This window comes from Saccostrea echinata, unplaced genomic scaffold (genome assembly GCF_033153115.1).
Source record: "Saccostrea echinata isolate AGI-Se365-2 ecotype Australia unplaced genomic scaffold, CSIRO_AGI_Sech_v1 ptg000029l, whole genome shotgun sequence".
In the NCBI taxonomy this organism is placed as follows: Eukaryota; Metazoa; Mollusca; class Bivalvia; order Ostreida; family Ostreidae; genus Saccostrea; species Saccostrea echinata.
The window spans coordinates 9,286,664-9,358,752 of NW_026889778.1; the positions used below are offsets into that span (position 1 = coordinate 9,286,664).

Here is a 72,089-nt window from a genome sequence, read left to right on the forward strand (position 1 = left end):
ATCGCTGACTTTACAAGAATTTTTTCTCTTGGGTAAACCTCAGAAATTTTCATTTTGTTTGATGAATAGTTCAAAACACTTTATGGATCTTTTATAACATAATAATCACACACCTGTTTATAATGCGGCTTCCATTTTTGGGCGTTAAAAAAACATACAAATTATCTTGGCATGTTGATGAGTGAAACTAAGATTTCATAGGTTCTGAGAAAACCTGTTTTATAAGCAAAAATCCTAAAGAACTAAAATCAGAAGTCAAAGATTTCGTAATATTAATTTTCCGTTGCAAAATTATTCCAGTTGAAATGATTCGTCTAAGATGTGTACTGTATGCAGTTTATTCGTATAATAAAAGTTTCTTCGAAATTCGGGTAGATTTTGACATATAACATGTATCCCCAAATGTTTTTCTTTGATTATTATAGATATATATAACTTTAAATCTTTATAATGCCTGAAGTTTATTTATTTTATATGATTATGATTATTAGTATGTGGCAAGCATTGTTGTCGTTGTGTAATTATTTACAAGTACGTTGTATACTGTTGACTCTGAACTTATAATAAGTGCCTTTGAAATATTTTGTATATATATTTGTATGTATAACATGTATAACTTGATATTTTCATTACAACTGTGATTAATTCGTTCAACAATCATTGTTATCATTGTATATATTACAGGGAAAGGTTTTTCTAAGTTGTTAGAACTTGTAACCAATCCCTTTGTATTAAATATACGATAAAATATATCCAAACAAAACTGTATGCATGATTTTATGTCAATAATGATCACTGATATACATTAAACATTGATTAAGGAACTAGTAATGAAGCTTTCTCAAATCAAGTACAACTCGAACCTACCCCTTGCTTTTGTAACTTCATAGCTCAGAAGTAGTTATAGGCAAGCTAATGTATAGTTTGTAACATTCCATGATTTGTACCTTGATCTTTAATGCAGAGAACTAATATAGGTCATTTTTTTGCCTGCTGCTCAATCCATGTTCATTGTATATACTTATATGTATATCTTGAATAAAATACTTCTTAAACTAAATACATGTATATAGTTACGGACCGGCCAAATTAAGACAAGTATTCCTTTAAGAAAATGATTGGCAAGTGTAAGCCTCTCACCTCTTCTTATGCTTAACGTCTGTAGAATGTCACAAGAAAAATTAAATTATACTCAGATGTCTGCAACTTCATGACCGAATTAACATTTTCCGTCATCAGATACATAAATAACTTTGCCATTTTTGTGTATGTTGTTACATTCATGTATGAGTTAACTTTATTTTAATTTAAATAATTGATTAATTAATTATTTAAATAATTGTTATCAAATTATTTTTTTCACAAATGCCGCTAACTGGTTTTCTGCCCTTTGATTCCAGTCGCTGCCGTTCAAAAAAAATCAATTTCGTTTTTGAAAATTATCCGAGACAACTTCGTTGGTTTTGCCAGGGAACCAGTAACAAATTCTTGCGCACATCTCCAGAAATTTGTTTCATATTGCATGAAACATATAATATCATCCCCAAAAAATGTTTTTTTAATCTCTTCAGTGATTTAAGCACAAAAAATGATATGAAAGAATTGCATGTAAAGGAACCCATATACATGTATATATAGCAAACCAAGATACTGCACATAGTCCGTCGCGTAATATGCACGAATATAATTACATTTTCTGGATGGATGTCTCATATGGAATTGCCGAAGCCAATCACAAAATTAAAATGTACAAATGTACTTGAAACTATGCATGATGTACATGTATATATTAATCTTGATGTATGTTAGTTTGAATGTGATTGATGGATAAATGGAGTGAAATTGAACTATATATAATGCTATCAAACGATACTTGAAATATATGATATCGTTGAGCAAGTGTGATGGTTGTAACTAGTACTCACTCGGCACACCTCGGTCGATTCGTGCCTCATCTAACTTAATGAAGGCGACGGAATCATCCGGTGTGTTACTTCGCCAAGAGACGACAATCAACAATGTAGATTCATAGTTTAGATCCTGTATAAAACTTCTGATTTTTTAAAGAAAAAAGTAATTGATTCATTTCATGATTTATTTAGGGTTTTTTCACATGGAGATGAATAAAACCTGCAACCGGTCATAGGTATGTAGCTGTTAGAAAATTGAGATGTGTACTGTCAAACATAAAATAATGATTTACGCCAAGTAAAGGAATTGGCTGGCGTTACTTTCCGTTATGAACCTGCCTGCGATGTCTTCAATTAAACTTCAAACAATGCGGAATATATTATGCATTCAATTACTTATTTACAGTACAAAGTTTTGTAATAAAATTCCAAAAATACATGCAATCGAAAAATAATTGTTGTTTTGTATGAAAGGTTACCTACCTGCGTGGGACCTGAATATTTTGGAACAATTAAACCCGAGTTTTAATTAATTATGTTTACAAAATTCTTCTGCTTGCGGTCTTTGATTATATGCAGGGATCAAATAAAAAAAGAAACAGATATTTTTATTTCTCTACTGTAATATCGGACTATTTTTATTTAATATTTCTACATTTCATTTTAATCTAAAATGAAGTACAAACTTCTTCTACACGTGATTTGTATTGCGTATGTTGCTTTGTGTCTATTTTCATCGATCTCATTGAAAATTGAAAAGATAAAATAGTGTGGAGAATTTCAGATACGGGCATATTTTTTTCTTTCTTTTCAGACAAATTGCTGACAAAATGTAAATTTCCGTCTGTACTAATCATTTGTATGCATTTCTAGATGTTCCCAGAGTGCAGACCTGTGGGGGTATAATATAATACATATTTTCACCTGCTGATCAATTCCACATATTTGATTGAGTGTTGGTCCCAAGGATTGTCTTTTCATTTACGTGATCGTGTGAATTTAAAGCTGTTTTTTCTCCTGTTTACAAGCTTTCTCAGGTGTTGACATTACGATAATCCTTCATCATACATTATTTCTTTCAAAGGACAGGAAAAAGAGACATAAAATACAAAAATACATTTGCTTCAAATGTTAACTAAATTTCAAGTGAAACAGTTTAATGGTGCATCATCTCATATCCTGCAGCAATAATATTCCAAAATGATATTTTTGTACAAACTGCACTATAAATGACTAGGTGAAGGGATTAGTAGATGTAATTATATCATACATATAACCTTTTTTGTTATGCGTTATTACATCCGAATAAAATATGTTTATCAGTCCTAAAGATACATTCACCAAGATATTTTTTAATGCATAGAAGTCTTAGTATACAAACAAGTGAAAAATAAGTGAATAGTTTTTTGAGGGAGATGTGCTCCTGAAATGGTTGTATGTAAAATGTGGGCGTCCTCTTGTATCACTCATGTAGATGCATTCTTCAATACATCATTAAATATATTCCTAATCTGTAAAATGTTTGGAATTTAACTTTTCAGTGTGTGACAAATATTTATAGACTATATATGTTGTCACTCAATATATTTAAGTCCACGGGGAGAAATAAAAGACATAGAGAGAGGATTTAGTTCTCGGTGCATGTTTACACAGTGTAGTCTATTCAATAGAAGGAGTACATGGACTCCCCTTCCAGCAACGTGAACGTTTGTAAAGATTGAATGGTCTTGTGGCCATTTTTTTTCACTTTAAATATGTATTTTGTCAATACATTTAATGAAGTAAATTAAGAAGAAAACAAAAATAAAAACTACAAAAAAGCTATGAATTTTAATTCCATTCAAGACAGTTTAGATGTAATTGCATGATTGCATAATTAGAAGAAGAATAATGAAGTCTTAAAATGAGGATTAATTACACGTATATAACAGATTATAACACATTTATCCTGATTAAATAGCAGTTTGAAGAACAAAAGGTTCATTGTAGGTTACAAATGAATTCAGTGCAAGGAATCTTCGAAACAAATTTTTGTAATACATACATACATACATATATATATATATATATATATATATATATATATATATATATATATATATATATATATATATATATATATATATATATATATATATATATATATATATATATATGCAATTATTGAGTTTGTAATTAAATCCTATGTTTTATCCATATAATAAAAGCCGGAGATTTAAGTAAGGAGATTATTATTATCGATGTGACGCTTTTATATGAATGAAAATTTCTCAAATGAGACGTACGTTAAACAACATGCAATCAATCAATCAATTATTTTAATATGAATATAGAAATAAATGTATTGTCGAAAGGCAAATACTAGTAGTATAGAGTACATGTAACAAATACAGAGGAATTCTTTGGTATGTCACTTACTTAGTGTTGAACCTGTGTATGTGCACATTGTATATGAAGGTACATCCTTAATTGTTACCTTTGTTGGCAAAAAAAATCTACATGTTCTTTTGGTATAATTATACTACTTTTTTATATTATATTTATACAATCAGGGAATTTCTACTACTTCTAATGATATTGCTGTTCTTTAATTTTTTTTTATAGTTATCAATACTTTTATTGTCAAAACTGTGTCACATAAAAAGCTTTCAGGAAAATTCATAGAATTCATACATCGATGATCGATTAGGTCGTGAATTTGACTGACATGTTTGCAGCATTGTTTTTATCTTTACGAGAAGATTTGCAAAAAATACTAAAAGCCATTCAAGGAATATAGGAAAACAACTTTGAACTTCGAAGAATCTGGCCCTGAAGCAACAGTTTTATATATTAAAAAAAACGGTTGTTTAATTACACCTTGTATATTATGTACAGTGAAATAGCTGAAGGAATTGTTTATAATAGTTACTCGCAAAATATCTACTGTTACTCAATGTTTATTGTTGCAGAGCATTTTATGCGACACATGCATTATTGAAATGAGAGATGAAATGATTTAATTTTAACAGGGGATGCTTACTCCTCCTTGGCACCTGATTCCATTTCTGGTGTTTCCGGGTCCCATGATTTTATCTTGTTCACGATTCGTTTTGTTTAAAGGATCTCTGGGATTGACTATATTCTGTCAATTCGTTATCTTCACCTTTTTCATAATATGTACATGTAGTTGAGATATTTTTGCGCTGTGGGATTAAGCCATGGCGTAATGTCCTGTATGTATGAACTTAGCAAAATATTGCGCAGAGTAAAAATCTATATGTGTCTAACAGATATACCACAAATACATGTATATGTATATGTGCAAATACCTAACTAGAGAAGACTTTTTATGTACAAAACGAATTAAAATACCTGTTTAACGTGTTCTCAAGAATTAGCAGAATCAAAGACGTTGCACTGTATAAAATACATACGATCTAAAACAAAATTATAGAGATTGGTACCAGGAGGTACAAAGAATTAAGATACATGTATTTATAACTGTCCTTAAGTCGTATTAAATGGTTAATAAATTATTATCAAACATAAAAAAAACACGGCTTCATGGCATTAAATGATACCAACTGATGCCAAACAAAGAACACAGTGATAAAAAAAAATGTAGCACATTTATGTGAACTCCAAACCTTTGTTCCCGAGATGTTCATTCCTGGTACCAAATCTCTTTGACAAATAGTCCGTTTTTATCCGTGTTTCTGAATCTTAGTCCCCCGATTACCAGGGAATTTTAATATCGTCTGTAAAATTTCAAAATGTTCTGACGTCACGATTCATCGGGTTTAAAAACAACCTTAAAGTTCGTATAAGTGTTAATAGTGTCATAAAATGTAAGACCTTGTCCTCAAACTAAAATCCATGAGGTTGAGAGAGACTAGGTTTATGTTAACATTTATTGCCGGAGTGTACAGAAGCACAATATTGACATATTAGGGTTATCATACAATCTGTAAATGTTAGACAGGTGTTACGTACAAACTTTTTTGTCATGTAAATTGGTAAAACGACACAAAAACAATTAAAGGCTACATATAATTCTTATTTAAGCTGCATAACTTAAATCAGACTGACGATTACATGTAACGCCGCACAAAGATTAACACACAAAACTCTTAACAATTGAGACCATTTTATTTAAACTGAGTTAAAAGTAACAGATAATCTCCGAAAAAAGTTAGAGGTCATCCACTCCCTTTTTACTAACAATACTACCTGCATGAAAGGCAAATAACTTGGTTTAACTAATTAGGGATATCTAAATTTTGGAAACTATATTAGTGAAATAGTGCAACATATCTGCATCCCCCATCGGGGGACGGGGGGGGGGGGCGGGTATTTCCGTACTTCATATGATTATTTATTAACACGATATCATGCAGAGATTTTTAAAAATGGAAATTGTTTATTGCTTTACCTACTCTGCAATAACTTTGACTCCCATAGAGCCATAAAACTATTTAAATTAAAATCGAAAGAATATTTATTGCCAAAGAATAAAAAAAAAAAGAAATATGGAATCGAATTTCCTTTTATTTTGATTGAGTATAAATTTTATTGTTATCGATGAACAATGATGAATTATCGTAGCTGAATTGCATTGTTATGTGTGTTTATCTTTTCCTATAGTTCTTCAATTTATTCTCTCAGACCACTTAAAGGTACATGAGGTTCTATGTGCAATATATACAAAGACAACACGTACAAGATACACGTGAAATGGCGGAAATACATACAAGTTAAGTAAACAAAAGTAATTATGGAAGACAGATTTGTTCATATACTTTCAATTCAATTCAATTGAAAATAAATTGAACATGTAAAAATGTAATTATGTTTAATTGTACTTATCAGTTATATTTAGACACTAGGGCCTATAACTATAAAACATAATACAGGGCTTTTAATTACGTAAATAAAAAGAAACGTAAGAAATCTGAAAATTCCGATTATTTTCGATTATGAATCGAAATGGTGTTTCAGATTCGATTCGATAATCGATAGTGTTTTCCGTCCGATTCTGAAACACTAATTAAGATGGAATAATTGTGGGAGGTCTTTAATTTAAATCATCCGGCTAGATTATTTCTTCATTTTTTTTTTTTTTTTTTTTTGGATGAAAAAGATGACAACATAAAAGAACAGTGATCAATATATCTCATGTAAAACCTGAAGTTGAAATTGGATCAAGGAAAGCTTAGTTTGTGCTCGGTGACAGTGCTCTCCTCTTACAACCACTTCTACCAACAAGATTCTGTCAGTCTATTACTCTAAGAGAGATAACTCTATCTTATTAAATGTCAATAAAATGTCCCCATATTGCAACATCATTTAGCTGCTCTTGACAGTATTTGCATACAGTGTTGCTATATTGCATGGCCCCAGATCAAAGTGTAATCTAAAATCTTATACGTACTGAACCCAAAAAGATACCTCAACATCACCCCTCCGTCGATATATAACCACAATGTTGACATGGCATCACGCATGGATCCAGGATATTTCCTACGAGGTGGGATGGGGGTTCCATACGAGTTCACTTATACAAAAAGAAAAATTAAAAGAAAAAAATTGACAAGGGAAAACGTGTAATCAACTTGTCCAATCCCAAAACCTATTTCGGGGAGGGGTTCCTTAATTCATAAATTTTATATACAATTAATTTAAACTTTAAATTAATAAAATTTTAAGGATATAACCCATATACATGAGAAGGATTGGGTTTTGAAAATCTCAACTACATGTACAAAACAATCTCTCAGATTAAAAACAACAAAAACAAAAATTTAAAAAAAAAAAAAAAAAAAAAAGAAAAAAAAAAAAAAGCCCAAAACAAACAGACAAGCAAACGATTAAATAAAACAAAGAAAAAAATATGCCGAGACTGAGATAATTTTAGTAGGTCAATGTCAAGAGATCAAATACGTTGGTACCCAAAGAAAGGTCTTGTCACAGATGTGAAATATGAAAGTCGATCGTAGCTAAAACCAATCAAAAGTTATAGGCAAGGTTAAAGTTTTTGCAGACAAACAGATAGACAGACGGACGGATAGAGCAAAAACTATATGCCTTTTGGCACAAAAAGAAATTGCTCAATTTTGACTTTTCGCATTATCTCATATATTTCCGGAATATTTTGAATTCACCGCGCAGAAAAATATTTTCAACCAATGAAAATTTAAATGGTACAAAGTGCTCGTCTACAACGATACCAGTCACGTGACACAACACGGAAGCCATGCAAGATGGAAAGAAAGGGCGGAAAGCCCAATCAACACATTTCATGTTTATTTCCTGAAGTTTTAACGATTATATTTAGTTATTTGAGTGTCAGGGACAAAGGTCGTGTTGCGCAGGTATGTGTAAAATGGCGAGATGTCGCCTACAACCGGTGCGTATGGCGAGGAGTTTGCGCAAAACTACATCTTCGCCGGGCAAATCCGTCTTTGTTCCCCAGTCTGGTCAAACGTGGGATTAAAAGGGTGCAGATTCTCAGCCTGAAACGCAGCTTACGTGACGTAGTGGTAGGGATTCCTAACGTGGAGACGCTGAATCTAAGCGGATGTTTTGTGGTGACGGATCATGCACTCGGACATGCATTTTCACAAGATCTGCCATGCATGACGGTTCTAAACCTTAGTCTTTGCAAGCAAATTACAGACAATAGTTTAGGAAGAATTGCCCAGTATTTAACGAATCTAGAAGTGCTGGAATTAGGTGGTTGTAGCAATATTACAAACACTGGTCTCTTGCTGATCGCTTGGGGCCTGCGGAAACTGAAAACATTAAATTTACGAAGTTGTCGACACATATCAGATGCCGGTATAGGCCATTTAGCAGGTAACAGTCCAAATGCTGCTGCTGGAACTTTAGAGTTAGAAAACTTGGGATTACAAGATTGCCAGAAATTAACTGATCTCTCTTTAAAGCATGTAAGCAGTGGTCTTGTTAATTTAAAAACTTTAAACTTAAGTTTCTGTGGAAGTGTGACAGATAGTGGTGTGAAATTCTTGGCAAAAATGCAGACTTTACGGGAAATAAACCTTCGAAGCTGTGATAATATTAGTGACATTGGTCTTGGTTACTTGGCAGAGGGTAATTCGCGCGTAACAAGTCTAGACGTCAGTTTCTGTGACCAGGTGGGGGACGAAGGCCTGGTCCACTTAGCTCAAGGATTATTCAGCTTGCGAAACATTAGCCTATCTGCTTGTAACATAAGTGACGATGGACTAAGCCGTCTGGTGAATACATTGCAAGATATTACGACTTTGAACATTGGCCAGTGTGTTAGAATTACTGATAAAGGGTTAAGTTTAATAGCAGACCACCTAAAAAACCTCCAGTCCATTGACTTGTATGGGTGTACCCGAATAACAACAGTGGGGCTGGAGAGAATAATGCAGCTTCGGGGATTGACAACACTAAATTTAGGCCTATGGCACAAAGGTGAAATATAGGACATCTTTGGAGGATGTCCTATAACTAGGTCAACCACAATAGGTGCTCTATGGGGGTGTTCATTGTGCTGAATTCAGATCTTGCCAAACCGACTCTTTTTTTGTTGATATCATTTTAATTTTTTTGTTACTGGTTGTAAAGAAAAAAAATCTATTTTTGTGTTTGAGTTTCAGATGTTTATATTGTTGTGATTTATTTTAAGTACACTCTAATATTAATAATTTGCATTGTTTTACTTTATATGCTTTATAATGGACTGTTTCAACACGTTGGTGGTAGTTTATGTTCATCCTAATTATGCTCCAGAGAAAATTAATTTTTCTTTCTATACTTATGTATATGTAAATAATTTTGTTTGTTTTTGCAGTAAGTGCTAGGAGTAGTCAACTCCAATTATGAAGATATGCTAATTAATAAATTAAAATATACAATTTTTACATCATATTGACTTGAATGCATAAAGTTAAACATATTTAAATGTATTTTATAGCTTTCACCAAAAACATTTATTTATTTTCAGATCAAATGATACTTTTATCAAGCATAAATTAATACTGTGATTTTTTTTTAAAAAAAAAAAAGGTAATTGTTTACTGACTTATATATTATATAAATGTTAATGTACAAAATTATAATATATCAGGCTCTTTCAAAATCTGCTGATACACGGTACTTTTATATGGCTGAAATTAGGATTGTACCTACCAAAATATTCGATTTAGAAAAATTAAGTAATATATTTAATTAAAATAGCCTCCATAAGGTATCACCTATTTTTGTAACAGTACCACATGTTTCTACTCTTTAGAATTTGAAGTTAAAGGAATATTCAATGAATTAAAAGGGAAGATTTTTTTCCTTGAAGGTAAACGTAGAACTGAGAATGCAGTACATATAATGGGTATTACAAATACAGATGTGAATGAAATATGAACAGGGTTGCTTTTTTAAGTTACATGCATTATAAAATTTATTTATACATATTGAACTTGTAAATGATAGTGAAATTTGTTTCTGATGGGCAATTATTAGGTTACATAAAGCAATGCCATAAAGTTATGTACCTGCAACAATTTATATGATTAATAATATTTAAATTCTGATATTCTTCTTTAAAATTTTTAATTTTAAATGATTCTTTTTTATATGTTACTTAGTAAAAATATAGATATGAATGAATATAATGTCCTATTTTAAATTAACCTACTTATACATTGTAAGTTATACTAACACAAATTATTATGTTTTTCTTCTATACATAAACAATTAATTTACATGTCATTGTGAGTACCCATTGGTGCATAATTTGTGTATGTATCATTATTTAAGTACACATTTTTTTTTCAAAGAATGTATGTTACAAATACTTACAACAGACATTGACAAAGACTAATAATAAGACAATTATAGATCCGTGAAATGTATTCATATATCTAATTATGTTATCATATGATTTTCTTTTTAAATATATATATATCAAAAAGTATCTGATATATTTATGAAATGATCTGCCATACTTGTACGACAAAAAAATGTGAATACAGAAATTAAAAATGCTATATTTACTTATATATTTTGATGTAGATCTAATTGCATGTTGATACATATGAATATGGAAATTGGGGATGGAATACTGTTTACTGGGAAATAAATCCCCATTCATCTTCTGCCCTCTTCACCCTCACCCCCAAAGGACATAATACTGAGGGTCATACAAAACTGAGAATAGCAAAAAAGGATATAGATGAATTTAAAATTGAGTTAAAAGGAATTGGAATGTGTATGAACAAAAACAACACAGGGTAGAGTTTTCCTAGCACTGTTATTTGATAAAAAAGGAATTCAGGAGAGAAGAGAATGTTGTTGTCTCCATATAAAATGTTCCAAATTGATCAGGGAGAAAGGCCAGTCCAAAAAAAAAAAAAAAATTCAAAAATTCGAAAGAGATTTTGATAAGGCATTAATTTCTAACATTTAAAGTTTTGGGAAATGTTTGAGGAATATAATATTGATAATCATGCTCTTAAGGTCAGACGACACGTTCCTCAATAATACATGTATATGATTTTTCCAAGAATTTATCATTGAAGTACCTAACCAGATATTTGTGCAAGATTCTAGAGAGTGGTGTTTAATCCTATATAACTCTGTTGGAAATCATTTCAATTGTCAATATCACAATTTTTGTTGTATTTATTTTTAAGACATTTTGAAAACAGTTTAGAATTCACAAGATAATGTTAATGTTATGAATGTTTTTATATATATATTACGAAGAAAAACAAAATAGATGTATTTGAGGAACGTGTAGCAAGTAGTCGAAAAACCTTGGAAGGATACACGTAACCTTGTCTCAATACACATATGTGATGGAAAAGTTCCGATGAAGTTCTAGTAGAGTATCACAGGGCTCTGTTTCATTGATATTTTTATTACCGAACACAAAGAATCTTAACGTAAATCGACCTTATTCCATGGTGTTCTTGAATTTTTCTAGTATTTTGATAAATTTACGACATACATCTGTGTTGATGTTTTATAATACAGGTATTCGAAAAATCATTAATATTTTTGGAAAACAACGAGTTTACAGCCCCCAGTATAAATTAATAAATGTAAAATGACCCCCCCCCCCCCCAAAAAAAAAAAAACATTTAAATTGGAAAGAAATACTACGTATATATTATATGTCACCAAAAAAAACAAAAAACAAAAAAAAAAAACAACAACAAAAAACGAATAAATGAAAAAAGTGAGCAAGCTCATGGGCTCCCATATTGCTTGACAATACTAGACATAATGGATGGCAATACAAAAATACCCCCCCCCCCTCCATTTTACAGGTGTTTGTCACATCATGCAGTCTCAGATCTCCAGAGGTGCGCTAAATAAAACATTTCCAATATAGAAAACAGCCTCTCTTCATCATTTAAAAGCACATGTAAATAGTTCTCATAAGTTGCACAAAATAGTATATTTTGGCTTTTAAAGTTAAAATCATGCATAACTCGTAGGGGGAAAAATTAAGCAAATTCAAAGAATTGTGGTCCCCCACTTTATGATTGGGATGGAATTATGCATGGCATATTCATATTGTAACTGTCTTGTTTGTATGTCCTGTCTTGCCTTTCCATCATACATAATTGAATTAATAAAAGTTACGACAAAGATTAAAGCCTTTCAAAACTGAATCAAACTTCAAGATCAAGGTCATGAGGTCAAATAATTATCATAATGCAATCTGAAAGGGCTTGTCACAAGTAATGCACACGTTAAAAACAATATGAAAGCCCTGTCTCTTCTGGAGCAAAAGTTATTGCCAAACTTAAACTTTTGATAAGTAGATCGAACATCTAGGTCAAGGTCATGAGTCAGAAATGATATACCTTTCTGGGAGGTGTTGTCATAGATTATGTACTGGTAAAATATGAAAGCCCTATCTTCTCTCATTAAAAAAAATATCAGCAATGAAAAAAAGACTGTGACTGTTTGTTAAACTTTAAGGTCAAGGTCATGACGTCAAGAACCAGAGTACATTTGGAAAGGTCTTGAAACAGGTAATGCACATGTAAAATATATAATAAATAAAATCTTCCTTCATTCAAAAATTAGCAGCAGCAGTGTATTTTTTTTTTCTTTTTCCAGATCTTTTTTTTATTTATTTTTTTTTTTTTAATTTTTTTTAGAAAATAAGGTAAAATAAAGGAAACGTCCTGTCACAGGTAATGCATAACGTCAAATATGAATGCCCTATCTTCTCTTCTTCGAAATTAAATTATCAGCAATGGTACATTTTTTTTTAGAATAAGGTCAAACTTGAAGGTCAAGGTCACTGGGCCAAATATAATATCACATTCGGAAACTTCTTGTCACAGGTAATGCACTTGTAAAATATGAACGGCGTATCCTCTCTCGTTCAAAAGTTATCATCAATGTTCTTTGAAAATTAGGTGAAACGTCAAGGTCATAGGGGCAAAAATATTAGCATGTTCGGAAACTTTTTGTCACAGGTAATGCACATGCCAAATGTGAACGTTCTATCTTCTCGCATTCAAGTGTTATAACCAATGTTAATACCGGTATTTTTGAAAGGTCTTGTCACAGGTAATTTACGCGAAGGAGGGGGACAAAAACAAGCGAAATTTTCTGTGAATATGCACGTCTACACAGTATCTCCTTATCTACTATAGTCACTACAAAGTTTCATGAAACTCTGTCGAGCGGTTTCAGATGTGTTGTGCTGGTAAACTGTTGCAGCAGTATATTTACGGAGATGGGCGAACAAGGTGTGCAAAATGCCAATAACTAATTCAAATCTATAAAAGTATTATTCAACTTGTAAATTTAGTATTTAGAGTAAAGTTCTTATTGAAATTATGTCAACCAAAACTTTTCTGCTGAAAATTCTTTCGGAAAAAAAATCGTTCTATGATTAAAAAATGTGCTCTCTTTGGGTTCAAATCCAAGCAGAAAAAAGAAAAAAAGTATAGCCTATTAAAGCCCGATATAGAAAGCACCGCCTTCGTGTTTGTGATGTGACCGCTGACTAAATGGACTTCAAATATTTATCGGAAAGATACGAATGTTGTGTCATGAAAGTTACTTTTTAATTGTAGTGAGTCTTTGCTTCATTTTTTTGTTACCAAAAAATTGTACATTTTTAAGCATACTTTGATTATAATATTAAAAAAAAAAACTTAACGAAGACTCACGCATCTGGAAAAATTGTGTTATAGTATGAAGAAATGTCTGGTCATTTTTGACCTCTTTGATGTGTGTATGCTATTTCAAAGACAAATAATTTTTATAGTCATTTTGAGATTGTTGCGAATTGTGGAAATAACTTACACAAAGTATAAATTACTGTTAAATAAAATATCAAAGAAAAATTTATCATAATTTTTATTTTTTGACTTTTTATTTGTCGCACAATATTCATCTTGCTCGCCTTGTTCGTCCACCTTCTGGACAAGCTTCAAAGTTCAAACGGAGCATAACTCTCGGGAAAAAAAAAATGAATCAGAATTTCCTAGCTGTAAATATGCACATCAACACGTGTTGTCCTTATCACAGGTCGGCTTGTGGACGCCCCCCCCCCCCCCCCGTTCCGTACCACCAGAGGTTCTTTGACTTAATAATGAACTATTTTTATATGACATATTCACAAAGTATTACAACTGAAAATTCCAAAATATAACCTAAAATTAGCCTTTTGTAAAAATTCACACTTAGAGAACTTTTAAGATCAGAGCGTGTGAATCCAACCCAGAAATTTCTTGCTAAGCCAACAAAAAAAAAAAAAAACAACAACAAACAAACAAACGTAAAATTCATTTCCATGGTGGTGATAGTGGGGTCCACGTTTTCTAAATGCGGGGGGGGGGGGCAAAGTATTTTTTTTTGTTTGCTTCAGAATATACTTTTGATAACTCTGCAAATTCCAGGGGGGTCCGGAACCCTAACCCCCCCTCTAGATCCGCGCATGAAAACATCCAAACATGATGGTTACAGTAACATGTTAATTTCAGAGTGCTAAAAGAATCTTAGATCCGCGCACGAATAGATCGGGATCGGGGTTTATACTGCCCTCCATCAACCGGAAAAGGGAATGCACGTAGTGGCGCTGAATTCAACGAAAGGTAAATACTGTACCGGCTTTAGATGTTTTAATCAAGAAATGCATGTTCTGTTATTCTGTGAGCAGAATAACCGGCGATCAGTGTTTGAAAGGGGGCGCACAAATGTTAAACTTCAAAGTTTTGTTTGGAGGAAAACCATAGCCCCAACTGAAGCATAACTCTCTCTCTCCCTATCTCTCTCTCTCTCTAATCCATTCTTCTTGCAAATCAAGGCTGACTAGTCTTTACTTACTGGCGCACTTAACAATAAATAAATTATACAATGCTCTCTGAAAAAGGGAGAAAAACTTAATCTTTAAATTTTACATTTTTGATTATGGTGTTTTTTCCCCAGTTTTTATCATTTTCAACGATTTTGTTTAATAACACGGGGTAAGTAAGTATTAGTATGGCAAGGCTAGTATGGCTATTAAAACCATCAGAACATTCTTAGATTTGAGAGTTTATGCACTAAAAGTATATGAGGTTTGACATTGTCGATATAAATGTGAATATTTTTGACTGGCATATACCTATGGGTTTTGCAAGGTCATGCTTGGAATGATTTACAGCACGTAGTTGTCTTGTTTTATTCATAACCTTGTACAGGTTAAGCTAAAATCTTAATTTTGCTATATAAGGTAATCAGACAGTATACAAGACGTACATGTAGGCACTCATTGACAAATCATTTCTTAGCCACACAGCTTTCAAAAATTTGAAATGAAGAGGCGAATTTATTCATTTGAACATGTTTAAGAGGCTAGCTATTTTAGAATTATTTCAAATAGTTTATATTGCCAATTATGAAATTTGAAGCTGCGAATTCCGATCATTGAAACAGTGTAAAATTGCCTTTTACCTTATCATGCTTATTGAAAGCGCTGTTGTTGCCAAATGCTGTTTATTCTAAGTTGGCATGGAGCTTGTTATATACATGATTAAATAGTAAAAGGTAAATAAAAATATGTGTGATTTTCTTGAGTTGTAAAACTAATTATTGTAATTTTTTGTTTATCAAAAAAAAGCAGTATATGACACATTATTTAGCATATCCCACTTCCTTAAATGTATAATCCAAATGACTTTTGGCTCTTTTTCTCACCAATGAGTAAACACGAGATGGGTCTGAGGGTGAATGACTTAAATAACAATCATCCGTGAAGGGTAGCAATATGTGTTGTTCAACTCTCTAGTTGACCAATCAAAGTCCTAGCCCGGCCCAGAGGTGTCTGTCGGAATCGCTGACCCCTGTACATCATTGTAGGATATCCTCCGTCAGTGTCACATTTCAATGGTTTTATTCAATTAAATTTGTATTTGGGTCAGAATAATTAACTCTGGAATTTGTTCCTATAAAACAGATTGCTCTATGTATAATGCTTTTAACTCTGTCAACTTCTTCTAACGAGTATTTCATACAGGTAAATTGTTTTCCTAATTATTCCATCAGTTTTTGGTAATCTACATCTTGTGTTTGGCATGTTTGTTATTTTCTGTCTCATTACATTGGATTAGGTCCAATAAACTCTCTAATTAGACTACATATGAAGAGTTTTAAGATTATTAAAACAGATGTTAAGTGGATTTATGATTTATGAAATCTCATTTTAGTGTTAAGTGTATACAGTTATATATGCTTGGAATGGAGCTGAGCAGTTATTAAAGATAACTAATATTACACATATTAAAGTTTTTATTTGTACAGTACATATTTGAAATTTGACTAATGTACATTATGAATTTATTGATTACTTTCATTTGTAAACATGCCAAACAGTTGCTTAATTCATTATAATACATAATCACTGTTGTATTAAAACTCAATGTGTAAACATATCTGTATAATGACAAGCATGTGTATGTTGCCTCAGCTCATAACAGTAAATGATGGGTGCAAATGAAATCTTTAAATATTTCTTCTTTTTTTTTTTTAAATTGTATTAAAAAAGGTTTTTGAGTACCATAAATCATGGTGAATGAAAATTCTTTTGATGTGGTTTAAGTACCTACATTGTCATACTGTTTCATAAAAAAAATGATGAAAATACACTGTACTGATGAACTTATGTTCATCAGTGATTTTATTTCGGATTTCCTTTCCAATTTTGAGACTCCCAGGTGATCCTGTGCTTTTAAAAGAAAGTCCAATCAATCAACACATTTTCTTTATGACCTGCAAGACTGAAAATTTTGGGAAATGAGCACAGTGAACTTTAACCTTTCACTAATGAAGACAAATGATCTCTACTTGAATAATATCTCTTAGAACATCATTTTTTGTTACAAAGACAAGAAAGTGCTTATAAGTCTTAACCTTTCTATCTATGTTACTTTAAATTTATCAACCCACCTTGACCTCTCTTTACACTTTTTTTTGTATTAATATCAAAGTGATCCACACCCATTCTTTTTATTTTTGGTCTTACAAGATTATCAATGACTTTTCTTTCTAAATCAACACATTGACCAGACATATTTTTAGGCATTAAGGCCTCTGTAAACCTCATGGTATCTAAGCCTCCTTCATCCTCCCTCATTCTTTGTATTTTCAAATTTTACTGATCAGATTTAACCTATCTTATACTTTACTGGTGTTCTTACTAAACCTGTACTGATCCTGTGGGTGTGTTTTTGTCAGATCCAGTGGTGCTGTTATCAGATTGGACCAATGGTGGAGAAAACCAGTAAAATGGTTTGTGGTGGGAACCAGTAAAAAAAGGTTATGGCATCAGTGTCAGAGGAGGTCACTCCCTATAATAGGTAATAAGTATACTGTTAATTTTTTTTTCCGGCTTTTTTTGGCAAAGGGTGTCAAAATCATTAGTAAAGCTTTATTACTTGTAAATAGTTTTTTTTCCAATAAGTTATTTAGAGGAAAAATCAATTTAAAGAAAATGATGTTAGACAGTGCATTGAAAGGTACATCTTTTAAAAATTTGAATCCAGGATTTGACATTAACTTTTACGAGTACTAGTCCAGTCGGGCCACTTCCCATAATTTTTACTAGCCCTGACTCAAAAATCGCTAGCCCTGACCAAAAAAGCAAATTTAATTTTTATAATCACCAATTTTAATGATGTAATTTTGAAGTTGTCTCTCGAGCGTGTCAAGATTTTGACAGACTTAGCCAATAACGTCTGGTTCATCACAACATGGGACTATTGTAAGCAATGAACTTTAACAAAATTTTTATCCTAAATATAAATAAACTAATTACAGAACATATTTTTTCAGTAACTTTTTATACCATATTGATACTGAACGACGCTAGTGTCTACCCTGACTTGTCTATTACATTTACAGCCGTAACCACTGGTTACTGTATTTTCAGGGCCAATCTCTACAATCTACTTGCATGAAACGAAATATGAGTTTGATTGAAAAGGAAATACAATACTTTTGAGAAATTATAAACTCTTTCTATTTTTTAAAATCAATGGGGGGGGGGGGGGGGGGGTGTCGGTGCACACTTCAGGTGCCTATGGCTAAAAATAGCAATTGTGTCATAAGGGGATTTTTTTTCTTTACAGTGTTTTCAATCAGACAAAATTTCTTTAAAAAAGTTCTTTGAATATTTATTTGGAAGACTGAAATGTGATTAAACAGTTATTTTATGAACACGACCAATCGGTCTAGTTAACGTACATTTTACATGACCGGACCACTCATTTACTAGTCTGGGTCGGTCGGACGTGCCTTAGTGTCAAACCCTGGAATCAGATGCAAAGTTAAATAAAATAGTCTCCAACTTGGATGTGCAATAAGAAAAATTGACAGTAACATTTGTCTGAATTATCATTTTGCAGTTTGCATTTATTTAACGTTTATTTATAATAAATTACCGCAAAAAAAATCTTTTATGAAATGGCTAAGGTCTTTACTTGAGATATAATTGATTATTGCAGGACGGGAGTTGTGTATGATGAATTGATGTCCAGTCATTACCACATGTGGAATGAAGCCTTCACAGAGAAACCCGAGAGGTACACTGGTATAATAGAGAGATGTAAATACTATGGACTGCTGGACAGGTGTACTAAAATACAGGTAATTCACAGGTGAAAATAGGTAAAATTAGAGAGTTACACAGGTAAAATAGAGCAATGTAAACACAACAACCTGCTGGACAGGTGTACTAAAATACAGGTAATTCACAGGTGAAAATAGGTAAAATTAGAGAGTTACACCGGTAAAATAGAGCAATGTAAACACAACAGCCTGCTGGACAGGTGTTCTGAAATACAGGTAATTCACAGGTGAAAATAGGTAAAATTAGAGAGTTACACCGGTAAAATAGAGCAATGTAAACACAACAGCCTGCTGGACAGGTGTTCTGAAATACAGGTAATTCACAGGTGAAAATAGGTAAAATTAGAGAGTTACACCGGTAAAATAGAGCAATGTAAACACAACAGCCTGCTGGACAGGTGTTCTGAAATACAGGTAATTCACAGGTGAAAATAGGTAAAATTAGAGAGTTACACCGGTAAAATAGAGCAATGTAAACACAACAGCCTGCTGGACAGGTGTTCTGAAATAGAGGTAATTCACAGGTGAAAATAGGTAAAATTAGAGAGTTACACCGGTAAAATAGAGCAATGTAAACACAACAGCCTGCTGGACAGGTGTTCTGAAATAGAGGTAATTCACAGGTGAAAATAGGTAAAATTAGAGAGTTACACCGGTAAAATAGAGCAATGTAAACACAACAGCCTGCTGGACAGGTGTTCTGAAATACAGGTAATTCACAGGTGAAAATAGGTAAAAGTATTAGAGAGGTGCATCAGAGTAATAGATCTTTAGATAGACAGGTACAGGTACTAGTAAACTTCAGGTGAGATATTGGTATAATGAGGTAGGTACAACCTGTATCATTGAGCAGTGTTAATGTTGAGCTGTAGAATAGGGAAACAGGTGAATCAGAATGTTGGTCAAATCAGAGAGGGGTCAAAGTAATTGTAGTTTTGTCTTCCACATGTTCCAGTGAGGTTACTTTACAATTCTCCATAAACAACAATGAATGCTTAATCTGACCTCTTCAGTAAATCAGTTTAAGAGTTATTCAGTGTTGTAGGAAAAAATTTTACATAAATTTGTGGTACCAGTTTTATCTTGCCTCAGCAAATTCCGGATTGGAACATTATGACCTACATGTAATCCGTATTTTAAGGAAAAAAAACTTGCAATTGATTAAAGACAGCTATTTTGCATTAAATAGTTTAATTTACTATTATATAATTCCATTAAGACTAGCATTATGTTGATTTATGCATGGCATGCTTTTACCTCAATTTAAAACTGTTTTTTCACCACATTTTTTTTTTTATGTAAATCAAAAATTTTAAAACTGGATTTTTTTTTTAAGACGAGAAAAGCAACAGATGAAGAGATTCTGACTCTACATCATCCGGATCATCTGGATATCCTGAAAAAATCTGAATCCATGACCAAAGAGGAAATGGAGGCCTTATCTCAGAAGTATGATTACCTGTACTTCCACAAGGTATTACTATTGTCTTTATTTCCACAAGGTATTACTATTGCCTTTATTTCCACAAGGTATTACTATTGCCTTTATTTCCACAAGGTATTATTATTGCCTTTATTTCCACAAGGTATTACTATTGCCTTTATTTCCACAAGGTATTACTATTGCCTTTATTTCCACAAGGTATTACTATTGCCATTATTTCCACAAGGTATTACTATTGTCTTTATTTCCACAAGGTATTACTATTGCCTTTATTTCCACAAGGTATTACTATTGCCTTTATTTCCACAAGGTATTATTATTGCCTTTATTTCCACAAGGTATTACTATTGCCTTTATTTCCACAAGGTATTACTATTGCCTTTATTTCCACAAGGTATTATTATTGCCTTTATTTCCACAAGGTATTACTATTGCCTTTATTTCCACAAGGTATTATTGTCTTTATTTCCACAAGGTATTACTATTGCCTTTATTTCCACAAGGTATTATTGTCTTTATTTCCACAAGGTATTATTATTGCCTTTATTTCCACAAGGTATTATTATTGTCTTTATTTCCACAAGGTATTATTATTGTCTTTATTATTGTCTTTATTTCCACAAGGTATTACTATTGCCTTTATTTCCACAAGGTATTATTATTGTCTTTATTTCCACAAGGTATTATTATTGTCTTTATTATTGCCATTATTTCCACAAGGTATTACTATTGTCTTTATTTCCACAAGGTATTACTATTGCCTTTATTTCCACAAGGTATTACTATTGTCTTTATTTCCACAAGGTATTATTATTGCCTTTATTTCCACAAGGTATTACTATTGCCTTTATTTCCACAAGGTATTATTATTGTCTTTATTTCCACAAGGTATTATTATTGTCTTTATTATTGTCTTTATTTCCACAAGGTATTATTATTGCCTTTATTTCCACAAGGTATTATTATTGTCTTTATTTCCACAAGGTATTATTATTGTCTTTATTATTGCCTTTATTTCCACAAGGTATTATTATTGTCTTTATTTCCACAAGGTATTATTATTGTCTTTATTATTGTCTTTATTTCCACAAGGTATTATTATTGCCTTTATTTCCACAAGGTATTATTATTGCCTTTATTTCCACAAGGTATTATTATTGCCTTTATTTCCACAAGGTATTATTATTGCCTTTATTTCCACAAGGTATTACTATTGCCTTTATTTCCACAAGGTATTATTATTGTCTTTAATTCCACAAGGTATTACTATTGCCTTTATTTCTACAAGGTATTATTATTGTCTTTATTTCCACAAGCAGGGGTGTGCAATTACAAAAATTAGTTAATAGCCCGTCGGGCTAGTGGCAGTAACAAAGTTACTAGCCCGAGGTTGTCAGTCACTAGCCCATTAAGTATCGAAAACAATACATGTATAAGTATAACAAAAAGGTAAAAAAAAAACCATTTAAGTTGAAATAAATAAAACAAATAATGGTTTGCACTTTGTTATTGTCAGGTACTTCGACTATAACTGTCACTGAAACGACTGGCGATAGCAACACAATATATATATATATAGGTTAAAACGAATTAAAGATTATGATTTTACAACAAAGTTAATTCGTACATCAATTCAGTCGATGTAAATATATGTATACTTTCGTTTTAGATTTACTAGCCCGACGGGCTAATGCAGTATAGATTTATGATAGCCCGACCTCTAAAATTGGTAGCCCCGGGCGTCGGGCGATGGTAATTGCACACCCCTGCACAAGGTTATTGCCTTTATTCCAAGGTTATTTTTTTAACAAGACACTATTAAATAATGGTTCAGTAGAAATCAAAAGACCATATTTTATGATAAAATATACTGTGATGAAATATGAATAATATCAAAGAAGGAGTAAAAGGAGTTGAGAATTCTAAACAACTTATTTGGGATAGTGAATGTTAATGTCATGAAGCATCTTTTGTGTGATTCCATTGATTATCTGTGTTTTCAAATTGACAGGACATTTTAAGGAATTCTCGCCTAGCTCTGGGTTCCACACTGAACATTGTAGATGAAGTTCTGAATGGAAAGGTATGACCTGTGTCTTCTTTTACCTAGACCATGCATTGAAAAAGACAGTGTAGGCAGTAAGGCTCCCTCCTTCACCCCCCTCCTCTACTTCCCCCCCCCCACACACACACACACAAAGATCAAGTTTTGTAGGAACACCTTAACTGCATATAACATTAATGGTAATTATTTTCTAACCCTCTCTGTAACTAAATTTAAACTTGAGGAATTGACAAGATTTTTTAAATTAACATTGTAAATATTCTTTTGAAAAGTAATGTTTAAGCAATTTTCTTTACATGGATACAAGATTTTATCTATTTGATAAATGCATACTTTAAACAAGAATGAAAAACCTGTTTCTTTTCAGGTACGGAATGGCTTTGCCATAGTTAGGTAAGCATGACTGTGTCAAAATCTTCTTTTTAAAAAAAAATATTTGAGTATGTTGCTAATGACAGTACTATAAAATCAATACTTCGGTATTATAATGTGTAAAAAGATACTGTAAAGAAGTAATGTCAGCTTCTATGTACACAGTAGGTACCGTTGATTGAAAAAAAAAAACAGGATGGTTTTAATTTCATTTAGTCACGATTTATTATTTTTCTGCGTAATTAAACTGATTGTGAAGAAGGTTATCAGATAACACAATAAAGTATTTGTCACAAGGTACAGGCTTTTATTGTGAAATTAAAATAAAATTAAAATAATGGCAGTTGGTACAATACCCTTTAAACAAATTGTGAAATACAGTTGAATTTCAGTATTTCAAACACCAATATCTCAAATACCATGGATATGTCCAAGTGATTTTGAAGTCGCAACCACTTATTCTTTTAGTATTTTACCCTGGATATCTGGAATCCTCAGATATCTCAAAGTTTTTTCTTGATCCCATCGAGTTTGAGATAATGAGCTTTGACTGTATTAGCCCATGGAATTAAAATAACTTACAGTATTTAAAGTTTAATTCCAATTTTTTTTTGAAATACCTTATATACTCACCTATAAGTCGGTCCGCCTGTAAGTCGGTTGTATTTTTAAAGCTTAAATTAGAGGGATTGACCAGCTAAAATACCAATCTTTTTATTACTCGCGTATAAGTCGGATAAAGAGTGTTGGACCAAAGTTTTACTCCCAAAAAACCGACTTATAGGCGAGTATATATGGTATGTTTATATAAATGACGCTGTGTCAATCTCTGTAAAATTTGTTCATTTCTTTATTTATAGACCTCCAGGTCATCATGCCATGTACAATGAGTTTAATGGATACTGCCTGTTAAACAATGTAGCTATAGCTGCCAAGAGGGCCCTGGATGTTCATGGATTAGAAAGGTCATTATCTGAAAAAAAAATTGTACATTTTGTGGCAATCTTTTTTCTTAGTAGTACAGGGTTGGGAATTACATGTACCTCATGTCTGGAAGGCTGAGACTAGTAAAAAGTAGTTAGAATTACATGTACCTCATGTCTGGAAGGCTGAGACTAGTAAAAAATAGTTAGAATTACATGTACCTCATGTCTGGAAGGCTGAGACTAGGTAAAAAATAGTTAGAATTACATGTACCTCATGTCTGGAAGGCTGAGACTAGTAAAAAATAGTTAGAATTACATGTACCTCATGTCTGGAAGGCTGAGACTAGGTAAAAAGTAGTTAGAATTACATGTACCTCATGTCTGGAAGGCTGAGACTAGTAAAAAATAGTTAGAATTACATGTACCTCATGTCTGGAAGGCTGAGACTAGTAAAAAATAGTTAGAATTACATGTACCTCATGTCTGGAAGGCTGAGACTAGTAAAAAATAGTTAGAATTACATGTACCTCTTGTCTGGAAGGCTGAGACTAGTAAAAAATAGTTAGAATTACATGTACCTCATGTCTGGAAGGCTGAGACTAGTAAAAAATAGTTAGAATTACATGTACCTCATGTCTGGAAGGCTGAGACTAGTAAAAAATAGTTAGAATTACATGTACCTCATGTCTGGAAGGCTGAGACTAGTAAAAAATAGTTAGAATTACATGTACCTCATGTCTGGAAGGCTGAGACTAGGTAAAAAATAGTTAGAATTACATGTACCTCATGTCTGGAAGGCTGAGACTAGTAAAAAATAGTTCGGTCTAGTAAATTTTATATATTTAGCTTGTCTGTATGAACTGATGAAAATCCAGATAAAAAGCTTGAATGGGTTTGGATTTTATTACATTTTTGTGTCTTCATTTTAGTCTTTTTAGTGTTTAAATTAAATGAAAAAGAAATACTATTTTAGCATTTTCTTGATCATGTTTTGACCTCCCAACAAGAAGTTTATCAAACTTGAAAATTCTTAATAAGAAACAGAAATTAGAAAAGATAATGAAATTGGATAATTCTGACAAGTCAGTGAAAGGAATTTAGAGAGTATGACAAATACAGAAATCAACTATTTCAAAGTATTTGGAAAGTCAATTTTTATAAAATAAATTGGGGAAAAACTAAGGTTTTGAATGTGTAATCATTTTATATGACAGAGGACAGACCAGTGTGCAGACTTGTGAAAAATTTACTGTTTAACATTGTAGTATTATATCTACATTTTTTTTTAGCATCATTCATATGGTAAATATTGTTGATTTTAGGGTTCTGATTGTGGACTGGGACGTCCACCACGGTCAGGGAATACAGTATTTCTTCTACAATGATCCACGGTAAGATGTGAGGGAAGCGTGACGGTGTACAGAATCTGTAATAGCTTCATACAGTATTGTCAAATGACAAATTTTCTCACTAACTGACAATTTCTTTTAATATGACAAGACTTTTATAGTGAAACTTTATCATCTTTATGTCAACTCTACATACACAAGAGTTTCACAAAATTACTAATACCTTAATTTAAGATTCATAATAATACTGCTACACAAACAATATTTAGACTTAATGAGGTGTTTATACAAGTTTCCATTTCGCCTTAATTCCTCTCACAGTGTACTAAGGCGAAATGGGAATACCAAATTTCACAGATAAGGCGAAATGGGAACAAACCAGCAGGGATAGTCAATGTTTTATATCTGTAATTATGATAGTCTATAGTCTTTACAAATCCAGGAATTAATGGTGGGCTTTTGTTGGATGAACTATGCATTTTATTTTTGGATTGACATGAACATGTAGAAGAATTCTGAAAGGTAAAATAAGCTTTGCCTTTCTGTTTCAGAGTGTTGTACTTTTCAATTCACAAGTATTTAGATGGGGAGGAATGGCCGTATCTTAGAGAATCAGATTACGACCATATTGGTGAAGGTCCTGGCAAGGGCTATAACATCAACGTTCCCCTTAATGTGGTATGTAGTTCAACCTCAGTGTAGATCAACCTCAGTGTAGTATGTAGATCAACCTTATTCAGTGTTATATGTTGATCAAACTTAATGTGGTACATACATCATTGTGGCATGTGGATCAACCTAAATGTGGTATGTAGGTCAGTCTCAAGATCAAGTTTGTAAAGTGGTATGTAGGTCATCCTCAACAACAACATGCCTCTTAATTCATTCCACATCTTAATACATCTTACATCTTAATACATCTGTGGGATTAATCTTTGTATAAAAATTTTTGTGGAACATTGATAAATATGTGTTCATTGATAAATATGAATGTTCAAGTGAAGACTGATATGGTTGATTTTGACATTTTCAGATTGGCTGTGACAACAGTGTTTATCTAGCAATCTTTTTCAACATACTGCTGCCTATTGCCTATGAGGTTTGTGTGGAATTTATATACTACAATGTAAAATTGTAGATTAATAAAAAGGATTGTACTGAATACAGTACTCTTGATGAGTGAAAGAAAGATTATTTTTGAATTGTAAATAAAAAACTGAATCCTGATTGATATAATGAATAACATGCAAACTTGCTGGTTTGTTCAATTTTTAGATTGATTTGCAAGAAAAATCAACAAAATATGTAATAAATAGACTGTATAATCAGTATTTCAGTTCATTTTGGTCATACATGTAATTTATACCCAATTCATGATAATATTTTTATAAGGTCATCTTAAACAATTTTAAGTCCTCCACTTTTTGTTAGCTCACCTGAGCCGGGTGGGGCCACAATGGGCGATCAAAGTTTTACATAGGAATATATAGGAAAAATCTTTAAAAATCTTCTTCTCAAGAACAGCAAAGCCATGATTGGTCATATTTATATGGTAGCATCCTCAGGTAGAGTAGATTCAAATTTGTTCAAATCATGACCCACGGGGGTAGGGCAGGGCCACAATAGAGGATCAAAGTTTTACATAGAAATATATAGGAAAAATCTTTAAAAATCTTCTACTCAAGAACAGCAAAGCCTTGATTGGTCATATTTACATGGAAGCATCCTCAGGTAGTGTAGATTCAAGTTTGTTCAAATCATGACCCCCGGGGGTCAGGTGGGGCCACAATGGGAGATCAAAGTTTTACATAGGAATATATAGGAAAAATCTTTAAAAATCTTCTACTCAAGAACAGCAAAGCCTTGATTGGTCATATTTACATGGAAGCATCCTCAGGTAGTGTAGATTCAAGTTTGTTGAAATCATGATCCCCGGGGGTCGGGTGGGGCCACAATGGGCGATCAAAGTTTTAAAGAGGAACACAAAGTAAAAATCTTTAAAACAAACTATTTCTTAAGAACAGCAAAGCCATGATTGGTCATATTTATATGGAAGCATTTTTAGATAGTGTACATTCAAGTTTGTTCAACTCATGACCCCTGGGGTTCGGGTGGGGCCACAATGGGTGATCAAAGTTTTACATAGGAATACATAGGTTAAATCTTTAAAAATCTTCTACTCAAGAACAGCAAAGCCATGATTGGTCATATTTAAATGGAAGCATCCTCAGATAATTTAGATTCAAATTTGTTCAATTCATGCCCCCCCCCCCCCCCCCCCCCCCCCGAACCACTTTTATATTTAAACTTTTCAACCTTTCAAGACTGAACTGATTTCTGCTTTTTCCTAGCCATAGTGCTCAGGTGAGCGATGTGGCCCCTGGGCCTCTTGTCTTAAGTACAAATATTTGCTTTATTTTAGTTCAACCCTCAGCTGGTGCTGGTATCTGCTGGTTATGATGCAGCTCTAGGCTGTCCAGAGGTAAGAATTCAGTAGGAAAAAGATGAAAGCTGGGTTGTTAGATGTGAAACTGCAAAGAGTGATAAACCTGTATGAAAAGTCTGTGTCGGTCCTTCAAATAAAGAATAATTTGTTTTAGGTAGTTTTGATGCAGTAAATATATTTTATGTACTTCCATCATGTTAACTAGCTAAAGATAAACATGTACAATGTAAAAAAGCAGTATACTTCTTGTTTCAATTCTGCAAATTAGACATGTATTTGAAAAAAACACTGCATTAAGGTATGGAAGGAAAAGTCCAAATGAAGTATGTTCATACAAGTAGGTGAATGATCACAAGGTAAAAAAAATAGTGATTTATATGAATATCATATAGTTTTAATGTACATGTATTTAAATGAAGATGTTTCTCTGGCTGTGTTTTACAGGGAGAGATGGAGGTGACACCCAGTTGTTTTGCTCAGTATGTCAGTCTTCTGTCTCCTCTGGCTGAGGGCAGACTCTGTCTGGTTCTGGAGGTAAACATATTGTAGAAGTCTTTTTTTGTTGTTGTTTACATGCTTATAATGAATTCAAGATTATATAAATACATGTAGCAAAGAGATTTTCTTTCCTTGTAGTGTTAAAAAGGTTCCTATGAACTTCATGGATGTAACAAATTACATTTATAAGAAATCAAAATTTCTGTCCCTGACATGTTGCTTAAAGCATGTTTTACTGAACGCACATGTAAATCAATCAAATCAATCATTCTGAATATGTCTGTATGTATACCTGTTAAACAGACACTGTTATCAAGAATTTAACATCAAGTTTTTTTCTGTTTTGCAATACTTTTCTGTGTAAAGGATGATATGGTGTTTATTTTTATTTTGTGATTAATAAATTATCGGTATGTACTAACTAATGTAGGGAGGATACTGCATAAAGACCTTGGCTGAGGGTGTAGCCTTGTCCCTGAAGGTGCTGTTAGGTGACCCGTGTCCTAGAGTAGATTCCATTACAAGGCCAAATAATAGGTAAGGAAGACTACTTCCTCACTTATAATCTTATCACTGAAGGTGCTGTTAGGTGACCGTGTCCTAGAGTAGACTTATATAGTTTTGTAAGAGGTGGTGCCATAGTTTTATTAATACAGTTTTAGCAGCATTTTTTTCTCAGGCCAAAATTAAATTATTGTTTGTTTGGAATTGCCTCCCACACTCATTGAAATGACCCCTCCTGGAAAAAATTTATTGGCCAAAAATATGAAGATTTTTTTTTTATTCAATCAATTCTTGGTCTGTTACCACATGTGCCACCCACTCACTTAATAAGTGTAGGATCTAAGCAAAACTGGGTTCCTGATCGATGGGAGATACCCTTTACAGAAAGGCAGAAAAGAATGTGTTCATTCCTTATTGAGATTTTTATCATCAATTTTTAATTTAATTTTGAAAAAAAAATAATTTCCCTCCCTCCCTCCTGTGTCTGAAACCTCCCAGGCGGCAGTTCCAGACAAACAGTTTTTAAGGATGGCCTTACCACAGTTGAACTTTATTATTTCAAGCACTGATCTCAAATACATGGCATGTGTCAATGTGAAGTGGCAGTCCCAATCACTTTTTCTTTATGTATTTTACCTCATCTTGAATCCTCTGATATTTCAAAATTTAATTGGTCTCGTTGAGTTCGAGATACTGTGATTTGACAGTACATACTTGTAGCTATAGTTGGAAACTTTCATATTAAATGTCACTTTTCCATGTTACATATTATTCTCTACTCTTTCTTACAGAATATTTAAAATAGAATGTAGGTAATTCATATTTACATGTACTTATCCATTTGATAAAAGGTGTAACTTCTTATTTTTCAGTGCAGTATCATCTATTTTAAATGTAATCAAGGTGTTGAGGCCATATTGGAAATGTCTACAGTTACAAGGAGATTTAGCATCTGTATCACATACCTCAAATACAGCGGTGCTGGACTGGCCCCCAAAGTAAGTGGTCACTAATAAAGAAACCAATATACCTGTGTTTAAATGATTTAATTGGAAATGAATTACTCAAGTTGATTTCAATGTGGTACTCTTTAACAGGGACGGAGTAAACTTCTATACACACAATATGCCGGAGTCGTATTCTCTTCATCAGGAGTGCTGGAATCCAGGGGTTATGGAAAGTGCCCACATCATAGATGCACAAGTGGATGAACTTTTGGCGCGCACTATACACAGGACGACTAGACACAAGTAAAGTAGGACTTTGTGCTGTGGTAGACTGGTGTTGACTTTAGAGTACAACTGTAGTTAGATGATTGCAAATATTTAGAGCCATTTTTTATGCCCCTTTAATCGAAGATTCAAGGGCATATAGTTTTTGGGCTGGCTGTTTGTCCACAAAATCTTTAACCTTGCCCATATCTTTTGAATGGTTGCTGCTAGGTCTTTTACATTTCACATGTGCATTCCTGGTGACAAGACCTTTCTTTGGGTACCAACATTTTTTACCTTATGCCCTTGACCTTTAAGTTTGATCTACTTTTGAAAAATTTTAACCTTCCTCATAACTTCTAAACAGTTGGTGCCAGAACTTTCATATTCCACGTGTATATTCTTGGTGACAAGACCTTTCTTTGGGTACCAACATTTTTGACTTCATGACTTGGAGTTTGATCTACTTTTGGAAAGCTTTAACTTGGCCATAACTTGAACAGCTCATGCTAGGGCAACATTAAAAAAACTTTAACCTTGACCATAGGCTGCCATCAGTGTTTCATATCTAGTTAATCACCATGAATTCGTCCACCCTGTATTTGAGGTTTGTTATTAAAAGCAGTGTGTACTACCTTTGTACCAGCAGCTAATAAGTCTGTTCTCATTTTTGATGGACATTCTGTTTTATTTATTTCTTATTTTTTTCATTGGATGGCATTGGACATGGTGATAATTTAATTACTCTAATTTTGTGGATAAAACTTCAAAAATATTTATTTATACATTTGCTTCATATATATGTGTTATATCCAGACTATTTCTTGCTTAGTTTACATACATTCAATCCCACAAGCTAGTTTTCCATATGGTATGTTGATTAAAGACATGATTTGAGTAATGAATTTTGTTTCAGGGTTGGAATTGTGTATGACGATGCCATGTTAAATCACAGAGACCTGGGCTATGGGTAAGGGCAGTCAATCTTAGCCTATTTAATCATTTCTATTTCAACAAAGGTTTACAAGGAAAAAAAATCATCTTAATTTTATACTGAATAGATAAATAATTTAAGAATAAAAAAATAAAAATACAATGTTTAAACATGTAGGTACATGTAACTACTTTAAACAAAAAAATATTTGCCAAAAATCTTAATGTGTACTCGTGAGTCAAAGAGATCAGTTTGAGTATTGTATAAGTTGGAACTCATACTTTAAAGTATTCCTCAGTTGAAGGTAAAAGGACTATAATAAACCTAGTCAGACATGTTGCTGCCAGTAATCTCATACATGTACATCTATGTTCATGTATGAGGAGAAGGGGGAAATCTTGCTATTCTGTAGTGCGGACTTACATGTATATCTACACTCAGAGATGCCTAATAAAATGAAGAACCATCCAATTCATTTGCTGACCTACATGTAAATAATACCTGTTTCTATTCCAGAGGTTTTGAGGAGGGCCCAGAAAGAGTTGAGAGAATTGTACAAACCCTGAAAAAAAATGGTGTCTGGGACAGGTGCTACCATATACAGGTGGGTATTGATAACCTCAAGATTTAGCAAGTCAGTTACTACATAAATCAATGTGTTAGGTGTTGTACGTGTGGTTATTTTCTTGACTATTCCCTTTATTATTCTTGCAAAGCTGATAGGTGAGACTAAAAGGCAATCTGGTAACTACCATAAATTGATTTGCTTGAATATCTCGAATACCATGGATATGTCGGAGAGATTTTGAAGTCCCAACTACATATTCTTTAAGTATTTACCTCGATATCTCGAATCCTCAGATATCTTGAAGTTTTTTCTCAGTCCCATCGAGTTCGAGATAATGAGGTTTGACTGTATTTAATCAAAAATGACACCAAGTCAAAAAATATTCCAGATGAAGTTGTGAAGTTTGTTCTCCATTGCAGGGTCGAAAAGCTTCCGATGAAGAAGTGTGTCTAGGACATGGGTAAATATGTCACTCTATCAAAGCCTGTAATAACAATTTACAGATATACACAAGACTGTACTACATCTTTTGATGTATTAAATCTATTTGGACATGTCAATCAGAAGCAAAATCAGAAAGGTTTGCAGCATGTAACAATAATAAATCTGTTTGAGCACTGAGTAGGTATACTGAAATAGGATACTAAAATGACGATGGGATTAAAAGGTTGCATCAATATTTAGAAAAGTTAATGAGAAATAATTCTTGGTTCTGTGTTCCAAAGATAGTGGCCTTATACTGTTAGTATATTTCTTACTGTAATGTTTATATTTGTAGAGAGGATCATGTTCGTCGATTCAAGAAAACCATGACAATGGGAGAAGAGGCATTAAAAGTATACCAAGAAAGCTTCAAGTCAATTTTTCTGTGTCAGGTAAGTATTTTATGGAGGTCTTTGCCAATAATTGCAATATTTAGGACTTTACAGTTAAAATAAAGTGTGACTCAACTATGTCATTGTTTTACAGGAAAGTTTTACCTCAGCAGCCTGGGCAGTGGGCTGTTCCTTATCTGTGATAGACTCAATATTGTCCAATCAGGTAAGACCTTAGATAATTCCTTATTTTGATAGATTCCATATTGTCCAATCAGGTAAGACCTTAGATACTTCCTTATTTGTGATAGACTCCATATTGTCCAATCAGGTAAGGCCTAAGATGCATTCTTTATATGTAATAAACTCCATATTGTCCAATCAGTTGAAACCTTGGAAATATTGCTTTTTTCATGCTCAAAGAATTTGAACTAATAGATTGATAATTTATTGCTCAATGACATCCATTTCAAAGCTTCCTATTAAAGTTGAGTCACTAATATTTAATGCAAGCTTCAAACTGAATTCTTTGTTCATATACATGTATGTCTGTAATACGTGTATCAACAAATAATCTTTAAGGCTTGAAAAGCAGGAAATGAATTGTACCTACATGTATACAGTATGTGTGTGTGTGTAATTTCGTTTAAATGTTTTATATATTTACAGTGTCAGAGTGGTGTTGCTGTAGTAAGGTGAGAGACAGTGACTATTTAAAAATATGAAATTAAAACACTTATTAAAGCTCTATGTTTTATTATGAGTATCTATCTTTCTATTCTTAAAGAGCTGACTTTTTAGATTAAATAGAAAAAAGTCTGATACGACTTAATTTTAATTGATTGTTCTCAGAATAAATCATACTGACTATATTGCATGATAAAGATACATTGAGATGTAAAATATTATCAGAAATGATGTATTGTCTGTTTATAATGCACTTCTTGATTTTTCCCCTAGGCCTCCTGGTCACCATGCGGAGAGGAATACCATGATGGGCTTCTGCCTGTTCAATAATATAGGGATAGCTGCTAAATACGCCCAACAAAAATACAATGTTCAAAGGTAAAAACAACAACAAAACAATGTAGGAATAGCTGCTAAATACGCCCAACAAAAACACAATGTACAAAGGTAAAAAGAACAACAAAACAATGTAGGAATAGCTGCTAAATACGCCCAACACAAATATAATGTACAAAGGTAAAAACAACAACAAAACAGTGTAGGAATAGCTGCTGAATACGCCCAACACAAATATAGTGTACAAAGATAAAAACAACAACAAAACAATGTAGGAATAGCTGCTAAATACGCCCAACACAAATATAATGTACAAAGATAAAAACAACAACAAAACAATGTAGGAATAGCTGCTAAATATGCCCAACAAAAATACAGTGTACAAAGGTAAAAACAATGTAGGAATAGCTGCTAAATACACCCAACTCAAATATAATGTACAAAGGTAAAAACAACAACAAAACAATGTAGGAATAGCTGCTAAATACGCCCAACACAAATATAATGTACAAAGGTAAAAACAACAACAAAACAATGTAGGAATAGCTGCTAAATACGCCCAACAAAAATACAATGTACAAAGGTAAAAAGAACAAAACAATGTAGGAATAGCTGCTAAATACGCCCAACACAAATATAATGTACAAAGGTAAAAACAATGTCAATCTTTTAATGTGTCTATGCTGTACAGTTTGCTCTGTATTTTGTTTGAATTACCAATCTAGACAATACACCTGTATTTCAGGATCCTGATCGTAGACTGGGATATCCATCACGGAAATGCAATTCAGAGCCTCTTTGAAAATGATCCAGGGTCAGTCATACTGAATATTTCCGGAAAAAATTCTGTCGTTTTTAAAAAATGATACATAAGTGGTAGCAGATTTTCTAAGGCAGGCTTTTTTAGAACTTATCAGTAAAACTTGTCTAATCCAGACACCACTGGTTCCATAGAAATTGGCTGGATTAAACAATATTCCCTATTTCTGGATAGACAACATTTTGAACAACTAAATTTACTGCAAGGGACTTTAAGTTATCCTCGAAATAGCAAAATTTTGGAGTACACAACATCCAAATAAGACAAGTTTTACTGTGTATATATATATATATAAATATATATATATATATATATATATACATGTACTTGTGTTATAAAGGTAGATTTTCATGTTTAGAATCAAACATTTCAAGTTAAAATTTGTATCAAAGCCCAGTGTAATCTTGTTGCGTAATCATGTTATATGATATTGTATTACAGTGTTCTATTTATTTCACTACATCGGTTTGACAATGGATCATTTTACCCCTATGGTGGGAAAGGTTACTACAAACAGACAGGGGGTCCACAGGCACGGGGATATACAGTCAATGTAGCCTGGAATGATGTAAGTACAGCATCTGTACAGAGCTGTCATAGTACCTTTAATGAATGATGTTCATAGAACTCTCTAACTTAAAGTTTAGAAAGAGAATCATTCGTATAAAATATTATTATGCAGTTGGTTTACCTTTTAAAGTTAGGGAGATGATATTTTAGTACATGTACATTAATGTAGATGTACCTGATACATGTTTTTGATGTGTCCTTACACTTAATCAGGGATCAAAAGGAGATGCAGATTACATTGCAGCCTTCCATCACCTGGTGCTGCCCCTAGCTTATGAGGTAAGTCTATAGCTGATCTAACTTAATATCACATTCATGTATGTGGTCACACACTTTTTTCAGTGATTACAGGGCAAATAAGGCACTTTTTGATCTCTGAAAGAAAAGTAATCCTGAATATGATCACTATGCCCTGTCTCCTTTCAGTTTGCCCCAGACTTGGTGTTAGTGGCAGCAGGCTTTGATGCTGAGAAGTCGGACCCTCTGGTGAGTGATAATTTGCTGCTGAACTGTACTTTTGTACATATGGAACATAGAACGTACACAAGTATGGATTGGTGTAGGGAAACCTGATCATGAAAACCATACTTTTGAGACACACCTGTTATAAATCACTAATTGAATAGATGCTTGTACAGGTAAACTTCGTTATCTCAACATTGGCGGGACTATCTGAAAATGTCAAGATATCCGGGTTGTCAAGATATCAGAGTTGCGACTGAATGTCCAAGATTTTATTTCATAGCAAACCAAAGACAAGTGTATTACATACAGTCATGTAGGTTGGACTTCCTGTAGGTATTGATAGGCTTATAACAATGTCAGACAGAACTATCGGACAGTTATTCATGTATTTGCTATACATTTCACATCAGAGCATGTGTTAACACTAGAAAAGTGGTCAAGTTTATGCATCTGATCAAAAAGTTTGGCTTATTTCACTCAGTAGTGTTAAAAAGTTGGAAATATCAATGAAAATGCCCCAAAGGAGGTTTAGAATGCTGGATGTACAAAAAATAATCTGCAGTGTACGTATAGATATGTGGACATTAACACTGCAGATGTTTGGACTACAATATTTTTGTGTCTATTTTTAGGGTGGTTACCGACTGTCTCCAGCCGTGTTTGGTCACATGACCAGGATGTTGATGGGATTGGCTGATGGGAAGGTTGCCCTTATTTTAGAGGTTGGTATCAAATGTGTCTAGATTTCCTGCTTCAATATATATGTAAATAGTGGACGGTTGTAAACAGATTGTCATTGTGTACATTTAGGGGTTGTATCAGTACCAGACTGAAAAGAACGGTGATAGATAAATGATTTTGATACTGTAAACCTTATAATTATTTTTATTTGTGAATCGCCACCACCAAAAAAAAATTGTACTTGACACATGATTGAAGTTTCTTTTTCATCATTTTAAAGTCTTTAACTTTTTTGTGATAGTCAGACCACAAATTCATGAGTTGGAGTTGCTTGCACATGTACATGTATTAAAGCTGGTACACAATACAAGTATGTCAAACAAATAAAATTTTAAAACATAAAAGAAATTTGTAATCTGGAAATTTTCACTTGCAGTGAATTGCTGTGCATAAATCATTTTGATGAACAGTTTTTTTTTGGAATTTGGGGTCTTTTCTAAAATGTTTATAACTTTCATGAAGGTACAAATGTATGTATATACATTTGTATAAAGAATATACGAAAAAAGTTGTTTCTCATGTAGATAGCTGATATTATCCTGCCATGGAAAATCTATTTAAGTGTACTTTTGTTTCCGATGTGTATCTATTTGTCTATTCTCGGACACTTGTATACACAAGACCATTCACAAACCTCAGTAAAGAGTGGAATTCTGACAGCTATAGATTATACTTGCATTGAAATTGACAGGGAGGTTATAGTTTGGAGGGAACTTCTCAGTCCATGAGTCTCTGTATATACTTGTTACTATTTATACTTTACATTTTGACCGGGAGGTCATTGTTTACAGAATATCTCAGTCCATGTGTCTTTGTATATCCTCATTATTTGTACTCTATATAATAACAGGGAGGTTACAGTTTGGAGGGAACTTCTCAATCCATGAGTCTGTGTATATCATCATTACTAGGGGACCCCTTACCAAATGTTCACAATGCTGTGCCCAGTAAAAGGTATGGTTATCAAAAACTCCCGTCTTGAAGATAAGAAACCAGGAAATGATTTCTCACAACATAAAAATTCTGAATCAGAAATAGAAGTCTCAAATCATTCTGGTAGATCTCGTATCTTAGGTTGGATTTAAAATCTGTGAATGATAAAGATTAAAAGAAATACATTATTTCTAAGCAATATTTATTTTATTTTACTAGCAATTTTCAATGAATGAAATAAAATGATATACAGAATAGAAGAATGATTCATATTAGATTAAAATGGAATTTTGCTGTAGATTTATTTAATTTCTAAACAATTAGTTATTTCCTTTTCATCTTTTACAGTGGAGTAGAAGCTATTTGTAAAACAATGGAGGTACAAGAGGAATTCTGGAAGACACTTTTATATAGAGGTATGGGTAGTAAGAATGTATTTCAAAATGACTGAAAACAGTTTTTGTTGAAATACTTCCCTCGTAATACCAGCAATTCTGAAGTACTAAACGAAAATAAGACAACCCCATTTCAATAATAATAAACAAGCAGTTACTTTTTCAAATAAAAGAAAAGTATATTGAGTGCATTGAATCCATGACCACTATATTACTAATGATTATTTGCTATGAAGAATGTTGAAGAATTACACCATTCCTAACAAGGAAAGTGGTTTAAAATAATGCACTTACAGAGTTGTGGAAAACTTTTTCAGATAGCCAGTCATTTGGACTGGCAAGAAGACAAAATAAACCGGTCCGAAGCGATTTTTGCTGGTCCGAAATAGAAAGTCCCAAAATTTTTTAAAAAGGCATATAACATTTATTTACTTCATTACATATATTTACTTGATAATACATGTATAACATTCAGTCTCCATTTCCAAGTCCTCTTCCGTTTTCGTTTTTTGCATTTATAACAATACTAGATTTCACCGCTTTTGGGCAGGTGACAATGTTAATTCAGCATAGTAAACGTAATTTTTTTTTAAACATTTATGAATTTGGGAATTATATTAACCTAGAAAATGAGTCTAGAAAATTTTAGAAATTCTGTGCATCGATAAAAGATCTCAAAACGATTGATGAAAAAACGAATCCGGGACAGTCGGAAGTACTAGATTTACCGCTTGTATGTGAATTCTTTCTGTCGACATTTTTCATATTTAGCTTGTCTTTATCTGTTTCTTTATGTTTCTACCTAATTTTGCCCCAGTTATAAATTTAATAGGTCACGAGACCTTGCTGGTTTCGCTTTCATTTATAGCCTCGATCATGTATAGAAAAAGTATTACGCAATATCATATATATGGTACCATTATTAAGCTGGGAAGTGCGTCGATGAGAAATGGAAAAACAAAAAAACTTTAACCAAAAAAAGGGGCCAGTCATTTGGACCGGCATTGATAGCATTTTTACCGGTCACACGCATTTTTTATCGGTTTTGCCGGCATGACCGGCAGTTTTCCACAACTCTGCACTTAAGTAACATTAAAAAAAGAAACAAGGTTAAAGTTGTCAAAAAAATTTAATTTCAGTGGATCTGCCTACTCAAGATCAGCTAGAAGTGATCAAAACTGAGAAAGAAAAGAAGAAAACAAGCACATAACAATAGGGGGGTGGGGAAATAGGAGGGAAAAACCTGACAGATATCACTACCTTCATTATCAACAGTTATTTTATCTTTTTGTATCACCTTAATGTTATACTGACAGAGGATTGTACAGTTAATGATATGTGTGTGTCACTGTGTTGTACTGGAGATACAAAGAAAATACTGCTGGTTGATAAATTTTTATGGGATTGACTCAGATCATTTACATTTTTGGAAAATTTCTTGCCACTAAATGATTGCTACATGGGTGGACACTAGTAGTTTACATTATCTAAAGACAAGTATTGACACTTAGTATCAGTGAGATAACAGACATACTGAGGTAACACAGTCACTCGATATTATCACTGTAACGAGTCAAGTTAAGATAGGATGAATTTTACAAAATCATTTATTTCATTGCTTGCCTGTTAAATATCTCACATAATTGAAAAGTACAACTGTCTTTCCTGTTTGAGGAGTAAAATCACACAGTGTAAAGAACATGGAAAATGTAAGAAAGGTCAGAGTTCACAGTGAAATGGATTACACAGGTGTCAGATTTAGACAGTTTTCACTGACATGGATTTGCTTGATGCATTTGCTCTAAGCATGGTTTAACTGTAATGACACTTTAATATTTACCTGGAATACTTAACTTTTTTTTTTTTTTTTTTTTTGTAAAAAAAAAAAAGAAAAAAAAAAACATCTGGACGTGTAATCAGTCCAGTACATTTTAACAGTGACTGGTTTCATATTAGGACTGTCACAGTTACCCAAAATAACTGAAACTACAGTTCAAGTTGTTCGGTTTGGTTTAGGTTCCATTTTTTCTGGATTTCGGTTCGGGTCTGGTTTATACATGTATGTTAGAATCTGTTTATACAAAAAATGGCATTGAAATCAAAAGAATGATGACGATAATAGTGATAAATAAACATCACAACTAAAATGCACTTCATTTCATGACAAAGCACTTATCACGATAGGATTAGATAATTTTCAAAATGAGCAAGAGTGGTCAGGTTGTAGCTAATAGTCGGCCTAATAGTCCTAAATACTGATGTCAAGACGTTAACATGGATAGGATTTGTTTTCAAGTGAATATAACGTAACAAATGTAGCTTTTTCAAGTTAAATTCATGAAATTAAGGTTTAAAACAGATGTAAGTAACCAAACTGAAAAACTGGAAACCAAACCTAAAATTTACAGAACCGACTTGACCAAAAAAAAATTTGGAACCATGACAGCCCTTTTTCATATAAATGTTGCAGTTAAATTATCTATAATCTGTTGTAGATATCTTTTTTATTTTATGACATGAAGTGTATGCAATTCTCAAGTATTCCATTTTGACAAGCTTCTACCTCTCATTTTAATTATGCAAATTATTTATTCATTAATATTTTTTTGATTATATATAAATTGTGAAATTTTTTAATACTGTAACCCAACTTTTATTCGTGTGCGAGAAGTATTCACGAGTTTTGCGACCTACATTAACTCCCGAATATAAATCGCCGCGCACAATTTATTTTGCTTTGTTTTTGTAGAGAATGTTTTTCAGTTGCAAAAAATAATTGTCGCAGATCGATTTCAAACTGATAAATCACGAATAAAAGATGACGCAAATAAAAGTTGGTTTACAGTATTTAAGATTACTGTATTTCATTTCAATGACATGCAGAAACACCCCAAGAGCATCCTACATTATAATATTTCTGGGTTTTTTTTGTACAAAATATTTTTAGGCCAGAAAAAAAATTAACCAATTGTTTCTCAGGCAACGCTGCACTAGGTCAAACACTGCCGCATTGATCAATTTTATTGACGTATTGAAAAGGGAAATAACTCAATTTTCTATTTTTTCAAGTTGAAAAAGAAAATTGAGTTATTCCCCTTTTCATAAATGCTAATAGATGGACGTTTTTATTAGATAAACAAGTAAGAGTCAGTTGATATCATCATTTTGTTGAACGACTGACATGAAAAAAAGGTAACACCTGCTTCAAAAAAAAAAAAAAGAACCTGCCTGCCGCATTGAATTTTGGCCTGAGAAACCATTTTTTTTATTAGGTCACCTGAGTCACTCAGGTGACCTATTGCTATCTCTTTTCGTCCGTCGTTCGTAAACTTTTGAACATTTTCAGCTTCTTCTCTGGAACCAGCAAACCAATTTCAACCAATTTTGGCATATAGCATCTATGGATGAAGGGGAACAAAAATTGTGAAATTCGTGGCCCCTGCCCCCCTGGGGCCTGAGGGGTGAGGCCAAAACCATCAAAATTAATGCAATCTTTAAAAATCTTCTTCTTTACTCCTGGACATCAAGCAGTCAAACTGTTGGCATGATTGTAATAAGCATTGAGCCCTCTACCAAAATTATGAAATTCATGGCCCCAGGGTCAGGGGTTCTGGTGCTAGGGCGGGGCTATATAGATCATATAGTGAAAGTGCATTATTTCTTTGAAAATCTTCTTCTCTATTCCTGGGTATTATTGAAACAAATTGAATACATGGTTATTATAAGCAAGAGTGACTCTACCGAAATTGTGAAATTCATGGCCCCAGGGTCAGGGGTTCTGGTGCTAGGGCGGGGCTATATAGATCATATAGTGAAAGTGCATTATTTCTTTGAAAATCTTCTTTTCTACTTCTGGGTATTATTGAAACAAAATGAATACATAGTTATTATAAGCAAGAGTGACTCTTCCAAAATTTTGAAATTCATAGCCCCAGGGTGAGGGGTTCTGGTGCTAGGGTGGGGCTATATAGATCATAGTGAAAGTGCATTATTTCTTTGAAAATCTTCTTCTCTACTCCTGGGTATTATTGAAACAAATTGAATACATAGTTATGATAAGCAAGGGTGACTCTACCAAAATTGTGAAATTCATGGCCCCAGGATCAGGGGATCTGGTGCTAGGGCGGGGCTATATAGATCATATAGTGAAAGTGCATTATTTCTTTAAAAATCATCTTCTGTACTCCTGGGTATTATTGAAAGAAATTGAATACATAGTTATGATAAACAAGGGTGACTCTACCAAAATTGTGAAATTCATGACCCCAGGGTCAGGGGTTCTGGTGCTAGGGTGGGACTATATAGGTCATATAATGAAAGTGTATTATTTCTTTGAAAATCTTCTTCTCTACTCCTGAGTATTATTTAAACAAATTAAATACATAGTTATGATAAGCAAGAGTGACTCTACCAAAATTGTGAAATTCATGGCCCCAGGGTCAGGGGTTCTGGTGCTAGGGTGGGGCTATATAGATCATATAGTGAAAGTGCATTATTTCTTTGAAAATCTTCTTCTCTACTCCTGGGTATTATTTAAACAAATTAAATACATAGCTATGATAAGCAAGGGTGACTCTACCGAAATTGTGAAATTCATAGCCCCAGGGTCAGGGGTTCTGGTGCTAGGGCGGGGCTATATAGATCATATAGTGAAAGTGCATTATTTCTTTGAAAATCTTCTTCTCTTCTCCTGGGTATTATTTAAACAAATACATGGTTATGATAAGCAAGGATGCCTCTTCCAAAATTGTGAATTTCATGACCCCTGGATCACAGGTTCTGATATTAGGGCGGGGCTCTATTTATTATATAGTGAAAATGCATTAATGCTTTAAAAATCTTCTCTGCACCTGGGCATATCAGAGGCAAAAAGAGTAAAAGTTTTAATAAGGAAGGGTATTTTTACCAGATTTTTGAACATCAGAACCATTTAATCAAGTGTTCTGGTCCAGGCCAGGGCTCTATTAATTTGTATTCTATTGAGAGGAGTTATTCCCCTTTGCCATTTACTTGTGTTAATTAATCACTAATTAATCAATAATGTACTTGAAAGGTTAATAGAATAAGAGAATTATGCAAGAATTTTTATTGTAAAATACAAAAAGTACTTTCATAGTTTTAATGATCAGGTAGACTTGTAAGTAACAGATAAATAAAAATGAGACAAAAATAACTTGTCTTATTAAATGTTCATCAAAGACCAAGAGAGGCCAATGTAAGAGATTTCAACAAGGAATTAAAAGAGTACAGAAGCACTGATTATAAGTTTGTTTATATACTGTCTGGTGAGAGTGATAAATGGGGAACAGATTAGAACCTAATTTATGTACTGTTAATGAACACTAGACTAATTATTTTGTTGATCCTGATCACCCTATTTTTCTTGCTTTTGGGCAACAAAGCTTCACCTTTCAGTTCATTCATATTCTATGGATCCTCTAAATTGTTGTATTATACTCAGGTGACCGTTAAGGCCCTTGGGCCTCTTGTTTCATTATGCCACCATAATTGAAGATTCAGAGGCATATAGTTTTTAGCTCACCTGAGCTGAAAGCTCAAGTGAGCTTTTCTGATCACCCGTTGTCCGTCCGTCTGTCCGTCCGTCCATCTGTAAACTTTTCACATTTTCAACTTCTTCTCAAGAACCACTGGGCCAATTTTAACCAAACTTGGTACAAAGTATCCCTGGGTGAAGGGGAGTTTAAATTGTAAAAATAAAGGGCCAAGTCCCCTTACAAGGGGAGATAATCAAGAAAAGACAAAAATTGGGTGGGGTCATTAAAAAATCTTCTTCTCAAGAACCACTGGGCCAGAAAAGCTGAAACTTATGTGGAAGCATCCTTGGGTAGTGTTGATTCTAAATTGTTAAAATCATGACCCCCGGGGGTAGGGCGGGGCCACAATAGGGAATCCAAGTTTTACATTGAAATATATAGGAAAAATCTTTAAAAATCTTCTTCTCAAGAACCACTGGGCCAGAAAAGCTGAAACTTATGTGGAAGCATACTTGGGTAGTGTAGATTCTAAATTGTTAAAATCATGACCCCCGGGGGTAGGGCCGGGCCACAATAGGGAATCGAAGTTTTACATTGAAATGTATAGGAAAAATCTTTAAAAATCTTCTTCTCAAGAACCACTGGGCCAGAAAAGTTGAAACTTATGTGGAAGCATCCTTGAGTAGTGTAGATTCTAAATTGTTAAAATCATGACCCCCGGGGGTAGGGCGGGGCCACAATAGGGAATCCAAGTTTTACATTGAAATATATAGGAAAAATCTTTAAATATCTTCTTCTCAAGAACCACTGGTCCAGAAAAGCTGAAACTTATGTGGAAGCATAATTGGGTAGTGTAGATTCTAAATTGTTAAAATCATGACCCCCGGGGGTAGGGCGGGGCCACAATAGGGAATCGAAGTTTTACATTGAAATATATAGGAAAAATCTTTAAAAATCTTCTTCTCAAGAACCACTGGGCCAGAAAAGCTGAAACTTATATGGAAGCATCCTTGGGTAGTGTAGATTCTAAATTGTTCAAACAGGACCCCCCGGGATAGGGTGGGGCCACAATAGGTATTACAAGGGTGGGGGGGAATCTGGTAAAGAACAGCATGGTCAAAGTTACTCAGGTGAGCGATGTGGCCCATGGGCCTCTTGTTTGATCTGTTTGTTTGCCAAACTTTTGAATGGTTGATGCTAGTGGTTTCATATTTCACATGTGTATTTTTTGTGACAAGATCTTTCTTAGGGTATAAACTCTTTTTTACCTCATGACCTTGACCTTGGAGTTTGACTTACTTTTGTAAAACTTTAAACTTGGCAATACCTTTTGAAGGATTGGTGCTAGGGCTTTCATTTTTCACAATTATATTCCTTGTGACAAGACCTTTCTTTCTGTACAAGCATTTTTGACCTCATGAACTTGTCTTTGGCATTTGACATACTTTTCAGAAAAATAAAAATTTGAACGGTTCATATTTCATATGTATATTCCTTGTGACAAGACCTTTTCTTGGATACCAACAAATTTTACCCCATGACCTTTACCTTTGACCTTTTCTTGAAAAAGTTGCCTTACAGGGACATCAGTGTTTCACAAACACATCTTCTTTTTTTTCTCTATTTATAGTTCTTTAAAGCAAGAAACATGTACAAGTTTGGGAATATATGCAAAGAGCCTTTTTTAGATAAAAAAAATCTTTACATTAGAAAAGAAGGGATGCAATTCTTTATCCTGTTGAAAGCAGATGGTTTCTTGTTATATAATCATTCTTCCCAATATTTATTCTGCAAAATCAGAAAATTAATGGCTGTGTTATGTTGGCAATCACTGTTTTGGTTTCAAGATTTTACTTTTTACAGATCAGTTTGGACAGCAGTATGCAGATATTTATGTTTAAGAGTTGTGTCAATCAATTTGGAGTAAGGTTCTTGGATTCTTGATCATAACAAGTTGTTTTATTACTGCTGAAGTATAGAAGTAGAAATGGTATACATGTACATGTTTGTTCTATCATCATCCTGATCAGAATCAACCACATCTAACGAGGCACAATACTTTTCAATGGACACCAAATTCTTAATCATTTTATTATAATTGTTCATTATTCATGTGTCATGGTGTATGAAAATCAAAACTTTACATGTTTACAGTGCTACGTGCTAGCATGGTTTTATTCTATTTATTTGTTGTAGGTGTTGAGATATATTTTTATGTGTTGTAGGGTTTACATTTAATGAACTGTTTTTGTTGTTGAAATGTCTGTAGCTGAATTGGAGCTGTTATCAGGCTTGCAGTCTGTAGAGTAGTCCAGCAGGCCTGTGGCATCATAAGCTCACCTGGAGAAACTGATAGTTTACCTTCTGCTATAATAGGCTGTATATACTTGACAAGATTATTCCTTAAATGACAAATTGTTAAATTTGAAAATTAATGTGGGAGTAGGGATTTCTAAATCATCTTGACAAACATATGGACATTAATAAGTAGAGGGAATGTATTGCTTTTAGCAGTACTCTTAAAATACATGTTTACACCAGATATTCAGCTTTGTAAAATGAGATGATTCAGGTGAGCATTATGACCTACGGGCCACTGGTATGCTACAAAATGTTTAGCAATGCAATTGTTTTATTCAAAAATTTTTTTGTTCAGGATCATTTTTTCACAATCAGATTTAATATACATGTATGTGTCATGTGATTTAAATTTATCAAAAACAAGCAGTTTGAAATTATTTTTTTAAATTGCTGTTGCTTATTTAAAAAATTAAAATTAAAAAAAAAATTTTTTTTTTTTTATCGAGAGGTATAGTAGGGGATGTTCAAAAGACATCCAAGGAATTAGAAAAAGTTCCCTTTGATAACATGTATTCTATTATATGTATTCTTTATATTTGACAATATTTACGCACAGCGTGAGCAACCATCGTCCTTCTTTGTTACTAATGCACTAGTGCTTACCGTAGCTTCTTGGGTCACTTTGTCATGGTAGGGCATTATTATACCCCCAGCAAATGAAGTTTGGGGGGTATATAGGAATCACCTTGTCCATCCGTCTGTCTGTCTGTGCAAACGTGTCCGGTCAATATCTTTCTTACAGAGGAACATTAGAATCTTCTACTTCACACAAAGATTGTTCATGACGAGAGGGTGTGTGTTGACCTTGACCAAGGTCATTTGAGCAAGTTCAAGGTCACTGAAGGAAAAAGTTCATAATTCGTGTCCGGTCCATATCTTTCATAAGGATAAACTTGGTGAGTTCCCATTTTACACAATGATTGCTTATTACCTGAGGGTGTGTCATGACCTTTACCCAAGGTCATATGGGCAGTTCAAGGTCACTGAAAGAAAAAGTTCATAATTTGTGTCCAGTCCATATCTTTCGAATGGATAAACTTGGTAAGTTTTCATTTTACACAAAGATTGCTTATGACCTGAGGGTGTGTTATGACCTTGACCCAAGGTCATTTGGGCAAGTTCAAGGTCACTGACAGAAAAAGTTCATAATTTATGTCTGTTCTGTATCTCTCTTATGGAGAATAATGTCGGCAGTTTCCACTTCACACAAAGACTGCTTATGCCTGAGGGTGTGTCATGATCTTGACCTATAGTCACTGTAGAAAAAATGGATAAATAATGCATCCATACTTTCCAATAGAGAAATACTTGAAAAATTGTTATTTATTTTCTCATGTAATAAAAAAAATGTTATTATAAGTATTGATGTTTTATTACGCTGCGGCGTAGTTTCATTAAAAAAATAAAATGAGCAAATTTTCAATCTAAATGTTTAAACAAATTGTGAACATCTCTTATAGATCCATCAAATACTAGTATTAGTGACTTGGCACCTTCTCTGAAAAACCCTGCGGGGGGAATTTGTCCATTTTGGACAGTTCTAGTTATCTACAAGCGCAGTTTTGTCAACCTCAGACTACTTTTGCCTTTCTCAATGTATTTACATATTAAGTTAGGGTTTGTGAATCCTGCACAGAGTCGATATATAGATGCTTGCTGATCAGCATGTATGTTTATAAAACTATCTTAAGAAACGCCCTAAGATAAATATGGAACTCATTTCTCTTCTAGAGTTCTTGGCGCATTTTTCGAAAATATCATAGGAAAGAATAAGAATTGTCTTACTTTAAGACAGCTACTGTCTGCTGATCTTAGGGTAAAAATAGTTGTGCCCATGAAAGGCCATGTTACTTGCGGCTCTTCGAAACCGCCATAGCAGAGGTGATAAAGCGTTCAGGGACATTGATTTCCATCTTGATTGACCATATGTTTGCAAAATAATAAGCATTAAAGGTAGCAAAATATATTTCTTCATCATTTTTTTTTTCTAAATTAATATAATAGTTCTATGTTTCCTTATACCCATCTCTCTCTCTCAAAAAAAAATAAATAAATAAAAATAAAACATCATTGGCAATTTTCTAGAGTTACATGATCTAATATTTTATTCAAATGTAACTCCATGCTTTGCTAGGTACACGTGATGACGTTGTGATTCAATGGTATGTCTCGTCGCTCTTAATTTCTCGATTTGAGGAATTTCTCCTATGATTGAATGGCTTTCTATTTCAATGTTAAGAATTTTCGTTCCAAACAATCCTAACCGTCTTCTGCCCCTTTCTTTCAATGCCTGAAGCCTACTCAGCATACGCATCCTACAGTACATATGTAACTGGTGATTTAAACTGCAGCACTTAACAATCGCTTGTACAACTTCAAGTACCATTCTCGTGCATCTAAAAACAAGCAATGTAATTGTACATTTTATAATATAAAATTGTACAAGACACAGATATTGTTATAGAAAACATACCGAAAGTATATATAATATTTGTAATGAACTTGTATTATGTAATGAAAACAAAATCGGTATACTAGAAGAAAAAAAAACTATATTACACCCAAGCAATTTTGCAATTTCATTTCAATTTCTTTATAGAATACAATTGATTGATATTTTCTATGTTTTTTTTTTGACTCATTTTTTAGGGATGCGCGATTTTAATTATCGGTATACCGGTATATCGCGATTTTTTATTGCGTGATACGTATCGTGATAAGAAGACTAAAATACCGGTATTTGGTACATAACTATAAATTCCGGAAATCATTCATTTATTTGTTCAATCTATTGAATGACAATTACAGGAAGTGTAAAAAAGTTGAAAACAGTTAACAACTGCATCCAAACATTCTTTATATTAAATAAATAAAAATTTAAATCGTAAAGTGATATTTTTTTTATTGCATATTTTTTTTTTTTTTTAAGAAATATATGGAAATTCATTTGAAATTGTAGTAAAAATTGTGTGTAAAAATATCACGATTTATCGTGTTATTTTGGGGAAAAAATCGTGATATATCACGATACGAAAATTTTGCCGATACCCATCCCTATCATTTTTTAAGATTTTATCTGTAGACTTTAAAAATATTATCTGATAATGTTATTCTCGTAAATATTTTTTTTTAAATCAAAAGCATTTATTAACTGCAAATTTTAAATTCTAAAGCATCTTATTTACAAATAAAATAAAACAATTTTTTACATTTTCTCCGACCCCCCCCCCTCCCCCCCCCCAAAAAAAAAATCATATAAAATAATTTAGAGCATGTATCAATCTTTCCATGCTGAAACCAGATTTCAAAAGAGATGTCTTAAAGATCCAATAAATAAATTTTTGGTGTATCATTCCCCCTTAAAGCCAGCTAACTTGAACAGACATAACGATCGAAATACGTAGAATTTTTCAGATTAACTGTGAATGCTGTGAGAAAAGAGGCTAAAGATAATAGGTTTTCAAAACTTTCCAAACATCAAAACCATGCCTTGAGCTGTCTTTGTTAACATTTATTTTTGTTAATTACAGTGTAATCACAAAAAAATGAACACTGTAATTAGCTTCTTATGACTGTTTTTATGATTAACAGTAATTTTGGTGTACCCGTCAACATAATATAATTTTTTGTAAGAAGTAATCTTATCAAGTTTACCCATTCACATATTCATTTTACCCTCAAACGAAGTTACCTTGTCCCTCAGTCCGTCTAGCTAGTAGTCGTCTGTCAGTGCAATCTTGTCCAAGCTATAACTTGGAAATGGAGAATGATTGGAAGCTTGTGCTTTGTAGAAACATTGTTTATGACATGAAGGTGTGTGAACCTAAAACCAAAGTCATTCCGACAAGTTCAAGATCACAGCTGGCAGAAACAGTATTTAAAAAAAAAAAACTCTAAATGGAGAATCGTTGGAAACTCATACTTATATAAAGATTGTTTATGTCTTGAGGGTGTGTTATAACCTTGACCCAAGTTCATTGTGATAAGTATAAGATCAATGGCAGAATAATTGTAAAATTCATGACAGGTCTATAATTTTCTAATTGAGAAACATTACTTATGACCAGAGAATGTCATTCTTTTAACCGTCATTTCGGCCAATCTGATTAAAATCAGTTCCCTTGATCCGCTCACATAGATCACTACACTTTCCGTTCGTGTATCATCGGGGCTTTCACTTCTGTAACTGAAAACTGAATTCCGAGATACATGTAATTCATGTACTTCAGAATTCTTGGAAGCAAACGTTTGATTGGATTATTGAAAGGTCACCAGGAGATGGCCCTGAATGGGGTTTCTTCAGATCCTTGTGTACCGATCTATGTGAGCGGATCAAAGGATCTGATTTTAATTAGATTGCATTTAGGCAAGTTCAAAGTTACATTAACAAAACTGCAAACACATTAGGCACTTAAAAAAATTGCAGCGGAAGAGGGAAGGGTATTTTGAGAGCTTCACAATACCTCTAGATTAATTTTCTCTTAATACAATATCACAGTAGAAAAAAGGATATCAAATTATTAAACAATATATTTAAATAACTGCGTATACAGTGCGTATTATTAGTTTTTATTCAGTGCAATAAACTTTTAATTGTCCTGGATGTTCATAGTTAGATTTATGTATGAATTATTATTGATCATTTCACACTAACTAAAGACGTCTTAGTTTAGGACGACCCTAAGTCAGCCTTTGATTTACATGCCTAAGTTTGTCTTAGGATCATCCTAATATTGTCTTTAGATTATTCTTAGGAACTTTCTTGAGCCAATTCTTAGGAAAGTTTCACAAACGTGTCTGCTGGGCTGCGTTTAAGATTGTAGCAGCTAAATAGCACTTCATAGTACATACTTGATAAGCTGAGCTACATGTAGCCGCTACACGTAGGGATATAGCGTTTATAATACAGTTCATTTGGCAATTAGCATAAGTTGCTGGGCTATACAGATATCTATGATCTTAAACGCAGCCCAGATCAACGTATCTTATCGTTTTGAAGTTCATTACTTGATTTTAAAGCCCGAACGAAGGAATAGAAGGGCACAGAGCTTTCATGATATTTTCCTTAATTTCTTGTAATTTTTAAGAAACATGCATATAACGAGAGTAATTTATTTCATTTTTGAGTTCTTCCACTCTTGTGTTAGAATTTTTTCGTTTTTCTTTCTAAATACAGTATCTTTGTTTTCTTCGACAAAAATGCACTAGGTTTCATCTCTATCTAAAAAAAAAATCCTTTCGACAAAATAACATTTTTAATTACTTACTGTATAAAATAAAAAGTTTATATACTTAAGCATTATGTACATGTTCAACTGAAAAAAGTTTGTTCATTTTCTTTTTCAGGTGAGAAAATATTTTTCCCAGTTAATAATTCTGGTAAACCAGTAGTTGTTACCTCATCCGTAAACCGATAGACTTTTGTTGTATTTATACACCATATATCAAAACGATATACATTAGAATACAGCATTTCCAAAGAAAGCATAATTTGGACCCAGATACATATGATTATCAGACAAATTGACCCTTTCCCTCTGCTACAAGTAGTTTATTTTAAGCTTTATTTTTTTCTTTTGAGCAACAAGTTTACGTTTATATATTGAGAGCAAATATGGCCCGGGGAAATTGAGCATATTATTTATAAATCCAACGTTGATAAATCTGTTACAAAATGAGGATTGGTTTTAATATAATTATTAATAATGACATTGTGCACGTGTTTTACAGAATGTAGTGTTGAGTGTAGCTGCATAATTTATAAAATGTAATGTATATTTATATTTCTTAAAGTGACTTATAGGTCCGATGGGCCGGGTGTTGTTCATACATGTTTAGTTGTTTAATGTAAAATGTAAAATTATTGTATATATACACGTCACTATAATAAAATATTTACTTACTTGCTTATAAAAATTGTACAATGTTCCTACTGATGATCAAAAGAGAAACTGGAACCATGTACATTTGCATAAAAGTTGTAACAACTTCTTTCAATCTCTTTCATACATGTTCAAATGCTGTATACTTTATATAGTCATGTAAAGACTTTTCAGAAGACTACTACAAAATTTTTGTATAGATATGCATAATGTATCAAATTTAAATTTGACTAATTTTCTCTCTCTCTCTCTCTCTATATATATATATATATAGTGCGGAAGAAAATCTTAAGCGGGCACATTTCTGGTAAAATTTGCTGACTTATGAAAACTAAGAAAGTAAAATGAATGTAGAAATGAATCGTATCTGATATTGAATGATTTATCCCAGACTGTGAGGTAATTGCGGTTAAATGTCGAGAGGATTTTGTAACTCTGATGTGAATCGTTTAAATGTCGAGAGGATTTTGTAACTCTGATGTGAATCGTTTAAATATCTCTTTCAGTGCGGAGTCCAAAGAAATACCACAAAGCACAGATTGCATGAAATATTTAAAATGATATTGTGAAAATATTTGATAATCTGTCATAATCCCAATAATCCCCTCATTAGTGATTTGAAAATCCGTATTAATTTTTATTTTATACTTATCAGACTGGATTAGTAGAAGCAGATCTAAACACGTCTCTAGATATTACCTCCTGCTGGGAAAGACAATACCACATCAATGATCGACTTAACTAATATAGGCCCAGGTTATTCATGTAATTAGCTATTACAAAAGTTCACAACTATATTCATTAAAAGTTCTATTATAAATTAATACTTTAATCGTGACAATTTTAATTGTAACAAAGTAAAATGTATTACAAGAATATACGCCTACAAAGGAATCCCCCCTTTAATAATTATTCAAAGTATGCATGAACTAAACAAAATTCAATTTTTACAATTTGTGGTTAACGTTTAATGTTAAAGGATAAAAAAGAAAGCTCATAGAAAACGAATGGTTTACCGTTTTGACAAAGCATGAACTTGTACTTGATTTGCAAATTTGAACCACGAAGGGGAAAAATCACTTAATTAATTCATAAGCAGTCTAATACATGATTAGTTTATTTTCAACGTTCGAATAAATCAAATCAGTACAGATTAAAACAATTTTCGCTACAATCTTGTAACTCCACAGACGTAGTTCCTATGTCGATGATGAGTAGACAGAATACACAGTGATGTCAGTTCCGACTGTGCACAACGCCTACGCAACACTTTAAGGAAAACCCTCCGCACAGAAAAAAGACGGAGGACTCAGAAGACAACAAAATTAAAACACACAAGTATCCTTACTTGGATAAAGGCAAATAGTACTTCCTTGCTCAAAAGCATGTGTTCTTATGAACGGGTGCTGTGATCAAAATGCAGAGGTGGCAGAAAAAAGCGGATTTAAATACTGCGCTGACCAACGGAAATCTTCGAGTTTGATCATGTTTGGATCACCGTTAGCGGCTTTACTAGTAAAAAAGTAACACACTCAATTGGAGAAAACCACGTGTCCCAAAAAAGTAAAGGCGCAACTAATGACTCATTTATTAAATAGTTTTTCGCACACCATTTGGTACAGTACCTCGAATGCAGCTTTGGGCCGTTTTAAATCTCTGACTCGCACAATCACGCTCTAAGCCGATTGCCTTAATTTGCACCATTTACCTCCCTTGTTTTCAAAAACAAAAATTAATCCAGATTTGCGACAATCTTGGGCAACTCTGGAACTAATCTAAATTCTGACTTTCGCTTTGCTCTTCAGGGGGTAAATTTATAGTTTAGAAGAATGAAGACCTCCAATTTAATGTTACCTTAAACATTCAGCACGAGATTTACCGTATAAAACGATTTAGCCAAATTCTTTTTTAATGTTAGAGAAGTAGACTCTTTTATGGTGAAAGATCGGATTTGCTGAACTGATAGTACACCAAATGAAAATTTTGTCTCTCTGCGGGGGTACGGCCTGATCATAGACCCGAAGAATAATACACACTGAACGATACGTTTGTACCAAGATTAAAGATGAACCGCGAAACTTTACCAAATACCCATCGGCTGTGTCAATGACTACATTCGAGGTGCTTTGTATTTTAAGTTTTTGGGGGATTGGGGAGTGTGACAATTCAAAGGATCATATATTGTCCTATGGTGTATATCCACCTACTTCATTTATTTTTATCACTAATTTTGACTGACTACTGTCCTGCCGAAAAATTCAATTCAGTTTTATTTAAAGAAAAGTAATTATTTTTGGAAACTTACTTGCATTATAATTTATATATATATTTCACGGATTTTAGTAACAAACAATGTGTTAAACTGTTTTGGTGTCCCCAGACCAGTCGGTGGAAAAATAACACATTACAGAGAAAAAACGTAATTAATACATATAAAACATAGAACTATATAACAGTAACAACAGCAAACATGTAATTAAGTTATGACATGTATCATACTGAAAATACGTGACAAAGGTGATAGAATTGCTTTAAGAAAAAAGGGAAGTTTTCTGCATTCTGCAGTTCTATGGGGAAAAATGTGCACAGTGTCGTTTTTGTGTTTCAATTGGAAGTTGAAAATGGTTCTATAGTACTCAGCCCTCCTCTAGATCCGCGCTAGAAATGGAATTGAAAGTGAATTTAAAGTGCCTCGGTGCAATACATGTATAGTTTTCCTGGCCTGTTTTGTTTTACGATATCTCGAATTTTCACGGCAAAATAGTTATTTCCCCAACTAGCTGAATCGGTGCGAGAGGCTAAACTTCGTACGGAATTGAGTCTTTGGAAAAACATTTTGGTGTTGTTTGTCCTTTTCATAAAGACTCACCCTCGACTTTAGTTTCCGAAATGTGTCTTTTTTTAAATTTACATCCATCTAATATATACAAAAATTGAAATAAATTAATGTAGAACAGTTCCTGATACAAATATTATACAGGTATCGAAGATGTTAATTGTATCTAGGTACATCATGTACATGCATGAAGGGGACAGCCTCACTATTGTTGGTAAGGGGGGATTTAGAGTAATTATAAATAACTAATCCCCACACCCCCTTCCGATAAGACTCAATGTAAAGCCACTCTTCCGAGGGGAAGTCTCTCTAAGGGAGGTCTCCACGCTATAACACGGAAAATGGCTTTTCTTTAGAGATTTTGATTCAAGATAAAATTAAAATGAGTATCATATATAAGCTCTAAAGTTCCTATGTATAGATGCTCCTATATTTCCACGACTCTTCTCTACAAGGCTAAGGCTTAACGAGAAAAACTTAAATACTTACGATGCACCCTCTCAAAGATTCAGCCATTCTAACTCCCACAACTCATACCAGAATATCAGTTTTAAAAATTCCGAAATTTTAATTTTATCCTGCAACTTATGTTTAATGTATATGTAGCTCATCGTAGTACTCTCTAAGGGACTGCCGTTTGTTATTTTCATACAATTCTATTACATTTACTTTGTTATGATTATTATCAATATTTCAAATATAGTCCTAAGGAGACTTCTGCAAACGACAAACTAAGGCTCTGAACATGTTTCCATTTACAGGTCGATCAAACTTTGTCAATACTATACTACTTATAAAAAGGGCTTTTAAATCTACTTCTAAAGTGTCGTGTAGTTTTCAATCTAAAGCTGTAAACTTTATTCTTGGTTTTTCCAACTTTAACTTTAGCTCTTCTCACCTTTTCCTTAGCTTCTTTTACTGAATTTATTTATTTATTTTTTTTTAACTTCATTAAAATAAAAGTTAATGCAAACTTAATACACTTAAACAAATTTCGTACACAATTAATCTGTATCAATAATTTTTGACTTGAACCTACCCTATGACCTAAATATAACTTCCAACTATAGAAAGGCCAAAATAATTTTTTCATGATTATGTTATATAATTTCATAGAGGATATATTCATACAAGTCCGTCAAAAAATCTCTACGAGAGCATTTCAACCATAACTACATATATTGAATTTACATGTAAGGGATCAGACATACATATCTTACATGTACATGTGTGAGAAATGAGTTTAAACAAATAAAACCATATTTGATGATTGATATATTCGATTAACCAACACTGATTTTTCATGCTACAAAGACAAAAAGTGTATTGAAATCTTAATTTAAAAATTACAGTAAATCTTTTGTTTCCATAATATTTCCATTTCTACATGTAGTTGTTTTCTCTGTGATAACTCTTTGAATCTAATTTTCTTTAGAATGTAGAATCAGTATTTGTCATCGAATTACAGAATTTTATGATATTTGGATGTACGAGGGTTGTTCGGAAAGTTCATGGTCTATGCCAATCTTCGTTATACTATCTTCAAAAAATTTAAAATGAGCACATTATCATCTGTAAAAATGTTTACTTTGTTTAAGTGTGAAGTTTCATTCCACGTGATTTAATAGAAATCATGTTATTTAATTTTAAAATCAACACGTTTTGTAACCACAGCGCAAACTCGACAACACTTTAACGTCAAAAACATACAGACATAAGGTTCTCAAATATACTCTTCCTATACATTTCACACAGTATTGCCCAATACCAGTGTACTCATTGAATACGTTTCTCTATCACTTGAAATCTATTTTGCTAACAATTGTTCCAGTAGCATCATTTTGTTTTTCAATGTTATATTTTTTTCACTGCGTAAGTGTGCTTTCATAAGATCAGCATCAATGAAGCGCCAAACTCTAATGGGTCATGACGTTACTAACTTTTCAATATTTTTGATAAGATTTTTACAGATAATCCGTTTTCTCACAGATCACCATCGTCTAAGCAGAGTAGTCCATCATTCAAATACCGCTTGTACCATGTACACACACATGCATGGCTCGCTTTTGACATATTTTCTACTTCCTATGGCATTTTCAGAGTAATTTCTGGAGTTTTCCAGAGTACAACACAAAATTGTATGGTTAACTGCTGCTCCCTGACGTTCTACGACGTCATCTTTTTTTTGCTTTTTTCAATGAGAACTACCTATCTTCTGAAACTGATTTCTTTCAACGAAGCAAAATATTAAGTCATAATTTGGAATCAAAAACGACGAAACAATTCTTGATCCGATTTGCGCATTCTTTAAGTCTAAATAAGCTTAAAATAAACCACGATATTTAATAGAATTTTAATACACATCATTTGAATTTACTGTTGAAATATTTCTTCCAAATTTGGATATAATATGACGTTGAGTAAAAAAGTTATGACAGTAGTCCACAAACTTTCCGAACAACCTTCGTATATCATATTTTTATAACAGAATCCCCCATCCCCCAAATTTATTTACATTCCAGTAAGTAGTGAAACTCATGTCAAATTTGAATATTTAATTGCACAGAAACACACTGTCTCATTTCTTTCAAAATTATTCTTTCTACTGACCTCTATTGGAGGAAGACGGTTACTTGTTCTAAATTTTACAAAAAATATTTCAAAATTTCCTTGGTAAAAATGTCAAGTATTCTTCCCATTCACACTTTGTTTTAACAATTGTGTATGCAATACTTTTACTGGAATTGCATATGTATTAATTATATCACTAAATCATTTTTGTATAAGTTGGTCTTTGAGCTTTTGATTTATTGTAGTAGCAATCCATTTAACAGTATGAAGCATATGATCATTCCAATTATCACACAGTCCTGCTGTGTTTATAGAATATATTATGTATACAAGATGTCAATTGATTACTTACTTCATTTTTGGTATATCTATTATAAAAAATGCAAATAAATAATTCTACACAACATATTCTCATTTCCATGTAACAATTTTCCCCAGAAAGACATCATTTTTATATTAATGTGCACATGTATTGGGTAACGTCCAGTTTCCCCATATACCATAAAACTCAGGATACTATAGATTTTAGATTTAAAATATGTTTCAAAACTCTTAAACGTAGACCTTCAATGATGTATATATTTTCAAATCCCCATATTTGGCAGCTACATGTATGTAACAAAACAGGAACAATCGCTTTGTCAAACAAATCTAACTGACAATTAATCAAAAGATAGATTAAAACAAGATGTGTTTATGAAACACTGATGTCCCCGTATGGCAACTTATAGCAAAGGTTAAGCTTTCCAAAATGCAAATCAAATATGTTGGTACCCAAAGTAAAGTCTTGTCTCGAGAAATATACCTGTGAAATATGAAAGCCCCAGCAGCAACCATTGAATAGATATGGAAAAAGTTAACGTTTTTCAAAAGTAAGTCAAACATCAAGGTCAAATGATCAAAATCAAAAGTGCCCAAGGAAAGGCCTTCTCACAAGAAATACACATGTGAAATATGAAAGCCGTAGCACCAATCGTACACAAGTTATGGCCAAGGTTAAAGCTTTTAAAAAGTAGGTCAAACTCAAAGGTGAAGGTCAATGGATTACAATTGTTGGTATCCAAAGGAAGGTTTTGTCACAAGGAATAGACATGTTAGATATAAAAGCCCTAGCACCAACTGTTCAAAAGTTATTGCCAAGGTTAAAGGTTTTCAAAAATAGGTCAAACTCCAAGGTCAAGGTCAAAGGGTCAAAGTTGTTAGTATCCAAGGAAAAGTATTGTTACAGGGATTACCTTTGTGAAAGGATGAACGCCCTAGCATCAACCGTTCAAAAGTTATGGCCAAGGTAAAAGTTTTTCAAAAGTAGGTCAAACTCCAAGGTCAAGGTCAAAGGGTCAAAGTTGTTGGTATCCAAGGGAAGGTATTACAAGGATTACATTTGTGATGAATGAACGCCCTAGCATCAACCGTTCAAAAGTTATGGCCAAGGTAAAAGTTTTTCAAAAGTAGGTAAAATTCCTAGGTCAAGGCCACAGGGTCAAAGGTGTTGGTATCTAAAGTAAGGTTCTGTCACAAGGATTACACATTTAAATATAAATCCCTAGCACCATATTGTTCAAAAATTCTGGCCAAAGTTTAAGTTGATTAAAATTTTGCAAAACTGGGTCAAACTCCAAGGTCAAGGTCAAAAGGTCAAAGATTATGGTACCCAAAGAAAGATCTTGTCACATGGAAAACACATGCAAAATATTAAAGCCATAGCTCCAACCAATCAAAAGTTATGGGCAATGTTAAAGTTTTTTGCGGACAAACAAACAGTCAGACAGACAAACAGACGGACGGACAGGGCAAAAACTATACAGCCTTCGATACGGGGGAATGAAAACTATAATTTTAATAATGTCGTACCTTGCCTATAGTGCTTGATCACATAAAAAATTAATTATGCATTTCTTGTCTCCCGCGTAGCGCAGTGGTTTGAATGTTTGCTCAAGGAGTTGATCCTTACGTCGCGGGTTCGATTTCCGCTGCGGTACTTCGGATGAAACTGTAAAAACCGAGGTCCCGTATCGCAGTAGGTACATAAAAGAAAAAGATTCCTCGCTGCTCAAACCCCATAAGCGCCAGGTACAGGTCTAAATGTGCAGCCCTCCATCGTCAAGTGGTGGCGTCTCAATATACTCGTAAGAGTAAAATTCCCGAAGGGACGTTAAACAAACAAACAAACAAAAAACAAAAACAAATATACATATCGGTGATTTTTAACCTTAATCTTTTAAGCCTTTGATCTTGAGAATAAAATACCTAGGTAGTTGAATTCTTTGACAGTTTCTATAATATCGTCGTTGTTGCATGTTATAATAATTATTACAGTATCGTCTGTATAAAATAATACGAGTAGTTTCATAAAAAACGGAAAGCTCATCTTCAATCTCGTTAGACAAACTCTCTAAACCGCGAACATTTCTTTCTCTAAGATACTTTTCTAAGTCATTGCTACGACGAAAATAAACAAGAGACCCATGGGGCACAACGCTTACCTGAGTAAATTTGGCCCTGCTATTTTTCACCACGTTTCCCCCTTGTTATACATATTGTAGCCCCACCCTACCCCCAGGGGTCATAATTTGAACAATCTATAATCTACATTACCTCAGGACGCATCCACATAAATTTCAGCTTTTCTGGTCCAGTGGTTCTTGAGAAGATTTTTAAAGATTTTTCCATTTATATTTCAATGTAAAAATTTGATTCCCTATTGTTGCCACACCCTACCCCCGGTGGTCATGATTTGAACAAATAAGAATCTACCATACCCCAGGATGCTTCCACATAAATTTCAGCTCTTCAGGCCCAGTGGTTCTTGAGAAGAAGATTTTTACAGATTTTCCATTTATACTTCAATTTAAAAATTTGATTCCCTATTGTTGCCACACCCTACCCCCGGTGGTCATGATTTGAACAAATAAGAATCTACCATACCCCAGGATGCTTCCACATAAATTTCAGCTCTTCAGGCCCAGTGGTTCTTGAGAAGAAGATTTTTACAGATTTTCCATTTATACTTCAATTTAAAAATTTGATTCCCTATTGTTGCCACACCCTACCCCCGGGGGTCATGATTTGAACAAATAAGAATCTACCATACCCCAGGATGCTTCCACATAAATTTCAGCTTTTCAGGCCCAGTGGTTCTTGAGAAGAAGATTTTTAAAGATTTTTCCATTAATACTTCAATGTAAAAATTTGATTCCCTATTGTTGCCACACCCTACCCCCGGGGGTCATGATTTGAACAAATGAGAATCTACCATACCCCAGGATGCTTCCACATAAATTTCAGCTCTTCAGGCCCAGTGGTTTTTGAGAAGAAGATTTTAAAAGATCTTTCCTTTACATTTCAATATTAAATTTTATTTACCAATTCTGGCCCCACCCCACCTCCGGGACCATAATTTAAAATTTATCTAACATGAGGAAGATTCCACATAAGTCTCAGTTTTTCTGTCCCAGTGGTTCTTGAGATTTTTAAAGATTTCTCTATTTATATTTCAATGTAAAACTTCCCCAATTTTCCCAACTTCCCCATCCTACCTCTGGGGGCCATGATTTAAATAATCTAGAATCTTCACTAGCCCAGAATGCTTCCACATAAGTTTCAGCTTTTTTGGCCCAGGAGTTCATGAAAAGATTTAAAAAAAAAAAAATCTTTTATATTTTAATGTAAAAAATTGATTCCCTATTGTGACCACACCCTACCCCGGAGTCATGATTTGAAAAAATAAAAATCTATACTATCACAGGATACTTCCATATAAGTTTCAGCTTTTTTGCCCAGTGGTTCTTGAGAAGAAGATTTTAAAGGATTTTTCACTTAATTTTCGAACTTTGATTCCCTACTGTGGTTCCACCTTACCTCCAGGGGTCATGATTTAAACATTTAGTATCTACACTACCCAAGGATGCTTCCACAAGAGTTTCAATTTTTCTGGCCCAGTGGTTCTTGAGAAGAAGAGTTTTAAAGATTTTTCCATTTATACTTCAATGTAAAAATTTGATTCCCTATTGTTGCCACACCCTTCCCAGGGGGTCATGATTTGAACATATAAGAATATATACTATCCAAGGATACTTTCATATAAGATTCAGCTTTTCTTGAAAAGAGCATTTTTTACAGTCATTCTACATACCATGACCAATTAAGACCTTTTTATGTCGCTTACAAATTTACTGTTGTAATATCTAAACTATAAATTTAAAGATCGATTTCAACTCTAAGACTTAGAGTAGTCACATCGTTATTCTTTACAATCCTATCGTGTGTGTATCCAATCGTATCGTGCGTGTATCCTATCGTATCGTGTTTTCCGTTTATCAGGTTTTGCGTTTTCTATCGTGTTTTGCGTTTATCAGGTTTTGCATTTATCATGAAGATCGTTTATCAGGTCCTATCATGTATCGTGTTTTGTAACATACACACATGGTTTTGTAAATATTTACCGATATATTTGCAGTTTCAGTCTTGATATGAACATAATGTAATGTTAAAACATGTATTCCACTGCAAATCTCAATGTCGCTTCATTTATTTATAAATTTCAAGATGAAATTTTCAGCCGTAAAAGCGTTCCGAATAGATTGTAATGAATGTAAAAAAAAATTATTCTAAATAAAAAGAAATCAAACCACTTCTCGCAAAGAAATGCATGGATCTCTTTCATGTGAAATTATAACATGTCGCTAAAAAACGATAAACTTCCGTAAAGATTTTGTTTTAAATTTCACGCACACAATGCAGATTTCAACTAGATGCTGTCATGAGACAGTAATACCCGCACTAAGGTGTTTGCCTCTAAATGCACACTCCTTCATATTGGGCTTACCAAGGAAAAAGTCCAAATAATTCTATAATTTACACAATACATGTATTCGTCAAATCGAGCATAAAATGCTCAGGTGACCATGTGACCCATGAACCTCTTATACGCATTTCATATACTTAATTCATTACCAGTCTGAAATATCAGAATTTAATTAATGTTGTAAATTAGGTTTTAATAAAAAGAGGGGGGGGGATATAAATTTTTGGCCCATAATTGGAACTTTTTAAATTAAATTTATCTTCTCAACAACAAATAATATTATTTTAGTACAAAGCGTTTTTGATGAATTTATCAAAATGTGCAAACTTTTTTTAGTATTTGATTAGGCAAAAACCTCCTTGAAAAGCCATACCCAATCAATTTATATGTGTCCCCCCCCCCCCCCCCCCCCAGATACACACACACACAATTTGCCTGTTTTTGGAAATAGGCCTAGATGGCAAAGTTATGTTAAAACATCGTTTGTTATGATAATTTAAAATTTGTTCTTGTACTGTACATGTATGTGAACACCTTTTTGAAAATTTCTACATCACATTGGGCTTGCGTCACCCTACCAGTACTAGTACTAGTTTTACCATTATCATTTTTAGATTGCACATGCCATGTGACATGGTGCAGTGTTACATGTATATCAGTGGAAATTAATTCATTTTGTGTTTTAATTGGATTATATTTCATGAAGTTGACAGGACCTATGACAGTCGGTAAGTACAAGTTTAAGTATAGATTGGGGTAAAATAAACCAAAATGCAAATGGTTAGGTTAAAGTTTAAAAAGGATCAAAGATCATCGGCAATCTCCTATGCAGAGTTGTCGTTCGTTTCTCTCTCAGACACGGGAGAGTCTATAAGCCCGTGAACTCAATGTTGGGAAGCCCGTGATTTCGATTGTAAACACACATTTTGATACGTAAGCCGTTTATGTGTACCTTCTTGACGTATTGGTAAACAATCAAAACATTAGCCTAAATTACTGTCTTTTTTATGAATTTAATGAATTTTAAAATTCGCAAAAATAGTGAACGTATATATTTATAGTAAACCCAATTTTGTAAGGTCTAGAGCCAACGTAATTATGGATATACAGCCCGTGAATTCATCGACACCCTATAAAGAACTAAGTATGAGGCCCGTGACTTCACAACATCCTATATAGAGCCGTGTATGAGGCCCGTGACTTCACCAACACCCTATATATTGCCGAGTCTGAGGCCCGTGACTTTACCAACACCCTATATAGTGCCGAGTATGAGGCCCGTGACTTCACCAACACCCTATATAGTATTGAGTCTGAGGCCCGTGACTTCACCAACACCCTATATAGAGCTGAGTATGAGGCCCGTGACTTCACCAACACCCTATATAGTATTGAGTCTGAGGCCTGTGACTTCACCAACACCCTAAATAGAACTGAGTGTGAGGCCCGTGACTTCACCGACACCCTATATAGAGCTAATAATGAGGCCCGTGACTTCACTGACACCCTATATAGTATTGAGTCTGAGGCCCGTGACTTCACCGACACCCTATATAGAGCTAATAATGAGGCCCGTGACTTCACCGACACCCTATATAGTATCGAGTCTGAGGCCCGTGACTTCACCAACACCCTATATAGTGCTGAGTATGAGGCCCGTGACTTCACAAACACCCTATATAGTATTGAGTCTGAGGCCCGTGACTCCACCGACACCCTATATAGAGCTAAGTATGAGGCCCGTGACTTCACTGACACCCTATATAGTATTGAGTCTGAGGCCCGTGACTTCACTGACACCCTATATAGAACTAAGTATGAGGCCCGTGACTTCACTAACACCCTATATAGTATTGAGTCTGAGGCCCGTGACTTCACCAACACCCTATATAGAGCTGAGTATGAGGCCCGTGACTTCACCAACACCCTATATAGTATTGAGTCTGAGGCCCGTGACTTCACCAACACCCTAAATAGAACTGAGTGTGAGGCCCGTGACTTCACCGACACCCTTTATAGAGCTAATAATGAGGCCCGTGACTTCACTGACACCCTATATAGTATTGAGTCTGAGGCCCGTGACTTCACCAACACCCTATATAGTATTGAGTCTGAGGCCCGTGACTCCACCGACACCCTATATAGAGCTAAGTATGAGGCCCGTGACTTCACTGACACCCTATATAGTATTGAGTCTGAGGCCCGTGACTTCACCAACACCCTATATAGTGCCGAGTATGAGGCCCGTGACTTCACCAACACCCTATATAGTATTGAGTCTGAGGCCCGTGACTCCACCGACACCCTATATAGAGCTAAGTATGAGGCCCGTGACTTCACTGACACCCTATATAGTATTGAGTCTGAGGCCCGTGACTTCACTGACACCCTATATAGTATTGAGTATGAGGCCCGTGACTTCACTAACACCCTATATAGTATTGAGTCTGAGTCCTGTCACTTCACCAACACCCTTAATAGAACTGAGTGTGAGGCCCGTGACTTCACCGACACCCTATATAGAGCTAATAATGAGGCCCGTGACTTCACTGACACCCTATATAGAGCTGAGTATGAGGCCCGTCACTTCACCAACACCCTAAATAGAACTGAGTGTGAGGCCCGTGACTTCACCGACACCCTATATAGAGCTAATAATGAGGCCCGTGACTTCACTGACACCCTATATAGTATTGAGTCTGAGGCCCGTGACTTCACCAACACCTTATATAGAACTGAGTATGAGTATGAGGCCCGTGACTTCACTGACACCCTATATAGTATTGAGTCTGAGGCCCGTGACTTCACCAACACCCTATATAGTGCTGAGTATGAGGCCCGTGACTTCACAAACACCCTATATAGTATTGAGTCTGAGGCCCGTGACTCCACCGACACCCTATATAGAGCTAAGTATGAGGCCCGTGACTTCACTGACACCCTATATAGTATTGAGTCTGAGGCCCGTGACTTCACCAACACCCTATATAGAACTGAGTATGAGGCCCGTGACTTCACCGACACCCTATATAGAGCTGAGTATGAGGCCTGTCACTTCACCGACCCCTATAAAGAACTAAGTAGGAGGCCCGTGACTTAATTGACATCCCTACATAGAATTGAGTCTGAGGCCCGTGACTTCACCGACACCCTATTTACCACTAAGTTTGAGGCCCATGACTTCATTGACATCCCTATATATATAGTACTAGTACTAAGAAATATGCCTGTGACTTCATTTACGCTGTATTCCATGAAATAAACATAACAATCCACATTATAAGAACAGAAATATTCATTACAATAGTAAACAAATGTACACACAAATTCACACTTTTTTGTCAGTTTGCAGTCATTTACTTTGTTTTTAATTTACAACAATGCAATTTCATCATGTTCATCCATGTATAATGAAATTAGCCATTATTAAAAAACAAGAGGCCCAAGGGCCTTAACGGTCACCTGAGTGTAATACAACAATTTAAAGGATGCATCGAGTATAAAATGAACTGAAAGGTAAAGCTTTGTTGCCCAAAAGCAAGAAAAATAGAGTGATCAGGATGAACAAAATAATTAGTCTTAATTTTCATTAACAGTTCATAAATTAGGTTCTAATCTGGTCCCCATTCATCACTATCACCATACAGTATATTAAAAAATTATCAATGCTTCTGAACTATTTTAATCCCTCGTTGATATCTCTTACATTGGCCTCTCTTGGTCTTTGATGAACATTTAATAAGACAAGTTATTTTTGTCTCATTTTTATTTATCTACTACTTACAAGTCTACCTGATCATTCAAACTATTAAAGTATTTTTTGTATTATACAAAAAAAATTCTTGCACAATTCTCTTATTCTATTTACCTTTCAAGTACAATATTTACAGTGATTAATTATCAAAAGTAAATGGCAAAAGGGAATAACTCCTCTCAGTAGAATACAAATTAATAGAGCCCTGGCCAGGACCAGAACACTTGACCAAATGGTCCAGATGTTCAAAAATCTGGTAAAAATACTCTTCTTTATAAAAACTTTACTCTGTTTGCCTCAGATATGCCTAGGTGCAGATAAGATTTTTAAAGAAATAATGCATTTTTACCACAGATTCACTAAATTATCAATAGAGCCCCCACCCCCCACCGAGAAACACCAGAGCCTCTGACCCTGGGACCAGAAGTTTGCTCATCATAAGTAATCACTTTGCTTATCTACTTAACATTGAGGAGCAAACAGGATTATTTAATAGAATTAATGTATTTTCACTATATTATCAAGAGCCCCACCCTTACACCAGCACATCTGACCCACTGGGGTCATGAAATTCACTACTCTGGAAGAAGCACTCTTGCTCATCATAAGTATACACTTAGCTTCTTTGCTTTAATTTTAACCAGAAGCAGAAAAGAATATTTTCAAAGAAATTTTGCTTTTTCACTTTATATAATCAATAGAAGCCCCCCCCCCCCCCCCTCCTCACCAGAACCCTTGAACCTGGGGTCATGAAATTGTTTAAATAATACTCAGAGGCAGAGATTTTCAAAGAAATAATTCACCTTCACTATAGGATCTATATAGCCCCATCCTAGCACCAGAACCCCTGTCCCTAGGGCCATGAATTTCACAATTTTGGAAGAGGCATCCTTCCTTATCATAACAATGTATTTAGTTTGTTTAAATAATACCCATGAGCAGAGAAGAAGATTTTTAAAGAATTAATGCATTTTCACTATATAATCAATAGAGCCCTGCCCTAACACCAGAACCCCTGACCCAGGGGCCATGAATTTCACAATTTTGGAAGAGGCATCATTGCTTATCATAACAATGCACTTAGTTTGTTTAAATAATACCCAGGAGCAGAGAAGAGGATTTTCAAAGAATTAATGTGTTTACAGTGCAAAAAGGTCAAAGTAAATGCTCTGTAGTGCCAAAAGAAGCGCATTGACCCCCATTTTTTGTTTTGATTTTTAATTAAGCTATGTGTATAAATACTAAAAATATACTTGATAAAAAATTCTCATTACTTTCGATGGCAGGATCCAACCTCCTTAAAGAATTGAAACATTTTCATGTTATAATCAATAGAACCCCGCCCTAACACCAGAACCCTGATCCAGGGGCCATGAATTTAATGATTTTGGAAGAGGCAACCTTGCTTATCATAACTATGCATTTAATTTGTTTAAATAATACCCAGGAGTAGAGAAGAAGATTTTCAAAGAAATAATGCACTTTCACTATATGATCTATATAGCCCCGCCCTATTACCAGAACCCCTGACCCTGGGGCCATGAATTTCACAATTTTGGTAGAGGACTCAATGCTTATTACAATCATGCCAACAGTTTGAATGGTTGATGTCCAGGAGTAAAGAAGATTTTTAAAGATTGCATTAATTTTGATGGTTTTGGCCCCACCCCTCAGGCCCCAGGGGGGCAGGGGCCACAAATTTCATAATTTTTGTTCCCCTTCACCCATAGATGCTATATGCCAAAATTGGTTGAAATTGGTTTACTGGTTCCAGAGAAGAAGCTGAAAATGTTCAAAAGTTTACTAACGATGGACGCCGCACGACAATGGATAGAAAGAGATAGCAATAGGTCACCTGAGTAACTCAGGTGACCTAAAAATATATAAGAAAAGATTATTCTTTAAAATTTATAGTTATATAGAATTCACTTTAACAATGCACATATGGTAACAATTAAACAAATTCTTAAATTTCAAATATAACATCAGTTATGTTTATTGTAACTACATGCATCAGCAATGCATTAAATGTGACATTAAGATTGCAGATAATTAGACTAAGTACTGATACAGTAATACCAGCATGCAATACATGTATACATTTCAATTGTTTTGTTTCTTTTGGCCCTCTTCATAGACATTTCTGTTTGTTGACTGATCTTTTCTCTGCCTCTTCTATTAATTGGCATTCCAGTTCTCAAACACAGACCAAGGAATAGGGCCTCCTTCATCAAGACATTGATTTAAGATGGGCATGCCTATACTGAAAATGTTTATAAAAATATGTAATACATGTAAATATTAAATTAAATTAATTATCTGGTATAAATAAATTAATGTCTGCAATTTTTTTTTCAAATTGACACCTGAATAATTACATTGTTAACATTAGCTACAAGCCCATGGGCCAAACTCTCACCTCTCACCTGAGTCAGTATGGCATTGCTGTTCTTCATCAGCAGATTTTTTCATTATTCCCATGTGACTTTGATCACCAATTGTGGACCCAACATATATTTCCAATATGACAATCATTAATGACCTTACTTTCAATATTAATTCTTTGAGAATGAACTTTCATTATTGCACAAAAAGCACTTTAAGTCATCTACTAGTGATAAGAAATACCAATGCTGAGTTTTAAACTAATATTACAAAATCAAGCTGCTGGAGATTACATGTACATCATTCAGGCTCATGATAGGACAGACAAACAGACCCCAATGACTACCATATTCTTTACCCAGGGGGATGGTGATAGACAAATAAAGAAAAAGAACACTGGATATTCTCTCAACAGCCTTTCAAGTATGTTATTCTCAAGAACTGTAAAAGTGTGGTATCTGGTATATATTGACCTGAAAAGGTATTCAAATACTGTATTTGAAAACGCATTAAATACTCCTAAATGAAGGATTCCTCTTTCTTTCTAATGCAAAATCAAGGCCCCCATGACCAAAACAAACAAAAAAACAAGAGGCCCAAGGGCTTTAACGGTCACCTGAGTATAATACAACAATTTAGAAGTTAAATACACTGATAGATGAAGCTTTGTTGCCCTAAAGCAAGAAAAGTAGGAAGATCAGGATCAACAAAATAATTAGTCTAGTATTCAGTATCAACTCATAAATTAAGTCCTAATCTGCCCCCCACTTAACACTATCACCATGCAGACTATTAACAAACTATTAGTGCTTCTGTACTATTTTTAAACCCATATTAAGACCTCTAGCATTGACCTCTCTTATGGTCTTGGAAGAACTTTTAATAAGATAAGTTATTTTTGTCTCATTTTTATTTATCTATTACTTACAGGTCTACCTGATTATTAAAACTATGAAAGTACTTTTTGAATTATATGATAAACATTCTTGCATAATTATCTTATTCTATTAACCTTTCAAATACATTATTTACAGTGATTAATTATCAAAGGTGAATGGAAAAGGGGAATAAATTCTCTCAGTAGAATACAAATTAATAGAGCCTTGCCCAGGACCAGAATGCTTAGACAAATGGTCCAGATGTTCAAAAATCAGGTAGAAATACGCTTACTTATATCATTTAAACTTTTACTCAGTTTTCTTCCGATATGCCCAGAAGCAGCGAAGAATTTCACAGGTACAATGCATTTTTCACTACAGATTCAACAAAGCCTTACCCTAACACCAGAACCCAAGACCAAGGGTCAGGAAATTTACAAATTTGGAAGAGTTACCCTCATCATCATAACTATGGACTTCAAAGAATTAACATTTTTCCACTATATTATCAAAAGCCCCCCCCCCCCCTCGTTATGCCAGAACCCCTGACGCTAGGACCACAAGATTTTAAAATTCTGTTTGAAGCTCCCATTTTCATCATAGCTAAGCAATTTATTTATCAGCTCAACATTAAGGAGCCGAGGATTAATTAATGATTAATTAATAGAATTAAGCTTTTTCACTATATAATCAATAGAGCCCCCCCCCCCCCATTCCTCAAGAATCCCAAAAACTGAGGACATATATTTAAAATTTTTGGACAGGCATCCTTGCCTATCATAATCATGCACTTAGTTTGTTTAAATAATCTCCAGTAGCAGAGAAGAAGATTTTCAAAGAATCAATGCATTTTCACTATATAATCAATAGAGCCCCGCCCTAACACCAGAACCCCTGACCCTAGGGCCATGAAATTCACATTTTTTGAAAAGGCAACCTTATGCATCATAACCATGCACTTAGTTTGTTTAAATAATACCCAGGAGCAGAGAAAAAGATTTTCAAAGAATTAATGCATTTTCACTATATAATCAATAGAGCCCCACCCTAACATCAGAACCCTTGACCCAGGGGCCATGGCTTTTACAATTCTGGAAGAGCTCCACCTCCTCATTATAACTATGTACTTAGTTTAACACCTTAATGCCCAGGAGCAGAGGAGAAGATTTTCATCAAATTTATGCATTTTCACTATATAGTCGATAGAGCCCTGCCCTAATACCAGAACCCCTTACCCTGGGGCCATGAATTTCACAATTTTGGAAGAGGCACTCTTGCTCTTCATAACTATGTACTTAGTTACTTTATTTAATACCCAGGAGCAGAGAAGAAGATTTTCAAAGAATTAATGCATTTTCACTATATAATCAATAGAGCACCGCCCTAACACCAGAACCCCTGACCCTGGGGCCATGAATTTCACAATTTTGAAAGAGGCACTCTTGCTCTTCATAACTATGTACTTAGTTACTTTATTTAATACCCAGGAGCAGAGAAGAAGATTTTCAAAGAATTAATGCATTTTCACTATATGATCTATATAGCCCCGCCCTAGCACCAGAACCCCTGACCCTGGGGCCATGAATTTAACAATTTTGGTAGAGGGCTCAATGCTTATTACAATCATGCCTACAGTTTGACTGCTTGATGTCCAGGAGTAAAGAAGAAGATTTTTAAAGATTGCATTAATTTTGATGGTTTTGGCCCCACCCCTCAGGCCCCAGGGGGGCAGGGGCCACGAATTTCACAATTTTTGTTCCCCTTCACCCATAGATGCTATATGCCAAAATTGGTTGAAATTGGTTCACTGGTTCCAGAGAAGAAGCTGAAAATGTTCAAAAGTTTACGACCGACGGACGACGCACGACGACGGACAAAAAGAGATAGCAATAGGTCACCTGAGTGACTCAGGTGACCTAAAAACAAGAGGGCCATGGGCCACATCGCTCACCTGAGCACATTGGCTAGGCAAAAGCACAAATCAGTTCAGTTTTGAAAAGATTATGGGGGGTTTGAATTTTAAACTACGTATACCTGATGTCATGTCAATATAACAAATGGCTTGTTGTACTAGAAAAGATTTTAAAATATTTTCCCCACATATTCCTTTGTAAAAATTTGATCCCCCATTGTGGCTCCTCCCTATCCCAGGGGTCATCACTTGAACAAACTTAAATCTACACTACCTGAGGATGCTTCCATATCAATATGACTAAACATAGCTTTTCTGTTCTTGAGAAGAAATATTTTTTCTATATGTTCTTATGTAAAACTTTTGACCCCCCATTGGGCCCCACCCTACCCCCAGGGGTCATCATTTGAACAAAATTGAATATACACTACCTGAGGATGTTTTCATATCAATATCACTAAATATGATTTTCAGTTCCTGAGAAGATATTTTCCAATATTATGTTCCTATGTAAAATTTTTGATCCCCCATTGTGGCCCGACCCTATCCCCGGGGGTCATCATTTTAACAAACTTGAATCTACACTACCTGAGGATGCTTCCATAAAAATATGACTCACCATGGCTTTGCTGCTCTTGAGAAGAAGATTTTGAAAGATTTTTCCTATATATTTGTATGTAAAACTTTGATCCTCCATTTTGTCCCCACCCTACCCCCAGGGGTCATGATTTGAACAAACTTGAATCTACACTACTTGAGGATGCTTCCACATGAGTTTCATCTTTCCTGGCCCTGTGGTTCAAGAGAAGAAGATTTTCAAAAGATGCTATTAATTTTTCACAAATTCTTCATTATCTCCCTTTGAAAGAGGGTGTGGCCCTTCATTTGAACAAACTTGAATCCCCTTCACCCAAGGATACTCTGTACCAAGTTTGGTTGGCCCAGTGGTTCTTGAGAAGAAGTCGAAAATGTTAAAACTTTACAGAGAGACAGACGCCGGACATAAAGTGATCAGAAAAGCTCACTTGAGCTTTTGACTCGGGTGAGCTAAAATGATAACAAGAGGCCCACGGGCCACATAGCTCACCTGAACACTGTGGCTAGGAAAAAAGCAAACATCAGTTTAGTATTAAAAAGCTTAAATGTATAAGTGCCCTCGACCTACCCCTATCAGGGATAAGGGTGGGCAGGGAAATGATTTTTACAAAATTGAATCTACAGTCATTAAGGATGCTTACATATTTTTTTGAATAACTGTGACTTTTTGCCTACAAATTTCAACTTTCATTGTGACCATAACCTATCCCCGGGGTTCATACTTTGAACAAACATGACTCTAAACTATCTGATGATGCTTCCATATAATTATGACCAACCAATGGCTTTGCTGTTCTTGAGAAGAAGATTTTTCCTAAATATTCCTATGTACAACTTTGACCGTCCATAGTGGTTTTATAGGGTGTCAGTGAAGTCACGGGCCTCATACTTAGTTCTATATAGGGTGTCAGTTAAGTCACGGGCCTCAGACTCAATACTATATATGGTGTCGGTGAAGTCACGGGCCTCATACTCAATACTATATAGGGTGTTGGTGAGGTCACAGGCCTCATACTTAGTTCTTTATTATAGGATTCAGTGAAGTCACGGGCCTCATACTCAGCTCTATATAGGGTGTCGGTGAAGTCACAGGCCTCATACTTAGTTCTTTATAATAGGAATCAGTGAAGTCAACAGGCCTCAGACTCTGTATTATATTGGGTTTTGATGAAGTCACGGGCCTCAAACTGAGTTCGATGTAGGGTGTCAGTGAAGTCACGGGCCTCAGACTCGGTACTATATAGGGTGTCGGTGAAGTCACGGGCCTCAGACATAATACTATATAGGGTGTCGGTGAAGTCACGGGCCTCAGACATAATACTATATAGGGTGTCGGTGAAGTCACAGGCCTCATACTCGGCACTATATAGGGTGTTGGTGAAGTCACGGGCCTCAGACTCAATACTATATAGGGTGTTGGTGAAGTCACGGGCCTCATACTTAGTTCTATATAGGGTGTCGGTGAAGTCACGGGCCTCATACTTAGTTCTATATAGGGTGTCGGTGAAGTCATGGGTCT

General features: G+C 34.0%; 2 protein-coding genes across 4 annotated transcripts; both read left to right on the forward strand.

The window, feature by feature from the left end:
* The first annotated feature begins 8,127 nt into the window (after window positions 1-8,127).
* Window positions 8,128-9,936, forward strand: LOC133195575 (F-box/LRR-repeat protein 14-like). The gene has a single exon (XM_061331458.1). It carries the CDS (start codon window positions 8,153-8,155, stop codon window positions 9,362-9,364), a length of 1,212 nt encoding a protein of 403 aa, XP_061187442.1. The 5' UTR covers window positions 8,128-8,152; the 3' UTR covers window positions 9,365-9,936.
* A 5,017-nt stretch (window positions 9,937-14,953) lies between these two features.
* LOC133195576 (histone deacetylase 6-like) lies at window positions 14,954-38,454 on the forward strand. 3 transcript variants are annotated; one of them, XM_061331459.1, is made up of 30 exons: window positions 14,954-15,004; window positions 17,625-17,746; window positions 18,893-19,034; window positions 20,353-20,490; window positions 22,472-22,543; window positions 22,893-22,918; window positions 23,758-23,862; window positions 25,146-25,214; window positions 25,724-25,850; window positions 26,206-26,271; window positions 27,595-27,654; window positions 28,063-28,152; window positions 28,547-28,653; window positions 29,493-29,618; window positions 29,718-29,870; window positions 30,748-30,801; window positions 31,282-31,369; window positions 31,753-31,793; window positions 32,112-32,208; window positions 32,303-32,374; window positions 32,818-32,843; window positions 33,109-33,213; window positions 33,917-33,985; window positions 34,433-34,559; window positions 34,775-34,840; window positions 34,988-35,047; window positions 35,659-35,748; window positions 36,618-36,721; window positions 37,049-37,116; window positions 38,235-38,454. In XM_061331459.1, exons 2-30 carry the CDS (start codon window positions 17,709-17,711, stop codon window positions 38,303-38,305), a joined length of 2,457 nt encoding a protein of 818 aa, XP_061187443.1. In that variant the 5' UTR covers window positions 14,954-15,004; window positions 17,625-17,708; the 3' UTR covers window positions 38,306-38,454. The 3 variants fall into 3 exon arrangements, with proteins under 3 accessions (XP_061187443.1, XP_061187444.1, XP_061187445.1); XM_061331460.1 differs by having other exon boundaries at window positions 14,957-15,013; XM_061331461.1 differs by lacking the exons at window positions 14,954-15,004; window positions 17,625-17,746; window positions 18,893-19,034 and adding an exon at window positions 19,064-19,133.
* The last annotated feature ends 33,635 nt before the right edge of the window (window positions 38,455-72,089 follow it).

Excerpts from the sequence above, each read along its gene's own strand:
- LOC133195576 (XM_061331459.1), top strand. The coding sequence starts at position 17,709 with ATGGCATCAGTGTCAGAGGAGGTCACTCCCTATAATAG. Across the intron at positions 26,272-27,594 it reads TGCTGCCTATTGCCTATGAG|TTCAACCCTCAGCTGGTGCT; the intron begins GTTTGTGTGGAA and ends GCTTTATTTTAG. Across the intron at positions 33,214-33,916 it reads CAAAAATACAATGTTCAAAG|GATCCTGATCGTAGACTGGG; the intron begins GTAAAAACAACA and ends CCTGTATTTCAG.
- LOC133195575 (XM_061331458.1), top strand. The coding sequence starts at position 8,153 with ATGGAAAGAAAGGGCGGAAAGCCCAATCAACACATTTCATGTTTATTT.